This window comes from Cupressus sempervirens, chromosome 5 (assembly GCF_028749045.1).
Source record: "Cupressus sempervirens isolate cs-2001-9-10 chromosome 5, ASM2874904v1, whole genome shotgun sequence".
Classification (NCBI taxonomy): domain Eukaryota; kingdom Viridiplantae; phylum Streptophyta; class Pinopsida; order Cupressales; family Cupressaceae; genus Cupressus; species Cupressus sempervirens.
In genome coordinates, this window is record NC_143122.1 from 851642114 (window position 1) to 851714202 (window position 72089).

General features: G+C 35.2%; 1 protein-coding gene across 1 annotated transcript; it reads left to right on the forward strand.

The window, feature by feature from the left end:
• Positions 1–9155: 9155 nt before the first annotated feature.
• On the forward strand, positions 9156–48113 carry LOC149558587 (lipase-like PAD4). The gene is made up of 5 exons (XM_089830937.1): positions 9156–9306; positions 9348–9484; positions 10065–10316; positions 45154–45846; positions 47010–48113. Exons 1-5 carry the CDS (start codon positions 9156–9158, stop codon positions 47805–47807), a joined length of 2031 nt encoding a protein of 676 aa, XP_089687063.1. The 3' UTR covers positions 47808–48113.
• Positions 48114–72089: the final 23976 nt, after the last annotated feature.

A 72089-nucleotide genomic window follows, 5' to 3' on the forward strand; every position in this document is an offset into this window, starting at 1 on the left:
TTGCTTTTGTTGATATCTACTTGGATGAACCCACAATAATGGGTTCCACTTGTGTGGCACGAATGAAATCACGAAATGATGCCAAATTTGCATATCCAATTTAACGTATGTTCACGCAAACATATTAACTATGTTCGTGCGAACATAAAAAAATAACTTATTCACACGAACATGTTCAGTTTATATAAGGGGTGTTTGGGCAAACATACCATATTAATATGTTCCCCGAACGTATTTTATGGCGATTTCACATCGAAAACCCTGTTTTCCCCATTTTCTTGTTCATTTTTACGGTGAGGTGAATTAGATCTGGATGTTGAAGTGAACCTATTAGATTGGTAAGTGATCTTGCGTCATTGTCCTCTAGATTCTTGTCGTTGCGCTATTTCGGGTATGTTTATATGTTATTATTTAAATGTTTTCTATGTTTTTGTTTTGTTTTCAAAGCATATTTTCATGTTAATTTAATATTTTATTGTTTATTTATGTTAGTTAATTCTATTAATTTAACATTCATAATTTTTTTGTATTTGGTAGTTATATATGAGTATTATTAGAAATTATTAAAAAACATTAGTGTAGAATATTAGAAAAATAGTAATTTAGCATTCGAAAATAAATTTAGAAAAAAAAAAGTGTTAAATTAGATAAATATTGGAAAATATTAGAAAAACAATAGTTTAGAATACTAGAAAACATTAGAAAATATTACAAAAAAGTTAATCTAGAATATCAGAAAAATATTAGTATAACATTAGGAAACAAATTTAGAAAAATATTAGTTTTATCAAAAAAGCATTAGAAAAAACATTACATTTATATTAGAAAATATTAGAAAATATTTTTAAAAACATTAGTCTAGAAAATATTAGAAAAATATTACAATATATTAGAAAAATATTACAAAATATTAAAAAAACAATAGTGTACTAGTAACATAGAATATTAATTTTTTTAAAGAAAAATATTAGTTTTATTAGAAAAAAATAGTTTAATTAGAAACAAATTTAGAAAAATATTAGTTTTATTATAAAAATGTTAGAAAAAAAAATTTTTGAAAAAGATTAGGTTTTTTTAGAAAAAATATTATATTTAAATATTAGAAAAATATTAGAAAATATATTTAAAAATATTACTCTGGAAAATATTAGAAAATAATAGTCTTGAAAATTAGAAAATATTAGAAAAAAAATTATTTAAAAAACAAAGTGTAGAATTATTAGAAAAATATTACTTGAAATATTAAAAAAACCTAATCTACAATATTAGAAAAATAAATTAGTATAACATTAGGAAATAGTAGTATTTAACATTAAAGAAAATAAATTAGTATATAACATCATAAAATATTAGAAAAAAATTACAAAATATTAGAAAAATATTTGAAAATATTTGAAAACAAATTACAAAATATTAGAAAAAACATTAAACAAAATATTAGAAAAAACAAAAAATTAGTGTAGAAAATTAGGAAATATTAGAACTCTATCTCCAACCCTTTAACACTAACCATAACTCTAACCCTAACTCAAACTTTAACACTAACTTGATAACTCTTTAACCCTAATCTAACCTTAGAGTTTCGTAACTAAAACGGGCTAATGCAACCCTAGAACTATAAGCCTAATCTAATCCTAACTAAAAATTGAAACCCTTAGATCTAACTCAAACCCCTAATCATGAACCCTAATCTAATTGAAAACTCTAATCTAATTGTAAGTCTAGAAATCAAACCCTAATATAAATGAAACCCTAGAATCTATCTCAAACTATAATACAATCTTAACCCTAAAAATTAAACCCTAACCAAACCTTAACTCAAACATTAATCTAATCGTAACTAAAAATTGAAACCCTAATCTAATCCTAAATGAAAACTTAGACCCTAATCTTAATGAAATCCTAGAATCAAACCCTAATCTAACACAAACCCTGGAATCTAATTGTAACCCTAAAAATCAAACCCTAATCATACCCTAATCTTTAACTCAAACCCTAATCTTGAAATCAAACTATAATCTAATCCTAACTTAAAACTCAGACCCTAATATAACTCAAACTCTAATCGTTAAATCAAATCCTAATCATGAACCCTAATCTAATCATAACCCTAGAAATCAAACCCTAACCAAACCCTAATCTAACTCAAACCCTAATCTAAATCAAACCCTAACTCAAACCTTAAGTAATATCCAACCGTAACCTAACCAAACCCTTTAATCTAGAATTCAAATTCTGATCTAAATCATTCAAACCCTAATCAAACCTCAATCTTTAACTCAAATTCTAATCTAATCGTAACCCTAACCTAACCCTAATCATAACTAAAACCCTAACTCAAATTGGAACCCTAATATAATCCTAACTAAAAATTGAAACCCTAGAATCTAACTCAAACTCTAATATAATGCTAGAACTCAAAACTCAAAACCTAATCTAATTCAAACCCTAATTTAAATGAAATGCTAATCAAACCGTAATCTAACACAAACCCTAATGTAATCGTAAACAAGTATAAATCAAACCCTAATCTATTTATCAAGCCCTAGTCATACCCTAATCTTTAACTCAAACCCTAATATAGAAATGAAACCATAATCAAACCCTAATCTAATCCTAACTAAAAACTCAAACCCCAATCTTTAAATCAAACCCTAATCTAATTGTACAACCCTAGAAACCAAACCCTAACCAGACCCTAATCTAACTCAAACCCTAATATAAATCAAACCCTTTAAAGCAAACCCTAACTTAAACCTTAAGTAATGTACAACCATAACCCTAACCAAACCCTTTAATCTATAACTGAAACCCTAATCTAAATCATTTGAACCCTAATCAAACCCTAATCTTTAACTCATATCCTAATCTAATCATAGCCGTAATCTAAATAGATAACCCTAACCTAACCCTAACCATAACTGAAACCCTAATCTAACCCTAACTCAAACCCTAATATAATCCTAACTTCAAACTCAAACCCTAATCTAACTCAAAGGTCCTAATATATTCCTAACTAAAAACTAAAACCCTAGAATCTAACTCAAACTAGCTAATGTAATACTAATTGAAAATCCAAAACCTAAAATCTAATTCAAACCCTAATTTAAATGAAATCCTAATCAAACCCTAATCTAACCATAATCTTATAAATCAAACCCTAACCAAACTCTAATCTATTTATCAAACCCTAATCTTTAACTCAAACCCTAATCTAAATCAAACTATAATGAAACCCTAATCTAACCCTAATCTTTAACTGGAACTCTAATATAATCCTAACTAAAAACTCAAACCCTAATCTAAATGAAACCCTAATCAAACCCTAATCTAACTCAAACCCTAGAAATCAAACCCTTTAATCTAAATCAAACCCTAACTCTAACTCTAACTCTCATGTATGATCATATAATTATTGATGTGTTACAGATTAGACATGATGTACATGATTACATATCTTTTAAATAAAAATTTGTGCACAAGACTAGACATACATACATATGTATGTTAGGAATAAGGTGTCTCAACCTTGGATAATTCCTATTCTTATTATTTGTTTTGTAAAATGTATTTCTTGCAAATAATGTTGATGTGTCGGCATCTTGAATTGTGTATAAGGAGATCATCACTAAAACGGTTATGATGGATTCCTATGACACGTAAGAGCTATGTTAGGAAGATTCAATGATAGGTGAAGACATGTGGTAACTGATAAATTTGAGTACTGTACACTCTACCCTAATAGTGGGGTTTTTAGGGTTCCTATTTTCTCAGAGAATGGCAAAACCCTAATACGGTTACCTTTGGGAGTAACCCTAAAAGTGAAGCGCATGTTATAAGCATTTTTAGGGTTGCGAAGAGGTAATGCAAAGTAGTGTATTTTTGGTACTGTGAGTTGCTACTGGAGTCTTATGTTGTCGTTGTTGAACTTGCATTGCAAGTGTATTGTAACCTTGTGTTGAAGATAATACATTATGCATGTTCTGGAGGGGTGGGGTTGTTTTACCGAAAGGTTTTTCCCCACCGAAAAATCTTTGTGTTATGTGTTTCTTTCTCTATCTATTTTCTTTATGCTTGGTTGGCTGAAATATTGTTGTTTATATGATATTGAATCTGTAAGTGAAAAAGATTTTAATAGGATTTGCACCATACTTCTCTTAAGAGATTAGTGTAGGAAGTTTTTTCTGCACCTGAGTTTTCTTACAAGTGGTATCAGAGCTTGATCAACTTTTGATCCTAGTTGTTGGGTAGGGTTTTTTGAGCTAATCTCAAGTTGAGTGGGAGTCTTGTGCAGAGCATCATGAATCTTATTTGTAGATTGAGATGGCGAGTTCATCATATGGAAGAATGGAGGTGGAGAAATTTAATGGCACTAATTTTGAGTTGTGGAAACTCAAGATGGAAGACATGTTGGAAGATCATGACCTATGGGAAGCGACTTCAAATGCTACAAGACCAGCAACTATATCTCAAGTAGATTGGGATATCAAAGACCGTAAAGCTAAGGGTCTCATAAGACTCTATCTAACTGATGCAGTTCTTTTGAATGTTCTAGATGAGAAAATCGCATATAGTTTTTGGGAAAGACTTGGGGCCGTGTATCAGGCCAAATCTTTGGTGAACAAGTTGTTATTGAGGAAGAAGTTTTACTCTCTACGAATCGAGGAAGGTGGATCCTTAACGGATCATTTAAATGCATTTAATCTGTTGGCTGCACAGTTGACATCAACTGGTGTCAAGTTAGAGGAGGAGGATCATTGCTACACACTTTTGTGTTCTTTACCAAATTCATGGGACCATCTTGTGATGGCTCTCAGAAGCACGTTAGTCACTTTCAAAATGGATGATGTGGTGTCTTCACTACTATTAGAGGAGATGCGGAGAAAGGCTTCCATTTTGGGAAAAAGAAGCCCTTGCTGTTTGTGGGAAATCCACGGAAAGAAGGAAGAAAAATGACAATAAGTCTAACAATAAGGGTAGATCCAAATCTCATGGGAAGTCAAAGACTTCCAATAAGTCCAAAGCAAAATGTTGGAACTGTGATAAACCTGGGCACTTTCGTAAAGATTGCAAAGAGTCGAAGAAGAAGAAGAAAGGTTTAGATTCAGCTTCAGAAAGATCTCAAGAAGATGGCAATGCATTCATCGTAGCTTTGGCAGCCCATGCATCTGATGATGTGTGGTTGGTTGACTCAGGTTCATCTTTTCACATGACCTCTCATCAAAACTGGTTCTCAAAAAATGAAGAGTTCAATGGTGGAAAGGTGTACTTGGGTGATGATTCTCTCCTAAAGATAGTTGGACACAGAAGGGTCACTATCAAATTTCCTGATGGACGAGTAAAGGGAATCAATGGAGTTATGTACATTCTAGGTTTGGCACGAAACCTATTATCTGTAAGTATGCTGAATGATGTAGGTGTGCAAGTTTTTTTTACGAAAGAAGGATGCAAGATAATGAGAGGATCGATAGTGCTTGCAAGGGGTACTAGGAGAGGTACCTTATTTCAGCTAGATGCATGTATTCCTCTATGTAATAGTTCTTTATCCTCACCATCTGAATGAGCAGTGAAGAATACTATGATTATTGGTTCTGATGGCAATGCAAACACTTTGGAAGGTAAGCTTCTTGCAGAAAAGACAATATTGTGGCATTTGAGATTTGGTCACATTGGTGAAAAGGGTCTCATAACCCTCAAAAATAAAAATCTTGTTGAGGGGTTAAATGATTGCAATCTCGAGTTTGACTTCTGTGAACACTGTGTCTATGGTAAACAAAATCATGTTTAGTTTTACTCTAGTTCTCACAAATCTTCTGATGTTTTGGATCTTATTCATTCTGATGTATTTTGGTCCTGTAAAAGTTCCTTCAATCTCCAAGTCTGTATTTTTTGTATCTTTCATAGATGATTACAGTAGAAGGACATGGATTTATTTCCTTAAAAGTAAGACACAAGTCTTTAGTCGATTCAAGGAATTTAAAGCCCTTGTAGAGAATCAGACTAGTAAGAAGATTAAGTGTGTGAGAACTGACAATGGTGGTGAGTTTTGCTCAGCAGAGTTTGAACAATTCTGTAAAGAACAAGGTATCGAGAGGCATAAGACAACTCCTTATACCCCAAAGCAAAATGGAGTTGCAGAGAGAATGAACAGGACACTGATGGAGAAGGCTAGGAGTATGCTTAGTGGAGCTGGTTTACAACAAAGGTTTTGGGCCGAAGCTGTGGCCACTGCTTTCTATCTGGTTAATAGATCTCCTACATTAGCCCTTGTTGGTAAGACACCCATGGAGGTGTGGTCTGGTAAGATTCCTTCAATTAGACATCTTCATGTTTTTGGTTGTGAAGCTTATGCACATGTTCTAAACGAGAAAAGATCTAAGTTGGAAAACAAAGCTGTTAAATGTATTTTCATCGGATACAGTGCTGGTGTGAAAGGATACAAGCTTTGGGATCCTATGACTAGCAAGGTGTTATATAGTAGAAATGTTATTTTTAGAGAACTAACATCTTCTCCTATTGTACTACAACCAGATGAAAAAGAAAAGGAAAAAGATGTTGTTCAGTTGCCTCCTACCCCTGAGAAGACTAAACAGAGAGAGACCATGTTGGGTCTAATGATAAGGAGAGCTCTAGAAGCTCTGATAGTTCAGAAAAAGAGGAAGAACAACCTCAATTGTAGCCCTTGAGGAGATCCACGAGAGAAAGAAAGAAACCAGAAAGGTTTGGTTATTCTATGTTAGATTCCAGTTGTGCTTTTGCTTTGATTACTAACACTGATGAGCCTAGATTTGTGAAAGAGGCTTTGGGCATGGAAGATGCAGGTTCCTGAATTGAGGCTATGGATGATGAGATGGCTTCATTAGAGAAAAACAAAACTTGGGAGCTTTTACCTTTTCCTAAAGGGAGAAAATCAGTTGGCTATAAATGGATGTTCAAGAAGAAATTATGTGTAGATGGCAGTGTTGAAAGGTACAAAGCTAGATTGGTTGCAAAGGGGTATTCACAGGTAGAGGGAATAGATTATGGTGAAATATTCTCTCCTGTTGCAAAGTTGACATCCATTAGACTTCTATCATCTCTTGCTGCATCATATGATTTAGAGATAGAACAGATGGATGTGAAGCCAACTTTCCTTCATGGTGATTTGGAGGAAGAGATTTATATGTCACAGCTTGAGCACTGCATTGGTAAAGGTAAAGAATCCTTAGTTTGCAGATTAAAGAAATCTCTATATGGTTTGGAGAAATCTCCTAGGATGTGGTACCTTAAGTTTGATGCCTTTGTGTTGTCAATTGGATTTGTAAGATCGAAATCAGATCATTGTGTTTATTTCAGAGTTGAAAATGATCGCCTTCTTATTGTTGCATTATATGTTGATGATATGTTGTTGTTTGGGAAGGAAAAGGGTATGATTTTTTATTTTAAATCTCATTTGTCAGTATAGTTTGAGATGAAAGATCTTGGGGCAGCTAGGTATATCTTGGGTATGGAAATTAGTAGAGACTGGTCTAATAGAAAACTTTGGTCGAGTCAGAGTAAGTATGTGAAGTTTGTGTTGGATAGGTTCAGCATGATAGATTGTAGACCACTATGTGTTCCTATTTCTGTGGGAACAAAGTTATCTGTAGACGATTGTCCAAAATCTCCTAATGAGGTGGAGGACATGAGTAGAGTACCTTATGCTAGTGTAGTTGGCAGTCTTATGTATGCTATGGTCTATACTAGACCAGACATTGCCCAAGCAGTGGGAATCCTGAGTCAGTTTATGGCTAATCCTAGACGAGTACATTGGGATGCAGTTAAGCGAGTATTAAAATATTTGAGGGGTACATTAGATTACTCCATATGTTATCATGGTAACTCTTTTGGATTTTTGCATTTAGTTTTTATTTGTTGGTTTTTGGATTCAAATTGGGTAGGTGATATTGACCACAGGAGATCCACTAGTGCTTATGTGTTCACTATGTTTGGTGGTGCCATCAGTTGGATGAGAAAGCGACAACCTATGGTTTCTTTATCCACTACAGAAGCTGAGTACATAGTTGCTACTCATGCTTGTAAGGAATCCATTTGGCTTAAGAGATTGTGTTCTGATGTTGGTGTTGATGCAGAACATATTACTATTTGGTGTGACAATCAGAGCACTATTTGCCTTGTGAAGAATCCAACTTTCCATGCTAGAACGAAGCACATTGATGTGCAATTTCACTTTGTGAAAGATATGGTGGAAGATGGAAAGGTAAATTTGGAGAAGGTAGATATTGTGAAGAATGTTGTAGATGCATTAATGAAACCAGTGGGCACTAAGAAGTTCAAATGGTGTTCGAAGTCTATGGGCCTTTTGGCCTATAGTGGTTAGTTCCTGTTATGTTCCTGTTGCTCTTACAAGGTGTTCGACAAGTGGGAGAATGTTAGGAATAAGGTGTCTCAACCTTGGATAATTCCTATTCTTATTATTTGTTTTGTAAAATGTATTTCTTGCAAATAATGTTGATGTGTCGGCATCTTGAATTGTGTATAAGGAGATCATCACTAAAACAGTTATGACAGATTCCTATGACACGTAAGAGCTATGTTAGGAAGATTCAATGACAGGTGAAGACATGTGGCAACTGATAAATTTGAGTACTGTACACTCTACCCCAATAGTGGGGTTTTTAGGGTTCTTATTTTCTCAAAGAATGGTAAAACCCTAATACGGTTACCTTTGGGAGTAACCCTAAAAGTGAAGCGCATGTTATAAGCATTTTTAGGGTTGCGAAGAGGTAATGCGAAGTAGTGTATTGTTGGTACTGTGAGTTGCTACTGGAGTCTTATGTTGTCGCTATTGAACTTGCATTGCAAGTGTATTGTAACCTTGTGTTGAAGATAATACATTGTGCAGGTTATGGAGGGGTGGGGTTGTTTTACCGAAAGGTTTTTCTCCACCAAAAAATCTTTGTGTTATGTGTTTCTTTCTCTATCTATTTTCTTTATGCTTGGTTGGCTGAAATATTGTTGTTTACCTAATATTGAATCTATAAGTGAAAAATATTTTAATAGGATTTGCACCATACTTCTCTTAAGAGATTAGTGTAGGAAGTTGTTTCCGCACCTGAGTTTCCTTACAATGTATATGTGTATTTACAATATATATTAGCTCCATCATTGTAGATATGACTTCACATGATCAACTTGCTCATCATCCTGAGGGTGATAAGGCTCCTGTTGTGACTCTTCCTGTTGCGACTCCTGATGTGGTTCTTGTTGTGGCTCTTTATGTGGTTCCTACTAAAACTCCTAGTGCAATTTGTTGTGTTGCTCGTGGTGGGATTCGTGCTATGGCCTATGTGTGTCTTGTACTGTAGCTCATCGTAGGGCTCATGGTGGGGCTCATGTTGCAGCTCTTGGTGTGGCTCCTAGTGCAGGTCTTGATGTGGCTCTTGGTGTGGCTCGTATTGGAGGTTCTGGTGCAGCTCCTGCTGGAGGTCCTACTGCAGCTCCTGTGCCACCTCCATGCATTATTTGCATTTGAAAAGTAGGAGATTTTTAGATTAGAGCAATCTATACTGTCCTCTGATGATGGTCTAAATAGAGACATATGTGTGACCATATATAGGAGTTTACATGATCTCACTACTAGATTTAGAGCTCATCATTCTTTTACCCTTGATGTATTAGCTACCATATCTAGGGAGCTTAAAGCTAAGATTTCAAGAGATGCATCTTTTGATGACATCAAGAGGGTGGCCCCCAACGATGTCATCAAACGAGATCTCTTTCCATCATATGAGGGTACACAGGGCATGGTGAGAGGCTATCGAGTGACACGATGTAGAGATCCTATTATCGCTAGTATGATCCATCCTTATTTTTTAGCTGCACATGGTCATTATCTTAATAACAATCAGATACCTCTTTATTTTGCTTAGTAGTTGTACGCTAAGTTCCACATGGGGCTCAACATCAACTACTTAGACATTCTAGATTATTATGGATAGGGACATGGTTAGATCGCAGATTGTGACCAATATCACAGTGCATAATGTCTGCCACCTCCAGATGTGAGATAGTTTGTTGGACAGAGACTTCCTTCGGTGACTCCAACAATAGCGCCTATTGCAGATATAGTTGTCATTGCTTCCCAGAGGGTAGCAATTGGTAGTATTGGACACATTGCATTTGCAACTGCTGGTATCATAGCTAATTCTCTTGATCGTTATATTCACACTCAATGGAGTCATCTAGGTCAACCATCTTTAGAGGCATCTAGTAGTACCTCAAGCACCTCCCCTAATGAGGCATATAGAGTTGTTGGACTACCAGTACTAGGTGACGTTTGTGCTCTTTTAGGATAGCATACACATATGGATTTAGTGTTGTATTTTTTGGAGGATCAATTGCAGAGTATTAGTTATATTTCTAATACATGGGGAATACCAATTTACTTAGTGATGGATGCCATTGGACACCATCAGAGCCTCTTAGTTCCATAGGCACAAACCACACCAATGATAATCACCACACACTATAGCTCACAACATTATGCACTAGGCTCATGACACTCTACAGATGACTTGAGCATACGAGTTAGAGATGTTAAGATCACAACTGAGGGCCTTGATGATTTTGGTGAGTAGTTACGAGAGCTATCTAAGATTGATACTAGTCCAAGCATGGGATTTTTATCGTACATGGACATGTTATTCTGACTCGGCATTGATTCTACACCATTACCCAGCCAGTTACACACTCCACTTTACTCATCATTACTAGCAGTTGGAGATTGTGGCATTAAGGGTGGTTCAATAGGTGTTGGAGTTTCAAGAGATGATACTAGAGTATTAGCACATGATGTTGACAATAGAGGTGCATTGATAGATGATACAATGGAGTCTGATGATCATCCTCCACCTCCTGGGATCTAGGTACACACACATACACACACACACACACAATATTTTTAAATTTAAATATATGGAATTAAAATTTTTAGTATCAAATAGATATTTAATTTAAGTTATAATAAATCATGCAAGCACAGGTCGCCAAGCACATGACTACATCTAGTGTTGGGTCAAGGCATGTACATCAGAGAGATGACTCTATTAAGACACCCAATAGTGCTTAGGTACAAGTTTTAAATAATTTGTAAAGTTATTTATGTTTCAAACTAGATATGCACTCATATAATTCATGTACACATGTGTATATATCTATATCTATATCTATATCTATATGTATGTATGTATATGTATATGTTTAGATAGTTCTAATGTGCGCGCGCGCGTGTGTGTGTGTGTATTTGGAGGGCTTGGTTGATGCACCTCGATCATAGGATGTATAGGAGACTTGATCAGAGGGTCATTATGTTCATATGCATCTTGAGGGGTCCCTCTAGTAGTAGTAGATTTATATATATTGTGATGCATTTATATATTGGAGACTTTGTATATTCTAGAGACTTACATGTACACATGTATTTTAGCATCTCGATGACATGTACATTTCACTATTTATTTGACTATTTAGTACTTCAGTAGTTGGATGGTCACATGTATATGACTTTTTATATTTTGCTACATACATGTTTATTCAAGACTTACAGTTTGCATATGTATAATTTCAGTAGAGATATTAGATATTAGATGCATATCTATGAACCTAATTTATAATTTTGAAAAATAATAATAATTTATAGGGTGATTGAATTGAATTAATGTAGGTGCTTAAAACTACTAAATTAACCCAAATGATTTAGATTACAAATTTAAAACATTATATTTATTTGTAATCATTATAAAATAAACAATTAGTAGGACTAAAGATACAAATTTGGTAAATCAATTAGTAGGAGTAAAGATACAAATTTGTTAAATCAATTAGTAGGACTAAAGATACATATTTGTTAAATCAATTAGTAGGGCTAAAGATAAATATTAATTTTATGTGGATAAAAATATGCTAACTAGGTAAGCCAATACATTATTTTAAAAAACTTTTACAAATATAATATATAAAAACATATTAATAAACTAATAAACTAAGAGTATGACCCTACAATAAACTAACATTAATATATAGTTTTTTAATAAACTAATGATAACTAAGAGTATGATTGTACAATTAAAAACACATAATGAGATGAAATTCAATAGTTTGAAAAGTTGATAAAAGAATTTAGATAACATAGTAAATTATCTTTGATACATATCTATCTAATGATTGTGTAAGTTCCAACTAACTTGTATTGCCTATTTAGATCAAGTTGTTATTATTAAATTCATCCATGACAATTAATATTATTAATTTATATAGTTTTTTAATAAACTAATGATAACTAAGAGTATGATTGTACAATTAAAAAAACATTTAATTCAAGATGAAATTCAATAGTTTGAAAAGAAGTTGATAAAAGAATTCTAACATATTAAATTGTCTTTGATACATATCTATCTTATGATTGTGTAAGTTTCAACTAACTTGTATTGCCTATTTAGATCAAGTTGTTATTATTAAATTCTTCTATGGTAATTAATATTATTAAAAAGTATACATTTAAAAACACATTAATAAACTAATAAACTAAGAGTTATGACCCTACAATAGACTAACATTAATATATAGTTTTTTAATAAACTAATGATAACAATTTTTTAAAAGACTTTTATGAAATATAATATTCTTAACAACCTTCATCCATGTTAATTAATATTATTAAAATGTATACATTCAAAGGTCCTAAAATTTGATATATCAAGGCAAACAACTTTAAATTAATTCAAATTATTATAAAATAAATCTCAAAGGTTAGTTCAACCATGATGTACACTTATAACATGTAATATCTTCTCACGTTCTTCACTGTCTAGTCTCCACTTGCAATGTACACACTTAAATTTGACTGGATGTAGACAAAGCCCAGTAGCAATAACCAAGTGGTTGTATTGTAAAACCTTGTTTTTAGGTTGATAATCAAGAAAGTGTATTCCATGTTGGACTATTTTGTCTTGCTTCAAATATGATCCCTGTATCGCAACAAAACCTGCACCATAAATTAAAATATTTTAAAATTTAATAGATATAAAGTTGTGTGTGTGTGTGTGTGTGTGTGTGTGTAATACCTATGGGGAACAACATTTCATCACTTTCATTAGGATATATAACTTTGTCCTCTCTATGGTACATCACAATAAATAATAACTGACACCTTCATGATTTCTAGGCTCAACAATCACTACAAAGACATCTCCTACATAACAAGTATACACACATGTGTACAATATATATAAAGACAATTCATTGATAATGGGTAAGTGCACCAAGTTGTGGTGCCAAAAGGGGGGTATAAGTGGACACCTTTTTCTTGAAATCAGTAATTTCTGAATTTTAACAAGAATTTGAAAATAGTCACGCTCAAAATTTTATGATATGACAAAAATAAAAGTTGCAGTCCTTTGAATCTAGTTTCTAAACTAGTAATTTTTTTTCAAAATGGTTTAGTTTTAGGTCCTCAAAAAAGGGAGCCACAGAAAGTGGTACTATTTACTCCAAAAAAACATAACACAGTGCAAAGTGTGGCCCCCCTAAAATTTTAATTTTTTTTTTTGAAATTCTTTAATCGCTCTAGTCAAAAGTTACTTAACACTATATAGTTTATCCCAGATTTTTTGAGTAATTTTATAATGTGTATTTTTTTTAATGAATTTTTTTAATTCTAAAGACACATCCCAAAAACATGAAATATCTATGTGCTCCCCCTAGAAATAATTGAAAACTAATCTAAAATCAAATTTTTTTTTTTCAAAGTGTGTAGAATGGAGTCTAGTTTCTTAAAAACTAAGTTGTTGCAAAATTCAATGAATGAGCTAAAATCTATTGCCCAATTAGTACATGGTGGTTTTTGACAAAAAATGGACATACATTCAAAAATAGTTTATAGATGAATGGCTTGAAATAGTTCAAATTAAAAATAAATTATATGGTTATATAGCTAACACAAAAACCTACAATGTCATGTAATTTGATCTTATCGATGCCCAACCACGAGGAATCTTGAAGGATAGCACACAAGAAAAATCAATCATTTTTTGTAACTTTGCAACAAAACACGTCTCAAACCTATTTATAAACTCCAAACCTTTGGGTTGGCTCTCGAAAGAAAAACCAAGCCTTAGGCTTGGTTTTAATGCAAAGCTTTGAATAGTGCATGCGTGCTATTTAATTCTTTTGAATTTGGATCTCAATAGTGTGTATGTGCTATAGTGTGCAAGCACTATTGAAACTTAATTAGTGCATAGAGAAGGAAGAAGAGATGCAAAGAAAGAGCAAGAGAAAGGGGTGGAATGGCTATGTGTGTGTGAGAGAGAGAGAGAGAAAGAGAGATAGAGAGAAAGTGGGGGATGGGAGAGGGGAGAGAGAGTAGGGGATGTGAGAGAGAGGAAGTGAGAGAGAGTAGGGGTGGTAGAGAGAGTACAGGTTGGGAGAGAGAGGAAGTGTGAGAGAGAGTAGGGGTGGCAAAGATAGAGTACAGGATGGGGGAGAGAGATTGAGAGTAGGGGATGAGAGAGAGAGGAAGTGTGAGAGAGTGAGTAGGGGTGGCAGAGAGAGATTAGGTAGTAGGAGAGGGAGTGAGAGAGGGAGAGAGGAAGAGAGAGAGGAGGATGGGAGTGTGTGTGTGTTTGTGAGAGAGAGAGAGAGAGAGAGAGTAGGGCATGGGAGAGAGTGTGAGAGAGAGTAGGGGTGGCAGAGAGAGAAAGTAGGGGATGGGAGAGGGAAGAGAGAGAGTAGGGGATAAGGGAGACAGAGTAGAGAGGGAGAGAGTGAGAGAGAGAGAGAAATAGTAGGTGGTGGAAGAGGGAGTGGGAAAGGGAGAGAGAGGGGGGATGGGAGTGTGTGTGAGAGATCTAAAGAGTAGGGGATGAGAGAGGAGAGAGAGAGGGGGGATGGGAGTGTGTGGTGTGTGAAAGAGAGAGAGTAGGGGATGGGAGAGAGAGAGTAGGCAGTGGGAGAGGGAGTGGGAGAGGGATAGAGAGGGGGGAATGGGAATGTGTGTGTGTGTGTGTGTGTGTGTGTGTGTGTGTGTGTGTGTGTGTATGTGTGTGTGTGTGTGTGTGAGAGAGAGAGAGAGAGAGAGAGAGAGAGAGAGAGAGAGAGAGTATAGGATGGGAGAGAGACATTGAGAGTAGTGGATGGGGAGAGAGGAAGTGTGAGAGAGAGTAGGGGTGGCAGAGAGAGAGTATAGGATGGGAGAGAGAGATTGAGAGTAGGGGATGGGGAGAGAGAGTACAGGATGGGAGAGAGAGATTGAGAGTAGGGGATGGGGGAGAGAGAGAGAGAGAGAGTAGGTGGTGGGAGACAGAGTGGGAGAGGGAGAGTAAGAGAGAGGAGGATGGGAGCGCATGTGTGTGAAAGAGAGAGTAGGGAATGGGAGAGGGGGGAGAGAGAGTAGCTTAAGAGAGAGTAGGGGATGAGAGAGAGAGAGAGAGAGAGAGAGAGAGAGAGAGTAGGCAGTGGGAGAGGTAGTGGGAGAGAGGGAGAGAGTGGAGATGGAAATGTGTGTGTGTGTGTGTGTGTGTGTGAGAGAGAGAGAGAGAGAGAGAGAGAGAGAGAGAGAGTAGGGGATAGGAGAGAGTGTGAAAATGTGAGAGTAGGGGGTGGCAGAGAGAGAGAGTAGAGAGGGAGAGAGTGAGAGTGAGAGTAGGCAGTGGGAGAGGGAGTGGAAGAGGGAGAGCGAGTGAGAGACAAAGTAGGGAATGGGAGAGGAGAGAGAGGGAGGGATGGGTGTGTGTGTGTGAAAGAGAAAGAGTAGGGAATGGGAGAGGGGAGAGAGAGATAGAGAGAGTAGGGGATGAGAGAGAAAGAGAGTAGGCAATGGGAGAGGGAGTGGGAGAGGGAGAGAGAGGGGGGATGGGAGTGTGTGTAAGAGAGAGTATAGGGGATGGGAGAGAGTGTGAGAGTGAGAGAGAGTAGGGGTGGTAGAGAGAGAGTAGAGAGGGAGAGAGTGAGAGAGAGAGACAGTAGGTGGTGGGAGGGAGAGGGGGAATGGGAGTGTGTGTAAGAGAGACAAAGTAGGGGATGGGAGATAGAGAGTAGACAGTGGGAGAGGGAGTGGGAGAGGGAGAGAGGGGGGGAATGGGAATGTGTGTAAGAGAAAGAGAGTAGGGGATGGGAGAGAGAGGAAGTGTGAGACAGAGTAGGGTGGCATAGAGAGTATAGGGTGGGAGAGAGAGATTGAGAGTAGGGGATGGGGAGAGAGAGAGGGAGTACAGGATATGAGAGAGAGATTGAGAGTAGGGGATGGGGGAGAGAGAGAGAGAAAGTAGGTGGTGGGAGAGGGAGAGCGAGAGAGAGGAGGATGGGAGTGCATGTGTGTGAAAGAGAGAGAGTAGGGAATGGGAGAGAGGGAGAGAGAGAGTAGGGGATGGGAGAGAGAGAGTAGGCGATGGGAGAGGGAGAGAGAGGGGGGATGGAAATGTGTGTAAGAGAGAGAGAGAGTAGGGGATGGGAGAGAGTGTGAAAATGTGAGAGAGAGTAGGGGATGGCAGAGAGAGTAGAGAGGGAGAGAGTGAGAGTGAGAGTGAGAGAGAGAGAGAGAGTAGGCAGTGGGAGAGGGGAGAGAGAGAGTAGAGAGAGAGAGAGAGAGAGTAGCAGATGGGAGAGAGACTAGGTGGTGGGAGAGGGAGTGGGAGAGGGAGAGAGGGGGGGTGGGAGTGTGTGTAAGAGAGAGAGTAGGGGATGGGAGAGTGTGAGAGAGAGTAGGAGGTGGCAGAGAGAGAGAGAGAGAATGGGATGGGAGAGACTGTGAGAATAGGGGATGGGAGAGACTATGAGAGAGAATAGGGGGATGGGAGAGAGAGTGAGAGTAGGGGATGGGAGAGAGTAGAGAGGGGGATAGAGAGAGAGAGAGAGAGAGAGAGAGAGAGAGAGAGTAGAGAGGGGGAGAGAGAGAGAGAGAGAGAGTGTGTGTGTGTGTGTGTGTGTGTGTGAGAGAGAGAGAGAGAGAGAGAGAGAGATAGTAGGTAGTGGGAGAGGGAGTAGGAGAGGGGGAGAGAGAGAGGGGGGATGGGAGTGTGTGTGAGAGATCTAGAGAGTAGGGGATGGGAGAGGAGAGAGGGTGAGAGAGAGTAGGTGGTGGGAGAGGGAGAGAGAGAGAGAGTAGGTGGTGGGAGAGGGAGAGTGAAAGAGAGAGAGTAGGGGATGGGAGAGAGAGGAAGTGAGAGAGAGAGAGTAGGGGTGGCAGAGAGAGTACAGGTTGGGAGAGAGATTAAGAGTAGGAGATGGGGAGAGAGAGAGTATAGGATGGGAGAGAGAGATTGAGAGTAGGGGATGGGGGAGAGAGAGAGAGTAGGTAGTGGGAGACAGAGTGGGAGAGGGAGAGTGAGAGAGAGGAGGATGGGAGTGCATGTGTGTAAAAGAGAGAGAGTAGGGAATGGGAGAGGGGGAGAGAGAGAGTAGCTCGAGAGATAGTAGGGGATGGGAGAGAGAGATTAGGTGATGGGAGAGGGAGTGGGAGAGGGAGAGAGAGGGGGGATGGAAATGCGTGTAAGAGAGAGAGAGAGTAGGGGATGGGAGAGAGTGTGAAAATGTGTGAGAGAGTAGGGGGTGGCAAAGAGAGAGTAGAAAGGGAGAGAGTGAGAGTGAGAGAGGGAGAGAGTGAGAGTGAGAGTGAGAGAGAGAGTAGGTAGTGGGAGAGGGGAGAGAGAAAGTAGAGATAGAGAGACAGTAGCAGATGGGAGAGAGAGACTAGGTGGTGGGAGAGGGAGAGGGAGAGGGAGAGAGGGGGGATGGGAGTGTGTGTAAGAGAGAGAGAGTAGGGGATGGGAGAGAGTGTGAGAGAGAGTAGGAGGTGGCAGAGAGAGAGAACGGGATGGGGGAGAGAGAGAGTGAGAGTAGGGGATCAGAGAGAGTGTGAGAGAGAGTAGGGGATGGGAGAGAGAGTGAGAGTAGGGGATGGGAGAGAGAGTAGAGAGGGAGAGAGAGAGAGATAGTAGGTAGTGGGAGAGGGAGTGGGAGAGGGAGAGAGAGAGAGGGGGGATGGGAGTGTGTGTGGGAGATCTAGAGAGTAGGGGATAGGAGAGGAGAGAGGGTGAGAGAGAGTAGGCGGTGGGAGAGGGAGAGAGAGAGTAGGCGGTGGGAGAGGGAGAGTGAGAGTAGGGGATGGGAGAGAGAGAGAGAGAGAGAGAGAGAGAGATATTAGGGGATGGGAGAGGGAAGAGAGAGAGAGAGAGAGAGAGAGAGAGTAGGGGATGGGAGAGAGTAGCTTGAGAGAGAGGGGGGATGGGAGTGTGTGAGACAGAGAGAGTAGGTGATGGGAGAGGAGAGAGAGTAGGGGATGGGAGAGAGAGAGAGTAGGTGATGGGAGAGGGAGTAGGAGAGGAAGAGAGAGAGAGAGTAGGCGATGGGAGAGGGAGTAGGAGAGGGAGAGTGAGAGAGAGAGTAGGAGATGGGAGAGGAGAGAGAGAGTAGGGGAGAAAAGAGTGATACGAGCTAGAGTAGGTTGGGGGATGGTGGGATAGGGAGAGATGTGTTTTGACATAGTGCATACATGCTTGCTATAGTGTGTACGCACTATGTCAAATTACCCAAAAATGGTAAAAAAAAAAGTTTGGGTCCCATTTCATTAATTCTCTGCTTTTGGTTTGTTGTGCATTCTGTTGTTCTGATAGAAAACATGGGTTTCAACATAGAAAACACTATTTGAAGACTTTTTGAAGCTAGCAAACACCAAATTCAATCATTGGATACGTGTTTTGAAGACTTTTTGAATATTCTTTGTATAGTAAATGTTAGTGCAATCCTTTTTAAATATTGTTTTTTGATATATAGATACATATTTGATTATAATTTGACATGTTCAATATATAGTGAATTCTTTGAAATTTGTATGTTTGAATGAAATATTATTTTGAAATGGTTAAAAATTTGACAAGTTGTTTGATATATATATTGTGTATTCATTCAAATAATTGTAATTTTTATATGTATTTGAACGATTTGTAATTTACACATTGTAAGTAATTCAGATGTTTGAATAATTTGACATGTAGAAATCATCATCATGCCAAGAAAGAATCCAAAAACTCAAACAAATGAAGATAGCGAGAGAGATTTGGAAATTAAAAGTGATAAAATGAAACTACTACGTGAACAAAGAAAATTGCAAAGCAATAATGAAGAATTGACTTTCGAAGAGGATCAAGAACCACCGATACAAAGAAACAAAGAGGAAGAATTGGAAAGATAGAGAACAAATGAGATTGTTACACTCAATAAGACAATTGAATTATGAAGCTACAACATCTTTCAATGTTGGAGTCATATCATCCTCTCATGTTGAAGAGACGCTAATTTGTAGATTCGATTATGTACACACTCCATCATGTCATGTTGAAAACACAACATCAACGCATCAAGTAGGTGATATTCGATCTTTTGCATCTTATTGCCAAGACACATCATCTTCGGTTCAAGGTACGCAATACACTCAACCTTATGTTGATGTTCAAAATGTTTAGGGAATGGAAGAGATTATAACACCTTCTAGAATTCATTTTAGAAGACCAAAATATTTGATTGATATTGATACTAACATTTTGAAATCAATGCTTGACAAGATTAGCAAGCGTACTTGTCAAAGAAAAGTTAATTGTATGTGAAGATTATTTTTTGAAGAATTAAATATTACAGGTCAATGCCAATTATTTGTTCAAATGATGAGGATAATGTTGTTTAGTTGATGTATAATTTGGGAGAACCAAAAGACTATTTAGGTCTACTAAAAAAAATGTAACTTTTGATATTTTAGGATATAAAATGTCTATTGATGGATTTGACAAGAATTAAAGTACACAAACAATCAATTTACTCTTCCATAAAATGGTTCCTATGTTAACAACTTTTACTATACTTCTTGATTTTGTTTCAGCATTTAATGTGATTGTAATATTGATTTGTAACTGAAGGAGGACAAAGCAAAAAGAGTAAACAAGTTGCATCTGTGAACACACCTACAAATGGAAGTGGAAGAAAATCTAAGGGAGCTAAGGAAGTGAAAACTATAATAAATCAGGACCAAATAGGGATATCATCATATACAGGTGCAAGGAGTTCAAATGACGAACCTTTGGTATGTAAACTCCAAAATACCATTTTTAGTTTTAAACTAAACTTGAGTATGCATTTGACTTATTTATCCTGAAAATGCAGAATGCATGGAGATCACATGCATGGACTGATTAGTAGACTCATGAGGGAGGTTATAATGTTTTACAATGTTAAGATTAGTTTCAAGTTGATATTAGCCCATTTATAAAGGCTTGAGACTCATTGGTGTTTCTATAAACCTTGAGTCCTTAAGACCTATAGGGCATTTGTGGGATCATGGTATGCCAAAAAGTGGTGATATGAAAAAGTTGGAGTTTTAAAACATCTAAAAACATTTCAAAATATGTTATGATTTTCTCCTCACCCATCCTAATACCAAAGAAAAAGGTGATACCATACATTTTTGGGTATCTAGTCCTATATTGAGTACCCGATCCAATATCAAGTATCCAATATTATCGAGTACTTGATATTGGATCAGATAATCAAAACTTATGACCACAAAATTAAATCAATAAACCCGAGCATTATTTTCCACTGATGTTCTTGTTATTGGAGAAAACTAGGGGCCCCATTTCAGATATATGATATGAGATCGAGTATAGGATCAAGGCAACCTCAAGTAAGTCCATTTTTTTGTTTATTTGATTATTTTCATTGAACTCTATTTAAATTTAAGTTTTTAAATACAAATCATTAGTTTTTTAAATTTTAATTAAAAACTATTTATACAAACAATAATTTTGGATTCTTTGCAATTTAAAAGGCATGGCTGACCAAATGATGTTCCTCAAAACCCTCTTCCAAACATTCCATAACCCCATCAAAATCATCAACCTCTACCAAACGATCCACTACCCCCTTAAATCCCTTCTTGAATTGAAGATTTAATACAAGAAGATCTTACCAAATGGAGGGGTTTTCAAGCCACATATAACAATATACCTAGATTGGCTCCCATGTTATCCACGTTAAACACCAATGTGGATAATATTCAAACACTTACCAATTAGCATGAAATGATCCACAAGGAAAAATCAAGCCTTAGGCTTGGTAGAATCCAAAGCTTTAAATAGTGTGTGGGCTCCATAGCACACACACATTATTTAAAGCATTTTTAAATTTAGGCTTACATAGCTTGTACACACTATAGTGCACACACACTTGTAAGCATGAATTTCAATACAGAGGGAGGAGAGAGGGTACAAAATGAGAGAGAGTAGAGGATGGGGAGAGAGTAGGAGATGGGAGAGGATCAAATAGGGAGAGAGGGAGAGAGAGAGAGAGAGAGAGAGAGAGAGAGAGAGAGAGAGAGAGAGAGAGAGAAGGGGATTAGAGAAGGTGGGATAGGGAGAGAGGGACAAAGAAATGGAGAGAGGGAGAGAGTAGGGGATGGGAGAGAGTGTGATGGGGGGGGAGGGGGGTAGAGAGATGTGTGTGAGAAATATATAGTAAAAGAGAGGAGTAGGAGAGAGATTTAGCTAGAGAAATATGGAGATGAAGATCAAGATAGATACATGAATATATATATATATATATATATATATATATATATATATATCTAGAGAGAGAGAGAGAGAGAGAGAGAGAGAGAGAGAGAGAGAGAGGGTAGGGGATGTGAGTGGGTGGGATAGAGAGAGGGTGGGGGAGAGAGAGAGTAGGGGATGGGAGAGGGTGGGATATGAAGAGATAGATTTTTCACATAGTGTGTGCTTGCACTATATGAAAACACCAAAAAATGGTTATAACAAAAGTTTTGGCCCCTACTGACCCATATTCTATTATTCCGATAGAAAACATGGGTTTCATTCTGTTGGAAGATATCAAACACTAAATTCAATCATTGGATACACTATTTGAAGGTTTTTTGAACATTCTTTCATGCTATTGGAAGCTCGCAAACACTGAATTCAATCATTGGATAAACTATTTGAAGGCTTTTTAAACATTCTTTCTATAGAAAAGGTTAGTGTAGTCCTATTTAAATATTATTTCTTACTATAGAGACAAATTTCATTATAATTTGACATGTAGAAATCATCATCATTCCAGGAAGAAGACCAAAAACTCAAACAATAAAAGAGAGGGAGAGAGATTTGGCAATTAAAAGAGATAAATGAAACTACTACGTGAACAAAGAAAATTGTAATGCAATAATGAAAAAGTATCTTTTGAAGAGGAACAAGGCGATACAAAGAAACAAAGAGCAAGAATTGGAAAGACAAAGAGAACGAATGAGACTCTTATACTCAAGAAGAAAATTGAATTGTGAAGCTACACCATCTTCCAATGTTGGAGTCATATCATCATCTTATCATGAAGAGACACTAATTTCTATGTTTGATGATGTACACACTCCATCATGTCATGTTGAAGGCACGACATCAACATATCAAGTAGGTAATAGTCCATCTTTTGCATCTTATTACCAGGGCACATCATCTATAGTTCAAGGTATGCAAAACACTCAACCTTATGTTGATGTTCAAAATGTTGACGGAATGGAAAAGATTATAACACCTTCTAGAATTTGTTTTAGAAGACCAAAATATTTGATTAATATTGGTACTAAAATGTTGAAATCAATGTCCGACAAGATTAGCAAGCGTACTTGTCAAAGAAAAGTTAATCGTTTGAGGAGATTATTCTTTAAAGAATTAAATATTATAGGTCAATGCCAATTATTTGTTAAAATGATGAGGAATTTAAAATTTAGGCCCATCACGAAGATTCTTGGGCTAAGAACAATGAATTATTTAAATGAAAAAAATATTAATGTAGAGAATCTAATGAGTGCATATGACAAAGTGGGTTCTAAATTATGCACCAAAGATAGTAATATTACAAGACATGTACTTACATCGACAATAGTAATTACCCAAATGAAGAAAGCTTGACTCATAAGAAAAACAAAAAAAACATTGAAAATTGGTAGAGGTACTCTAAAGGAGAGCCATGATAAGGCATGAGAGATTGGAAAATCCAACAAAAAATGAGTTATGGACATTTAGTGGTAGACTACTACAAAAGGATAAAGAAATTAATGAAACTTTAAAATTGTTGATTACAGATTTTTGGACAAATAACACGTGTTTCCCCTAATCAAAGAGATGTTGTAAGGAGGATTGGTAGCTTAAATCATGACCCACATGTGAAACATTTTTTGGACTCAACTCAGAGACAAATTTTTGTAAAATTTATTGGTATGTATCCTCAAATTTGAATAAGTCAACGATTTTTTGAGATGGGTAAAAAATTTTATGTGAAGATAAATCACACATGCACAACTTGTTGTAGGATACATATTGAATTTTCTAACCATTTTGATGTTTTTAGGAATATATGTGTGTTTTTGCATTCTAAGTTTGTTTTGTAGGATTGTGACATGAATGAGCCACCTAGATCTTCAAGGGAATTCAAATTCAACATTTTATGTGAAATAGGGGATAGTCAACAATTTTTCAAGATGTCATGCTTGGATGGTACATGCTTATTTTGTGGTTCTTTGCAGCTTTTATCAACTTGTGAACATATGGATAGTAGAAATGCAATTGAAAATGAAATAGTAGATTACAAAAAATATAAGACACTGACATATGCTCTAAAAGATGGGAAACTGGGAAAAATATGTGATTTAGTCATTGACAAGATGCCAGTATATGAGTTCATGAAGACTTTTCATGAAAATATTATTTACAAGTATGCAAGGAATAGACATAGAGCTTGATGGCTATATTTGCAATACAAGTTATGCAAGGATACATTTCCACTGGATACCATTGTTTTGGTTGTAGACTTCATAGAGAACTACACACTACAACCACAAAATAAAGTGCAAGCAAAGTATTGTACTTCTCAATAGGTTTCCATATTTGTTGACATAACATTCATGTGTTCACCTACAAGTATAGAGGATGATAGGTAGATATTGAAGGAGTGCCATTTTTACATTAGCGATGATCAATCACATTCTACGGAGCTTGTACATGGTTTTTTTCAACTATTTTATAGAGATTTGGCTAATAGGGGCATACCATATCACCAGCACATTATTTGGTCAAACAATTGTGTATCTCAATTCAAGAATGCATGGATGTTCTATTGGTTGAGCAGGATGCACAGGTTGGTTAGAATTCAATATATGTCAAATTTTACAGAGGCTAGTCATGGAAAGGGAGACCATGATGGTGCAAGCACATGCATCAAATGAGCCTTAGCTCATGAAGAGCTAAAGTAAAAATATGGAGCAATATTGACAGCTACAAAATCTATCATCTAGTGGTGTAACACTATAATGGGTCTTGGTAAGGAAGGTGAGTCTACGGTTCATATATTTTTTTAGTCATTAGATAATGCTAACATTGCACCATATGAGGATTGTTGCACACTAACAGGATCAAGTGAGTTGCACTCTTTCAAAAGCTTTAGTGCAGGTTCATGGAGTATCCACACATGAAAAAATGATATGCTATTGTCCATCACGAGAAGAGAAAAATTGGAATGAGTGTGAGTCGACTGAATGGGTGGGCAAAAGGGATATACGAGTTTTGGACCCAATTGAGACCTATTGTCCTCCACAAGAACTGGAAATGGTAAAGATGGATTCATCCATTGACTTTGACCACTTGTCTGATCTAGTACAACCTATATATATATATATATATATATATATATATATATATCTTTGTAAATTCAATATGTAACTTTATAACTTTTACCTAAGTATTTTTTGAATTAATGATCACATTTTATACATTTCTCATTGCAAGCCATGTTTTTGTTGTTATTGCACTTGAAGTCAATGAAGAAGGAACAAATTATTATTTGTTTCATTGTGTTCAAGCAAAAAAAATTGGATTAATCAGTTATGGATGGTGAAGGTTTAGAGTACCATATAGGTGTGGTGGTTGTAATCGACACATGGCTTAAACGATATTCTATGAAGAACCCTAACTTGTGGTTATTTGAGGATTGGCAAATAGAGAGAAAGATTATTCATTATTCAAACCTTGTTGTCACGTCAAATGTCCACTTGATAAACTATGGTAGAAAACCACATAATAAGACTCTTTGGAAGGTTCGTGAGTCAGACCATGAGCCAATACTTGAGACATTAAAATGTAGAGTAGATCCAGTTGGTTCATTAGATTGAATATAATTACAAAAACATGAAATCTTAAGGTAAAATTTTTTTAGGTTTGGGAAACTAAGGTATTTGGTTACCTAATAGGTCCTAAAAATCCTAACTATGGTCCTAGAATGGCCCTAGATGGACCCATTTGATTGAAAGATGCAAAGAGAAAAAATTGTTCAAAAGTTGCAAAGTTGCTCAAAATGTTACTTGAGCAACTTTTGTAGTTTTTGTAAAAAGTTGAAAATGATAGTCTGGGAAGTTTTAACTATCCATAGTTGGGTATTTTAGCAAGGGGAAGCATATTTTGGAAGGTTAGAAAATTTTCAGGATGGGGAAGCACTTAAATCCCTAAGATGGTCAAAAGTTACTCAATGAGCGAAAAGTTTCTCGATAGGTTAAAAGTTGCTATGGATGGGAAACTAAGGTATTTGGCTACGTTATAGGTCATAGGAATCTTAACAAGGGTCGTAGAATTTTCCTAGATGGACCCATTTGAGCGAAAGATGTAAAGGGAAAAAATTGCTCAAAAGTTGCAAAGTTGCTTGAGCAACTTTTGCAATTTTTGCAAAAAGTTGCAAATGGAGGTTTGGGATGTTGTAACTATCCGTGCTTAGGTATATGAGAATGGGAGACATATTTTGGAATGTTAGAAGGTTTCTAGTCATATTTTGCACTCCTTTCCAACCAAGTTGCATTTTTTAGCAACTTTTGCAATTTTGCACAAAAAGTGCAACTTTTGCAAAGTTCGCTAGATTTCACTTCTAGGACTTGGAAAAGGTTCCAAATTATTAAAAATAACTAAAGACACCTAATCCTAGGTTATCTTGACCAAAAAATCTAAAAGACCCAATTTTGCTAATTAGCAACTTTTGCTCATATCTTGCACAAAGTGGCATAGGCATACATATCTTGCTCATATCTCTCTCACCATTCATCCTGGCATCAAACTGTCTATTCTATTATCTTTGGGTGGCTAGGTAGACCCTAGTTCCAAGCTCATCACATATTATTGACCACTCAAACATTCTTGGACATGCCGAACTAAATTGACCCTAAGAGTCATTAAATATCATAGGGTAGTGATCTTTGTTAGGGCATATCTTATAGCTCATGTGAGCTATGGATTTAATTCTAGGTGCTATAGGATTGTGTTCCTAACACCTAAAATAACCTCTCTTACCTTTTGGAGATTGGATTTCATTTTGATTTTGCAGCCCCATCTCGGGTGATGCTGAAACTTGTAGTGTTGGCTAGTACAAAGTCACCAACTGGTGAATCTCTCTAACTGTTTGTCATGGGATCAAACTATCTATTCCCTTAGCTCTAGGTGGCTGGGTAAACCTTAGTTCCAAGCTCGTCCTATTCCATTGATTGCTTGAACATTCTTGGGCATGCCTAACCGAATTGACCCTAAGAGTCATTAAATGTCATAGAGTAGCAATCTTTGATGGGGCATATCTCAGAGCTCATACAAGGTATGGATGCAATTTTGAGTGCTATAGGACCATGTTTCCAACACCTAAAATAACCTCTATCACTTTTTGAAGATTGGATTTTGTTTTCATTTTGTGGCCTCATCTCAAGTGATGTTGAAACTTGTAGTGTTGGCTAGTGCAAAGTTTCCAGTTGGTGAATCTCTCTAATCGTTAGTCATGGGATCAAACCATCTATTATGTTAGCTTTGGGTGGCCGAGTAAACCCTAGTTCAAAGCTTGTCCTATCCTTTTGACTGTTTGAATGTTCTTGGGCACACTGAACAAAATTGACCCTAAGAGTCATCAAATGTTATAGGGCATCAATCTTTGACGGGGCATATCTTGGAGCTCATGCGAGGTATGGATGCAATTCTAGGTGCTACCAAAACCTATTATCAACACCTACAATAACCTCTCCCTCTTTTTGGAGATTGGATTCCATTTTGATTTTGTGGCCCCATCTCAGGTGATGTTGAAACTTGTAGTATTGGCTAGTACAAAGTCACCAACTAGTGAATCTCTCTAACCATTCATTATGGGATCAGATTGTCTATTTTGTTAGTTTTGAGTGGCTAGGTAAACCCTATTTTCAAGCTTTTCCTACCCTGTTGACCACTCAAATGTTCTCGGACACGCTGAACTAAATTGACCCTAAGAGTCATTAAATTTCATAGGGTAGTGATCTTTGATAGGGCATATCTCAGAGCTCGTATGAGGTATGGATACAGTTATGGCTGCTTCAGTATCGTGTTTCTAACACCTATAATAACCTCTCACTCTTTTTGGAGATTGGATTTCATTTTGATTTTGCAACCCCATCTTGGGTGATGTTGAAACTTGTAGTGTTGGCCAATACAAAGTCCCCAACTAGTGAATCTCTCTAACCATTCATCATGAGATTGAACTGTCTATTTTTCTAGCTTTAGGTGGCTACGTAATTCCTAGTTCCAAGATTTTCCTATCCCTTTTACTACTTGAACATTCTTGGGCACGCCAAAAAAAATTGACCCTAAGAGTCGTTAAATGCCATAGGGAAGTGATCTTTGACGAGGCATATCTCAGAGCTCATGTGAGGTATGGATGTAACTCTAGGTGCTACAAGATCATTTTTTTGACACCTACAATAACCTCTCACACTTTTTGGAGATTGGATTCCATTTTGATTTTGCAACTCCACCTTAGGTGATGCTAAAACTTGTGGTATGGGGCACCTAGGTGGAAACTGGATATGTCATCTCATCCAATGATGAAGACTCATGATAGAAGGTAAAGGGGTGATCATACACCTCATTTTGAACATGGTATTTTTTTTGGTAATAAGGCAATCCTTGTTTGTAAGGTCAAGGAACTTGAGGTCACCTATAAACCCAAGTTGCCTTAGTCCAAAGGATTTTTTCTTTTTTGTTATTTTTGTTAATAAGATAACTCAAGAAGTGTTTTGAGAGTCATTACACCTTATATAGGTTCTATTTGTTACCAAAAACCACTTGGTTAAGTTCTAGGAAGAGTTAGTGCAAAAATTGCATTTTGTAATAAAAGTTGCTGACAACTTTTTGGCAAATTTGGGAATTTTTTGGAAAATGTTGAAATTAAACTTGTAACCAATCAAAACAACTAATAATCAGTTGGAATGGAATACCTTTTTTTTTTTCAAGTTCAGTGGAGAAAAACAAAGTTGTTGTCCAAAAACCACAAAAAGGGCTACAAGGGCAATTAGGCCTATTGAGAGAAGTTTTGCAAAATACATGTTAGGAGAGTAAACTAGTTGTGGAAAGATCATTATTAGGTGTTCCTTGAAGTATCTAAGGTGTTACTTTGAAGCAAGAAGTTGATTATGATTCATTTATCAAATTTTCTCATTTTTCCCTTATTGCTTCCCAAGTCTTGAACAGGGAAAGTGATCGAGTAGTTTTGTGAATTTGGATAGAAGTTTGTTCAATGTTATAAAAAAGTTGGAAATATTCTTTGAAGACACTTAGGAAGGTGGAAAGGTAGTTTTCCTTAAAAGTGTTCTTATTGGGAATCCACTAGTTTTTGGTGTGAGCACTTTGCATCATTTTGGATGCAAATTACATTAAAATGAAATACATGAAATGTACTTAAAACTTAAACAAGAAAAACAAGATATATATTATGATAACCAATAATGTTATAAATTAACAAACATATAATATATTATGATAACCAATAATGTCATACACAAACAAAAATATCATATATAATGATAACCAATAATGTCATAAGTCTAATAATGTCATCCATTGAAAATATGTCATACATTAAATATTAAATGTCATATATACATCAAATGTATGTTGAATATATCCACTAACATAAAATCCAAGACATCTATCGACTAATGCCTATACATGTGTGTCTATCCCTATATCTTCTCCTTCTCACAAGGGGAAGGAAACAAATCCCCAGAGGTCTTCAGTCATTGCATGGAGGGAGATGATGGGAATGATGAGATCTTCCTCACACATTCGCTTGCCCTCTTGTTTAGACTCCTCTCTATTTGGAGCTGATACAAACAAAGTAGATATGAATCAATAATTATTATACATTGAAATCAAATATATGTACACACAAAACTAATTATTTTCTTACCGCCTTCAAATAGTCACTCTATACATCCACCTCAAAGGCTCATGGATGATCGGGAATAACAAAGCCCTACAAAAATTCAATCAAATATAATCACTCGATTATACTTATAAATTCCATTTGAAATTTTAATACTAACTATTATAAATAATAACTAAAACTATGAAAACTCTTTCATACCTCGATCAATGGCTCTAAACTAGCAATTGTGGCAACAACTTCATGATCGATGGACTAGCGAAGATGAGGAGTCTGGGATGTCAACAATTGTAAATCATATAATACAATTTACATGTAACATGTAACATGAAATAAATATAATTAAATGAATTAAATTAACATAAAACAAATGTACCTCTATGAAGCTCGTATCATGCCTAGGCTTAGAGTCCCTTGTGAATTTGTTGGATAATGTTGTCCTTGATGTCACACAAATGTTATATCAGTCATTAGTCCCAAGTTCACCAAGCTCAAACAGTCTGCAATGCAATTTACAGTACCAACCGAGCTCACTCGGTCATCAAAGGAAATGTGGAAGACAGTGTTAACCGAGCTAACTCGGTCAACGAAGGAAATGTGAAAAGCCAGTGTTAACCGAGATTCACTCGGTCTCCAAAGGTTAGTTTCCACCAAGCTCACTCGGTCATCAAATGAATTATGAAAAATTCAGTGTTAACCGAGCTTCACTTGGTCTCCAAAGGTTAGTTTCCACCGAGCTCACTCGGTCATCAAATGAATTATGGAAAAGTCAGTGTTAACCAAGCTTCACTCGGTCTCCAAAGGTTAGTTTCCACCGAGCTCACTTGGTCATCAAATGAATTATGGAAAAGTTAGTGTTAACTGAGCTTCACTCGGTCTCTAAAGGTTAGTTTCCACTGAGCTCACTCAGTTATCTCAGGAAACTCAGTAATTACAGAGTTCTCCCGACAATTGATGGTTTATCACGAAGTTCGCTGTATCAACCGAGCTCAGTCGGTTAACACAGGAATTATTTTATGAACAAAGTTCACCATGCAGGGTCTTCCAGTATAGGGATTTGCTAATTAATTACTTTTAGCCAACTGTTGCAATTGTTTGTTTTAGTCAGTGATTTGAGCCAACTAAGATAATCTGAAAGGTATATATGGTCATTCAAGTTATGAATTAAAGAGTGTGATTATGAAAAAGTTATGAATGTGAATTATAGTATGAAGAGGCAAATGTTGAGAAAAGTCTGATGGAGGATCAGATGTGTTAAAGGAGCTGTAAAGTTGTATTTGATCAGTAAGGATCCAGTCAAGCATAACAGAGATCTGCAATCAGCAAAGATAAGTTGCACATTATATCAGGTCATTTCATTGTTTCTTTCTAACCATTGTAACAATGTAGTCAAAATCTCTTAACAGAGTTGGTTTAACAGCCATTCAATAAATCCTCTAACAAGGTGACAGTTCAGTTGAATTGTTCTAAAGACCTCTAGCAATGCCATTCCTAACAGGGTGATTAAATCCTTTAATAGGGTCACACCTAAAAATGTGTTTTTGTAACCTTTAACAGGGTTGGCTCCTAACACGGCTCACTTTAGAAGAGTGAAAAAGTTACATTGGTGGTTTTTCCCATATTGGGTTTCTCTTGTGTTCTTAATTGCTAAATTACTTTGTGCATAATATCATATCAATTCTTAGTATTTATCATTTGTTGCATTATCAAGTTTCAACATTTTATTAATCAGATCAAAGGTATATTCAGACATCTTAGGGACTGTGGAAAGTTTTTGTTGTAATTGATTCACCCCCTCCCCCTCTCAGTTACTCTATTCTCATTTCCAACAATTGGTATCAGAGCTTTTGGTGCTTACAAGAAAAGATTTCAAGGATCTAAGCCTAAGATGAAGATGTCTTACAAAAGAGAAATTCCAAAACTCAACAGAGTAACTTCTCCGCATGGCAAGGATTGATGAGACTTCATCTGGCTACTGTTGGTGATACTGGACTAAAATACCTTGAACAAAAATATGAAGAACCTCCTGGCACATTGTTTGTCATTGACATTGCTGAAAAGAAGACTCACAACAATATGATGATAGACATAGCATCCACTCTCAGTTATGAAGAATTTGATGACATTAAAGACTGCACAACTGCCTTTGAGATGTGGAACAAGCTAAAAGAAATCTATGGAGGAGATGATAATGTAAGAAGAGCAAAAGCAGAAAGTCTAAGAGGACAATTTGATCAAATGAGGATGAAAGAGGATGAAAACATTGCAAAATATGTTGAAAGAGTTAAAGCATGTGTGAGTGCAATCAGAGCATCTGGAGGTGATATCAAAGGAGAAACAGTTATAAGAAAAGTTCTCAAAACCTTGCTTCCTGTTTATGCAATCAAAGTTTCTGCAATTCAGGAAAGATGGTGTGAAGCAAATCATCGGATAAATCTTGAGGCCATAGTTGGAAGACTAACTGCATTTGAACTAGATAACTTTGACAACTATGTTCCAGCCTCCAAAAACATTGAATTAGCATTTCAAGACAAGCTCTCAATCAAAGGGAAAAATAAAAAGGAGAAAGAATCTCAGTCAAAAAGTGAAGATGAATCAAGCTAAAATTCAGACAGTGATCTCGAAGTAATTGAAGCTCTACTAGCAAGAAAATACTCTAGAAGAAGAGGAAAATACAAAGGTAAAGTTCCTCTAATCTATTTTTCTTGTGAAGAAATTGGTCATATTGCAGCAAGGTGTCCAAACAAGCAAAAAAATGATGAAAAGAAAGATTACAAATGGAATGGCAAGAAAGACTTCAAAACATCCAAGAACAAAGGTAAAAAATCATGCTTCATGGCTGAAAATTCTAAAGATTCTGATAATAGTGAGGATGACATTGTTTATATTGTTGTTAAAGATGATTCTGACAGTGATGAGGAAGATAAAATGGCACTTGTCTCTCATGTAAGTAAGAGTGATACATGGATTATAGATAGTGGTTGCTCACATCATATGACTGGTGATAAAACTAAGTTTGATCAGTTTGAAGACTATGATGGTGGCAGTGTAAGTTTTGGTAATAATGAACCTTGTTTCATAAAAGGAAGAGGAAGAATCTGTCTAACCAAAGAACTTGTATGTAATAATGCCTATTGGGTTGAAGGTCTTAAACATAATTTTCTAAGTGTGGCACAGTTACTCAATACTAGATTCAAGGTGGAATTCATGCATGGAAAATCAAGACTGTTGAATGAGCAAGGAAAGCTGATAGGATCTGGCACCCAAACTAAAGGTAACTTGTTCTATCTAGAACTTGGTGAATGCTCATGTTTTATTGCTCAAATTGAAGAAAGTTGGTTATGGCATAAAAGGTTGTGTCATGTCAATTTTGATAACCTGGTAAAAATAAACAAATTCAAGAAAGTAAGAGGCATTCCTAACATTAAGAAACCTGAGGTTGGACTATGCAAGAATTGTTAGATTGGTAAAATGGGAAAGACTAGTTTTAAAAGTAAGAACTACCAGTCTGAAGATATATTGAAAATTGTGCATACTGATTTATGTGGACCCATTGGAATAGAAAGCTATACTGGAGAAAATTTTTTCATTCTTTTTGTTGATAACTACTTAAGAATGATGATTGTCATGTATCTAAGGAACAAATCAGAAGCATTCGAGAAATTCAAATGGTATTTAGCAAGAGTAGAAAAAGAAATAGGAAAAAGACTAAAATGCTTAAGGTCAGATAGAGGTGGTGAATTCATCTCACATGAATTCAACAACTTCTGCATTGAAAAAGGTATTAAAAGACAGGTCTTAGCACCAGGAACTCCTGAACAAAATGGAATAGCTGAAAGAAGAAACAGATCCATCATGGATTGTGCAAGAACCTTGATGATAGAAAAGAAGGTTGCTATCAAATACTAGAAGGAAGCCATCAGCACTGCAGTTCATACCTTAAACCGAGTGCAGTTGAAGAAGGACTCATTCAAAACTCCGTATGAATTATGGTATGGCTACAAACCCAATGTAAGTTATCTAAAAGTATTTGGAAGCAAATCTTATATTTTGCAAAAATCTAGAAAAGGAAAATTTGATGTAAAAGGTGATGAAGGAATATTTTTAGGATATTCTTGCAAAAGCAAAGCATATAGATGTTTAAATCTATCCACTCACAAAGTTATAGAAAGTGCACATGTGAAAGTTGATGAGTTTGCAGACAAATTTGAAAAAGAAAACAAAAGGGTACCTGAAGATTACAGAAGATTTGTTTACATTGAACCATATACTATACCAAGCATATCGTTCACTCAAGAATCCTAAACTCCCAAGTCATCAGTAACCGAGCTGCAAAAAGTTCAAATTGAGCCTCAACAACATTCAGACACTGCTGAGCATGTATCTACCGAGTCTGAAGCACTTGAGCCAATTCTTACCAAACCAGAACAGCCTGAACATGAAATTGAAGCACAAGGAGATAGCAATGAAACTCATTTAAGAGGCAAAGAACCTATATTAGCTAAATATGTTAGAAGGCATCATGCACCAGATCATATCATTGGAGACAAGTCTGAAGGAACTTTGACAAGAAGCAAACTGAAAAATACTTGTTTACTTCCTGATTTTGAACCTATAAGCATTAAAGATGCATTAACAAATGATAGTTGGATTGAGGCAATGAACGAGGAAATAGAATAGATAGAGAAGAACAAGACATGTACTCTAGTACCCAGGCCTAAAAATAAGAATGTAATTGGAACCAAGTGGGTATTTAAAAACAACTTGACTGAAGATGGTAAAGTATCCAGAAACAAAGCCAGATTGGTATACAAAGGATACTCTCAAGAAGAAGGCATAGATTATGGAGAAAATTTTGCTCCTGTTGCAAGATTGGAAGGAGTCAGAACCTTACTTGCATATGCTACTCACAAAGGATTCAGAGTTTATCAGATGGATGTCAAGTCAGCATTCCTCAATGGAATATTGGATGAAGAGGTTTACATTGAACAACCTGAAGGCTTTGTTGATCCAGATAAAAGGGACATGGTCTGCAAATTACACAAGGCACTCTATGGTCTGAAACAAGCCCCTAGAGCATGGTATGAAAGATTGCATAACTATCTTATTCAGATTGGTTTTCAAAGAACTAATGATAATAGTAGCTTTTATATAAAGGAAGGACTAGATAATAAGATTGTCTTGGCAAAAATATTTGTAGATGATATTGTTTTCACAGGGCATGATGATCTTTGCAAAATTTTTTTAAAACAAATGAACAAGGAATTTGAAATGTCTATGTTTGGTGAAATAAAATTCTTTGTTGGTCTTCAAATTCAACAAAATAAGAATGGCATCTACATCACTCAATCAAAATACATCAAGGAGATATTGAAAAAGTTTGGTATGGAGGATTGTAAACCTGTTGGAACTCCAATGTGTACTGGATTGAAACTTACCAAAGATGATGAATCCAAAGAGGTAGATCAAACATTGTATAGATCTATGATTGGAAAATTGCAATACATAGTTCATCCCAGGCCAGATATTGCCCTTGTAGTTGGTATTGTTGCAAGATTTTCAGCAAAGCCAAGAGAAACTCACTTGATGGAAATCAAAAGAATAATGAGATATTTGAAAGGAACTGAAGATTATGGCTTATGGTACAAATTTGGAGGTAATTTGGATTTGAAAGTGTTTACTAGTGCTGATTGGGCAGGAAACCTTGATGACAGAAAAAACACAAGTGGAGGAGCATTCTTTCTTGGAAAAAGATTGCTTTCCTGGACAAGCAAAAAGCAGAATTGTACATCCCAATCTACAGCAGAGGCAGAATATGTTGCTGCAGCAGTAAACTGTTCAAATATTGTTTTCTTTAAGCAGTTATTGCAAGGAATGAAGATGGAAATCAAAGAACCAATTGTCATGTTCTGTGACAATACTAGTGCAATCAACATATCTAAGAATCCAGTGATGCATTCCAAGAGCAAGCATATTGCAATAAAATATCATTTTGTCAGAGAGTTGGTACAAGACAAGGAGATCAGATTGGAATATGTCCATACAAAAGAACAAATTGCTGACATATTCACAAAGCCTTTACTTAAGGATGAATTTTTGTATCTCAGAGGTAAGTTAGGGGTCATTCCCCTATCTGAAGTCCACTAGAAATAAGTTCTAGTAATGCATCAATGCATACAGGATTGAAGATCTATCTGTTGATGCAGTTTCATCAGAAATCATTGCATATGAATTAGTACTAAAGGTACATTATAAATCACTTAACTTCTATTGTCTTTGGCATGTGTTGTCAAAGAGGGAGAGATTTTACTGTCATATCCTTCTGAAATTTGTGAAGTTTTGAAAAGTTTCCCATGAAGTCCCTTAATAGAGGGAGACTATTGAAAGAGGGAGAAGTCTGTTATCTTGTTGAACTTGTTTTCAAAAATTTCATTTCTGTTATGACATGTTGTGTTGCCATCAATGCCAAAGAGGGAGATTGTTGGATAATGTTGTCCTTGATGTCACACAAATGTCATATCAGTCATTAGTCTCAAGTTCACCAAGCTCAGATAGTCTGCAATGCAATTTACAGTACCAACCGAGCTCACTCAGTTATCAAAAGAAATGTGGAAGACAATGTTAACCGAGCTAACTCGGTCAATGAAGGAAATGTGAAAAGCCAGTGTTAACCGAGATTCACTCGGTCTCCAAAGGTTAGTTTCCATCGAGCTCACTCGATCATCAAATGAATTATGGAAAAGTCAGTGTTAACTGAGCTTCACTCGGTCTCCAAAGGTTAGTTTCCACCGAGCTCACTCGGTCATCAAATGAACTATGGAAAAGTCAGTGTTAACCAAGCTTCACTCGGTCTCCAAAGGTTAGTTTCCACCGAGCTCACTCGGTCATCAAATGAATTATGGAAAAGCCAGTGTTAACCGAGCTTCACTTGGTCTCTAAAGGTTAGTTTCCACCGAGCTCACTTGGTTATCTCAAGAAACTCAGTAATTACTGAGTTCTCCCGACGATTGATGGTTTGTCACGAAGTTCGCTGTATCAACCGAGCTTATTCAGTTAACACAGGAATTATTTTCTGAACAAATTTCACTGTGTAGGGTCGGCTAGTATAGGAATTTGCTAATTAATTACTTTTAGCCAACTATTGCAATTGTTTGTTTTAGTTAGTGATTTGAGCCAACTAAGATAATCTGAAAGGTATATATGGTCATTCAAGTTATGAATTAAAGAGTGTGATTATGAAAAAGTTATGAATGCGAATTATAGTATGAAGAGGTGAATATTGAGAAAATTCTGATGGAGGATCAGATGTGTTAAAGGAGCTGCAAAGTTGTATTTGATCAGTAAGGATCCAATCAAGCATAACAGAGATCTGCAATTAGCAAAGATAAGTTGCACATTATATCAGGTCATTTCATTATTGCTTTCTAACCATTGTAACAATGTATTCAAAATCTCTTAATAGAGTTGGTTTAACAGCCATTCAATAAATCCTCTAACAAGGTGACAGTTCAGTTGAATTGTTCTAAAGACCTCTAGCAAGGCCACTCCTAACAGGGTGATTAAATCCTTTAACAGGGTCACACCTAACAGTGTGTTTTTGTAACCTTTAACAGGGTTGGCTCCTAACAGGGCTCACTTCAGAAGAGTGAAAAAGTTACATTGGTGGTTTTTCCCATATTGGGTTTCCACGTCAAATCTGGTGTTTCTTGTGTTCTTAATTGCTAAATTACTTTGTGCATGATATCATATCAGTTCTTAATATTTATCATTTGCTGCATTATCAAGTTTCAACATTTTATTAATCAGATCAAAGGTATATTCAGACATCTTAGGGACTGTGGAAAGTTTTTGTTGTAACTGATTTACCCCCTCCCCCTCTCAGTTACTCTATTCTCATTTCCAACATGTCGATGGTTCAATAGAGAACTAATGCACATGGATAAAAAAAAATTGTCAATCCTTCATATTGTTACTTAATAAATATATGTATTAATTTAAATGATAAAATCAATACATACCTCTCGACTTGTTGATGGGACATAAAATGGGGTTAGGCAATCTATACTAGGGCCATCAACACTCTTACCTTAAATTTTGAACAATGCAAGACATGCTAATTAATTAGTCATTCACTATACATATGGAATGTGATCAAATTAGTTTATTATAATTATAATTTACCTATGTGTCAATGTCAAATGTGTCAGTCAAGAACTCATAAGTGACTAACCCATCATCCATAGTGTCTCCAACATGACAGCCAAATATGCATAAGGATCCACATGATATGCACATGTGACCGCGACACAAAGAAGGCTCCTCCTCAACTAATAGAATGGCACAATGAATGGGGGTATGTGTCAAAGCATTGATAGTCCCTAGAGTACTACTCTCTACATGTTCCTTCATAGCTGAATGAATAATCATATGCTCACTCTATGGCTTGACAATCAGGTGTCCTATTTACATTAGGGTTACGACATGCCCCTAACCTCTCAAATGATCACCCCCCACCTCTACCCTTAGAATCTAACATATCAAAATAATTGGGTATCTCCCCAAGGAAAAATTCACAATATAATTTCTTTAAAAAATACATTGGAACCTCATGATTATTGCAGGGAGGGACATCAAAGACCATCCTGTTAGATTATGGTGACTGATCAGGAAAGTACTGTACATACTTCATTCGTAGATTCACCACTAAAGTTATGGCTAATTTATGGCCGACTTGTTTTAAACCTAAAGTAGTTTAATACTTGTATAAAAGGGCTTAGATTTGGGGATTGTTTTACAGTGTGATGTGAAATTGGTTCTTGCGGCGATATTGAGCTGTAAGGGATTACGAATTGTAATTAAGTTGTAATCACTAGATTGTAATAAGATTGGACTTGTTGTTTGGTGGACGTAGCCCAGGGATTGGGTGAACCACATTAAATCTTGGTGTCTTGTGTTCATTTCTATGTTATCTATTATTTTTTGTTATTGGTTATATTTGCATGTAGTTTTTATTTCTATCTGTGGTTTAATCCTAAAAAGTGGTATTAGAGCGAGGTTGTCTTTCAGTTATTCTCTGTAACAAAGTCTCACGATTAAGTGGGAGTCTCACAGTTGAGTGAGAGCAATGGCAGATGAGGGTAAGCTGAGGGTTGATAGGTTTAATGGGCAGAACTTCCAGTTATGGAAGATGCAAATGGAAGACTATCTTTATCAGAAGGATTTATGGAAGCCGTTGGAAGGCAAAGCCAAGAATTAGGGATCTATGTTAGATGCTGAATGGGATCTTTTGGACAGAAATGCACTTGGAAGCATTCGGTTATGCCTAGCACCATCAGTGGCATTTAATATTACTAAAGCGAAGATGATAGAAGAGTTGATGAAAACCCTAGCGACATTGTATGAAAAGCCCTCCGCTTCAAACAAGGTATTTCTCATGAAGAATTTATTTAATATGAAAATGTCAGAAGGTGGATCTGTTGTAGATCATTTAAATGAGTTTAACACTATTACTAATCAGTTATCTTTTGTGGGTATCAATTTTGATGAAGAAATTAGGGCTCTCTTGATTTTGTGTTCTTTGCCTGAAAGCTGGAATGGCTTGGTAATGGCTGTGAGTAATTATGTTCTTGGATCTAGTACCCTAAAATGTGAAGATGTGATCGATGTTGTTTTGAGTGAGGAAACTCGTAGGAAATCCTCAGGTGGATCTACATCAGGAAGTGCTTTGAATGCACAAAGCAAGGGCAGAACAACTAAGAGAGGAAGTAACTCTGGAAATTGTGGAAAATCGAGAGGAAAGTCAAAGGGGAAGATGTCTTAATCAAGAGGACCAAACAACTATTGGTACTATGGCAAACCAGGTGATAAAAAGAAAGATTATTGGAATCGAAAGAAAAATGAAGGAGATAAATCAGATGGAGACAAGGAGGAAAATGTGGTAAGTAACAAATTTGAAAAGGATGCTTTGCTTTTATCTTTAGAAAGTGTTGATGATTCATGGGTTTTAGATTCTGGTGCTTCATTTCATGCTACATATCATAGATGTTATTTCATTGATTATGTCCAAGGGGATTTTGGGCTTGTCTATTTGGGGGATAATGAACCCTATCAAATTGTTGGAAAGGGAAAAATTAAGATTAAGTTGTAGAATGGGAATCATTGGCTACTACATGAGGTAAGACATGTTCCAAGGCTGAGTAGGAATTTAATTTCAGTAGGGCAACTCGGTGATGAGGGTTGTGTAGTTACTTTTAATGAAAAAAATTGGAAGGTTTCAAAAGGTTCCCTTGTAGTAGCAAAAGGTCTAAAAGTAGGCACCTTATATCTTTGTACAAGTCATATTGTTCCTTTTACTTTGATTGTTTCAGAGAAAAATAAATGTTCAGGAACAATTTTTACAATTAAGCAGGGAGAACAAATAGCTGCTGTAGATTCTGATACAACATTGTGGCACAATAGACTTGGGCACATAAGTGAGAAAAGTATTAAAGTACTTCATTCAAAGAAATTTTTACGAGGTCTGAAATGTGTTAATATGGATTTCTGTGAAAGTTGTGTGTATGGAAAACAAAAGAGAGTGAGTTTTGTAAAGACTGGGAAGGAAAACAAAAAGGAGAAATTAGAGCTTGTGCATACAGATGTATGGGGACCAGCTCAGGTATCTTCCCTTGGTGGCTCTCATTATTATGTTACATTTATTGATGATGCAACTAGAAAAGTATGGGTTTATTTCCTTAGATAGAAATCTGATGTATTTCAAACTTTTAAGAAATGGAAATGCTTGGTTGAAAAAGAGACTGGTAAGAAATTAAAATGTCTCAGATTTGATAATGGTGGTGAGTATTGCAGTCATGAATTTGAAGATTATTGCTTCACTAATGGTATTCGTAGACAAAAAACTATTCCAAGGACTCCACAGGAAAATGGAGTGGGTGAACACATGAATAGGACTATAATGGAGTGCACAAGGAGCATGAGGTTGCATGTTGGGTTGCCCTTACACATGTGGGTCGAGGCTATCGATACTACAATATATTTGATTAATAGAGGTCCCTCTACTCTTTTGGGCTATGGTATTCTAGAGGAGGCATGGACTGGTAAGAAGGTGAGTTATTCTTTTCTCAAGACCTTCAGTTGTGAAGCTTTTGCTCATATAGACTCTAAAAATAGAACCAAGCTAGAAGCTAAATCAAAGAAATGTGTCTTTTTTGGATATGGCATTAATGAATTTTGTCATAGGCTTTGGGATTTTGAAAATCATAAAATTGTTAGAAGCCGGGATGTCATATTCAATGAGAAAGTGTTGTACAAAGATCTATTGCAACAACATGAGAAGAAAGAAGATGATTATGTAGTGGTGGATCATACTCCAAAAGCTGATGTTCCAGCCATTCCTCATGATGTGAAACAACCGCAACAACAAATACCACATACATTAGTAAATGTTAGATGGTCAACAAGGAAAATTAGACCTCCACAAAATTTTTTTCCCTCTTTGTATTCTAGTTTACTTACTGATGCTAGTGAACCTGAAAGTTATGATGAAGCTGTGCAGGTGGAAACTCAGATATAGTGGGAGTCTACCATGAAAGATGAAATGGACTCTTTGCTGAAGAATAAGACATGGGATTTGTGCAAGTTTCCTGCAGGTAAAAAGGATTTACAGAATAAGTGGATTTACAGGTTGAAATAAGAGGAAGGAGGTAAGCAAAGATTTAAGGCCAGGTTACTTGTAAAACGATTTGCACAGAAAAAGGGAATTGATTTTGATGAGATATTTTCTCTTGTGGTTAAAATGACTTCTATCTATACTATTTTAAGTCTTGTGGCTACTGAAGATTTGCATTTAGAGCAGCTGGATGTTAGAGCAACCTTCCTACATGGTGATTTGCATGAAGAAATATATATGGCTCAGCCACGGGTATTTGAGGTCAAAGGTAAGGAGAGAACTTAGTGTGCAAATTGAAGAAAAGTTTATATGGCTTGAAGCAAGCACCTTGGCAATGGTATATGAAATTTGATAGATTTATGCATGAGCATGGCTATAATAGGTGTCATTCAGCTTATTGTGTTTATTTTAAGAGGTTGGATGATGATAGCTACATTATTTTATGTTTATATGTTGATGATATGCTTGTAGCTGGGTCTAACATGGATCATATTAAGGGGCTGCAATGCCAGTTAGCACATGCATTTTCTATGAAGGATTGGGGGGCAGCAAAACAAATCCTTGGTATGAATATTTGCAGAGATAGGAAGAATAGAACCTTGATACTATCTCAGGCTGATTATGTTGAGAAGGTGTTGCAATGTTTCTCTATGGAGAATGCTAAAGCTGTCAGCACACCTTTACCTGGTCATTTGAAGTTGGAGATGTGTCCCAAGAGACAAGAAGAGGAGGATAAGATGTCCAAGGTACCCTATGCTCCAGCTGAAGAAAGTTTGATGTATGCTATGGTATGCACTAGGCCAAATATTTCTCGTGCAGTGGGAGTCATTAGCAGGTATATGAGTCATCCAGGATTTGAGCATTGGCATGCTGTCAAGTGGATTCTCAAATATTTGAGAGGAAAATCCAATAAGTGTTTACACTTTGGGGGCTCTACTACTAATTTGCAGGGCTATGTTAACTCAGATTTGGCAGGGGATATCGATACTAGGTGGAGTACTATAGGTTATGTCTTTACTATTGGTGGAGTAGCCATGAGCTAGGTTTCTAGGTTACAGAAGATTAATGCTCTATCCACTACAGAGGAAGAGTATGTTGCTGCTACAGAGGCAACCAAGGAGATGATATGGCTTTAGTTCTTCTTGGAAGAATTGGGACATCCTCAGAAGGATAATTATTTGCTCACAGATAGTCAGGGTGTCATTCATCTTGCAAAGAATTTAGCTCTGCATTCTAAGACCAAACACATATAGTTGCGGTACCATTTCATTCGGTCAATTTTGGAGGATGGCCAGTTAAAGCTAGAGAAGATACATACCGATGAAAATCCAAGAGATATGTTGACAAAGGTTGTAACAAGGGAGAATCTAAACTCCTCTTTAGCTTCGGTTGGTCTTCTAGACTGAACATGAATAAAAGAACAACAGATTCCATGGTGGTTTGATCTAGTGGGAGCCCCATGTGGTAGTGGTATTGCTACAGGATCAATCTCCAAGTGGGAGATTGTTGTTTAGTGTGGAACCCGATCAGTCCCCAAGTGGGAGATTGTTAGATTATGGTGACTGATCAAGCAAGTACTGTAAATACTTCATTCGTAGATTCACCATTCATAGATTCACCACTAAAGTTATGGCTAATTTATGGTCGACATGTTTTAAACCTAAAGTGGTTTAATACTTGTATAAAAGGGCTTAGGGTTAGGGATTCTGAATGGTCACAAGATTCACGTTGGACTTATTCACAGGTTTCTTCAATCCCTACAGAAGCTGTGATGGATACTTATACCCTGTTTTGATGCTCCGGCATCAGACATTGAAGGCAGAAATAAAATACGTCTAGAGTTAAACTTGAAAACATTTGTAGACACTGTGTTTGTCTGGATCAACTTTTCTTCTTTTTCTACAAGCATTTTCCTGTTCTTCACATCTTGCAATCTGAAAAGATCATTCCCTTCCTTTCTCACTCCTCTACTTCTACCCTTCCTAAGGTTCAACGTATCAAATATGATTTCCCACCATAATAGTGTAGCAAAATCAGAATAAATAACTGGATTCATACCTTTTCCTTCAACGAAACAAATGTTTTCCATTACCTCTTTTGTTGTTTTACCTTTCCTTCTCCATCCATCTTCTCTCATGTATGATTTTTTGTTGTTTCAATGGCTTCCGGGAGACATCACTCAAAACAGTGTTAGAACAATAGTCAAGAGCCTCAAATTCCACATTTTCCTAACAAGGAATTAAGATCTCTAATTAAGGTGCCTTCATCGTTGCTGTTCTCAAACACATATTCATTAGAAAACCCTTCATTTACCGCCACTTCATGCCCTTCAAATTCAGCTATATTAAGGCTATCTTCCACTGCAATAATTTACTTTTTCTCTTTACTCCTGTTCACACAAAACAAACTAGTAAAATCTAATTTTATCTCATCTTCTTCTGAAACCTTTGTTCCACCTGAAACCAGGTCTTCCCACTATTTGTCAACTACTTCGATATGCATCAGATTTTTTTTTTTTCAACTTCTCCTTGGTTAGTTTCAGCAAAACAATCATGTCCTTGCTTCATGCCATCTATGCCCTTGCATTGCTGCATGGCTTTTCCATTACTCCTTCCAATGGCTTTGACTTATGTCTCACTCCATCCTTCATCAATCAATATATATTAGCATATCCAGTGTGCACTACTCTCCAGTCAAATTCCAAAGGCCTCCCTAACAAAACATGACAAATATTCATAGGCAGAATATCACACATTATTTCATCATAACACTTCCCTGAATAACATTTTACCAAGCTTTGTTTGCTGACCAAAGCCTGTTTGTCATCTTGTAACCAAGCTATTCTATATGGATGTGGGCGTTTTCTCCTGTCCAGTCTCAATTTACTCATCATCACTTCGGAAAGGAGATTGTCTATGCTTCCAGCATTGACGATAACATTGCATACTTTGTCTTGACACTCGCATCTTTTTCTAAATAGGTTCTTTGTTTGAACTGGTTCATTCAACGAGGGTCTCTTGGTGACTAGCGTTTATCCACTTTTAACGTCCTTCGATTTTGAATACTCAGCTTCCTCATTAATATTCGCAAATCTTTCTTAATCTTATTTTTCTGTTTCTTGTGTTTCCGTGTGCTGGACATTCATACGCTTTGTCTTTTTTCTGAACATTCAAAATGAGTTGTCTTTGTGATTTCCTCTTCCAAATTCTCTACCCAGTACTCTTGAACTTTGATTTCCAGGACCATGTGAATTATCATATTTCTGAATTTCGCTACTGCTTTGCTCTTCATTTTTCTGATTTGAATCCTCATTCCAAACTCAATATGATCTTCCCTCTTTCTTCTTATCTCGGCATCTTCCTCTTTACCTGTTCTTATATTTCTTGTTCAATATTACTCCAATCTTCAAGGCAAACTACTATGGATCTTTCCTTGTGTAAACTCTCACCAAAGTCATCTCTTCTTATATACTTGGCTTCAACCCAATTATGTAACAAGCTACCTTGTATTTGCTGGTCTCAAAATAACCGGTTTGGAATAAAATCCTATATTCTCTTCTGAATATTCTTTCACCTTTGCATCTTCTTTAACAAATCTAATTCATATTCAACTGGAATAAACTGCCTTTTCATTTTCTCCACCAGCATATCGGATTTAGTAATCTTGTCTTTACTTCTTCTTTCTCTTTCAAGTTGTTGACAAAATGTTCCCGGTTCCCCTTGGGATTCATGACAAGGGCTTAACCACCTCATGTGTTCTATAAGTTGAGTGGTTGTCATGGGCACAAACAGATCGGTTTTTGGTGCAACGACAACCCCACTCTAACAAGTGGTATCAGAGATAGGTCACAGGTTTGAATCCTCGGACCCTTGAATAAAATTGAGGGAGAGATTGTTGGCAAAATGTTCACCGCTCCCCTCAGGATTCGTGACAAGGGGTTAACCACCTCCTATGTCGTATAAGTTGAGTAGTTGTATCAGGTACTGACAGATTGGTGATGCTGACAGGATGCTTCTGCATCATGTCATTATGGTGATGCTCCAACTTCAGCACACAGTCATGCAACATTCAACAAATATAAGTTATAGTGAATCAGATATTCCTTGATTGTTCAATACCCGCCGAAAGGGACTATTTTACTTTAATGAGTAGAGATCGAAGATTATAAGTAGAATTTAATTCCCTTTCTTTCTTTGTTCCATCAGGTGCAGGGTTTAAAGGAACAAGCCATTATATTTGTGGGCCATTCCATAGGTGGAGCAGTTGCAGCTCTGGTCACTCTCTGGTTTCTAGAAAAGCGTTTGAGGAACTCCACTTCCTTTTGTATAACATTTGGGGCTCCTTTGTTTGGAAATTCCACAATTCAGGAGGCAATTGGGAGCGAGGATTGGTTGGGCAGATTTTGTCATGTTGTCTGCAAGTATGATATTGTTCCTCGGATGTGCCTTGCACCATATGATTCAATTGTCAAGCCCTTGGATGCAATTGTACCTTATTGGCAGAGCAAAATGGGCATTGACTCTGTTGATGTATCACATTTTTCCATTTCAGAAGCTGCCATGAGTCTTGTTAAAAATGTCCTGAAGTGCACAACTGATGTTAGAAGCCCATTTGCACCCATCGGTACCTACATGTTCTGTTCAACCCATGGCGCAGCTTGCTTTGAGGACTCTGAGGCTGTCCTTAAGTTGCTGCATTTCAGTATCCAAAGCCAAGAAGGAATACCATTCGATCAAATCGCAGGCATTTGTATTTCAGAGCACACAGGTTATGGCCATACGCTGAAAGATATCGATGAATCCTTGCTAAATGCAAGGCAGTTTGCAAACTTTGTCCCAAAATCCTCATTTGAGATGGGAATAGCCTTGGAATTGGAAGCAATCGGTGTTGCAGCTCAGGTACTCTCATTGATTGTGCTTCAGCTTTTTTACGTATCATGGTTGCATTATTCGTCCTCTGGAAATCATACATACAATATGTAAAAGAAAAAAATGTTTTTCTTTTTTGATGTATCGTTGTAAGTAAATTTGTTTTACCAACATTTAGTTTTCTCAAGCCAGAGCTCGGCCTATTCTTTGTAAGTTCATTTAGAGATTTTGCAAAAAAGAACCAGAATACAATTTGTGATATTGCTATCAGGATTTAACTCTGTAGTTTTAGAGACAAATTCATTGATCAATGTTTTATGAGTAGTGATTCACAAATGAATTCATCTCTTATGATAATAAATGGAACACTTATTACTCATTGGATATAGGTGATGTTCACATAAGTGAAGCACGGCAACTTCTAGGGAGGTCACCATCCCAGAACTACTCCAGCTCGAACGCTCTTAACTATAGAATTTCCTCCATGATTAAACCCACTATAAAATATGGAAAACTAAAAATGAATATTTTACTATTAGGTCCCTACATTGTAAGGTTTTGATTAAGGGAGATGAGGTGCCAAGAACAGGGAAGAGCAGAGCCTATCGCCCCTGAAGTTTCAAAGGTGATTCAATTGATGTTTTATCCCAGATAGAAGGGATCATTCCTCAGCGATTCGGCATACTCTTCAAAGTTCAACTTTAACCATCGCATTCATGTACTAAAGTCTTATAGCCTCCTATCTGCTCCAAGCCATGCTTTGAATGTTTGCCTTGTGCACCAACCAAGTGTGGGTTGTGTTTCATCCCAATTTATCACCAAACTCACAATCAAAATGCTCAACAATTTCTAAATACGATCAACTAGACATTGGCTACCCTCCCAAACCGTTGAATGTCATTGTTGAAAAAGGGGTTAAAAACTTAAAACCCCAAACCGGAGATACAATGGGGAGGCACACATCGTAACCCTGCACCGTCTCACTACGGTGATATAGAGAGAGCAAGAAACAAATCTAAGCCTCTGGTTCGCTTTATTAGTTATTATACCTCAAGATCTGTTGAAATGAATTTAATGGTTCCATTTTACCATCGGTTTCTGTAGCTCTGGTATATTTTTAGTTCTCCGTATTCTTTCCTCTCAATGTTGTTTCCTTTGTTTAGACACTGAGATTGAGACTTTTGATGTTTAAGCAGGACACTCATGCATTTTCCGCTCTCAGAAATGCTGGAATGATGAAAAATGATCAAGATATGAACACTGAGAAGCTCAACGTGGAGTTGAGCATGAACCAAAGTTCTATGGCAGAGTTGGAATGGTATAAAATGCTTTGTAAAGATAAAAACATCGGCTATTATGATGCTTTCAAACAGCAGGATGGCAAGAAAGACATTCGTTTTAATATGGCTAGAATAAAGTTGGAAACTTTCTGGGATGACATTGTTGGCAAGGAAGAGAGAAATGAATTGCCTAGTGACTTCCGAACGAGGAATAAATGGATCAATGCTGGCACTGCATATAGAAGACTTGTAGAGCCCTTGAACATTGCAAACCACTACCGTACAGATAAGGAAAACAAAAGCTATCTTTCAGATGGGGTCCGACCACATCGTCACATAGCTCTGGAGAAATGGATGAAAGATAAAGAGAAAACTCGCACTGGTAGAGAAAGAAGGGGCCGCACAAATTTCGCATCATTAACTCAGGACTCATTGTTTTGGGCTCACTTAGAAGAGGCTCGTAAAGCCTTGATAAGTCTACAACAAGAACAAGACATAAAATCCTCCATGAAAATATGCCTAGATTTTGAAACATATGTTGGCAGTATGATCGCAGGTAAGAGTATTTCTGCTGAGGTGTTTTTGGAGCAGAGTACATTCATGAAATGGTGGCAACAATACAGTCATATTCAGCTTCAATCCCCCAACTGGAAATCAAGCTCTCCCTTGTTCACCTTCATGGTAAATGAGGGTTGGAAGCAGAATGTCTAGAGGGGTTTTTGCTACATCCGGCGCCGAGAGATATCCTGGTGTTTATCAAATCAGTACTGCTTATATATATGACTCAGTATATGTCCCAGTTTGCTTGGTAGAACTACCTAGTCAAGCAACATTTGTTCACATATATTGCTCCTCGGGTGCAGGTGCTTCGATTTGCTTTTAGCATTATTATCAGATGCTTTAAACTGATGCGTGTATGATTGGAATTGAGTGGTTTTTTAAATGTATTTTTAATTGTTTATTGATGTACGTATGATATGAATTGAGTAATAGTCATTATGTGATATTTGTTATATATACATTTTGAATCAATGCATGTTCGGATTAATTCATTGGGAAGATTTTTTTTGGTTATTTACATTTGAATTATATTTGAAACAACAAGTTAGAACTAATAATGTGAAAGTTTTTTTTTTAATAAAGTTATCTAGATTTGAATTATATTTGAATAAAGTGGTAAATAAATGGTTTCTTTTATGTGGATGTCCTATAAATATAATTATATGTCAATGGGATTGTATTCTTTATGAAATGCCATGAAGTGAGGACAATAGGTTTAAGAATTATTTTATATCAAATTAAATTGAAATTGAAATTATAATTTTTTGTGACTATTTTTTTAAAGATGGTAAAATTTATGTTTATGAAATTTTTATTTGGTTTCTAATTTATTTTGGTAGAAAAATTTAATGAAAGTTTATAATATATATATATATATGTGTGTGTGTGTGTGTGTGTGTGTGTGTGTGTGTGTGTGTGTGTGTGTGTGTGTGTGTGTGTGTGTGTGTGTGTGTATTAATTTTGGTTATTTTTTAAATATCAATTTATTTATATTATTCATTTAATTTTTTAAAAAAATTTATAGATGCAAAATTTATAGAATTAATTGTACCATTTTTTATGCATTTAGTTATACATTTAGTTGGATTAGATTTTAAATTACTTGAAGTTGATTCTAAAAATAAATTTTATATCCACTATCTTTGATCATTGTCATGGTCATCTTATAGAGTTTGACGTGCTTACATAAATTGTAATATTTGATCTTAGATATTATTGATTCATCCACAACATTCTATTATAAAAGATAATGTCACATTTTCTAGGGAGCTTATCTAATCATCCATACACCTTTTCCTTCATGGATTGAGTCATAGAATCCAATTCTCTTTAATATATACTAATCGCACATATCCATGATTTTAATATTTTTCTCATTGCTTTTGTTGATATCTATTTTGATAATACCTTTGAATCATAACTCTTTACCTTGTCTTGTCCCCTATTTTTTATGTGAGATGTTTTAAATGGGGACTTATTGTCCTTCTACCTATATGCCTTGTATCCCCACAATATCCTCTCTAGTTAATTATTTGGGCTCCTTATATGCTACCTTGGTCTAACTTCTAAATTAAATAGCCATAGGTGGTCTAGTTGGAGATCCTCTATGAAACTAAGTCTTTTGTTTTAACTAAAGTTTTATGTTCTATTGGTGTATTGACTCAAAATTGATGGATGTTTGTGCTTACATGTATTGGTCATTTTTTCTTAGTTGCCTTTTTTTTTTAGCATGTGATTAATTTACTTAAACTATACTTTATTCTCTTGCATTAACCACATAGGTACACATCATCAATACATCAAGCCATATGGCATCCAATGCTGACTTGTTTGCAAGGCTAATGATCTTCCTTTTCCCAGTTCAATATCATTACTGATTGGTTAGAAACATGTATTATTGAAAATTTTGATAGAAGGAGATCACATGAAAAAATCTAATTGGTTGTGGGATGCTTGTACTCCATGGGGGGTTGAGTTATTGTTTTTTCTTAATTTTATGCTACATTCTTCAAATATTGATTAACTAAAATCCAATATGGATTTTATAGCTATAGGGTAGGTGATAGGCTTATGAGAGATAAGTGTCAGGCTATGGGGATAAATGAAAACAAATATGAAGCCATATATCACATGCCCATGGTTGAATTGAGCAAATATGAAATTATTCTCTCTTTAAAAACTAGTAGTTTTGAATGATGCATTCCAATTATGTTTATTGTAATGAAATAATAAAAGATAATTGCATACATCTTACACCTCATTGTTTCATACTAGGTTTGTAGGAACCAAATAGTGTGTTACACTTTTTTGCCTAAACAGATACTAAACTATAAATGTTTTAAAAACTTTCACTTTTGTTGCAAATTGTCATTTAATAGTTACCAATTTGAAGATGAAGTAAATTAGAGTCTTTTAGGATTTTTTGTGTCGATTCTAAATATAAATTTTATTTAATTTTTTGAATTGCTTTGATTCAATTATTTTTTCTCCCATGTAAATTGGTATGTTGTCCAAAACCTGATTTTTAAAAAGTGACTCTATTTTTGACAAGCATACCATTTTTCTATAATAGATATCAATGTGATTCTTTCGCGTTTAGTTTTATAAAATCCTTACCAAGTCCACACAGGTGGTTTGATTTCGTTATCCTTAGTGTTGCATATTTTATTGACATTTAAGTTGACCTATCTCTAATTTTGACATACATTATTTTTTATGCATGCAACTTAGTTTGTATTTGTCTAATTTCAAAATCTCTTTTTCTAATAGAAAGAGGAGTCAAATATGGAGCTTTTGGTTAATTTTCAGAATTTTTATTCTCTAGTTTACTATTTTTTCCATGAGAGTTTAATATAAAGGTTTATTTTGGGCAATAAACCTACGTTTGAATCACATCAAAAAACATATACATAATGAAATCAAAATATATAAATTATATAAAATATATAAAATCTATAATCATTATAAATCTTTTTCTAATTAATTATTCCATACAAGGGGCCATGTCTTAATTTTTCCATTTATGCCCTCTAATTGAGTTCCCAAGCCAAAATTTCTTAAGAAATTATTTAGCCTTTGCAAAATATGCTAAAAAATTTCTATCGAAATTATTTTAGGTAGTTTTTATTGAAACTATTTCAAAAATTTCATATGATTTCAAATCAAGTACTTTCGATTGAAAGTACAAAGGACTTTCTATAAGGGTTTCTATCAAAACTCTGTGAGAAAAGAATTCGGCATTTCAATTCTTGAGGAGTTTCTTCCTCCAAAAATGATTAGTACTATTTTTTTACTAATAGTTTGTTTAGTTAAATAAGTGAGAATTTTCTAACCAAATTGTAACTTCCAAATTTATATCTTTTATGACAATAGTTGTAATGAAAACTCTATGCCACCACTTATGCAATTACACTAGAATACATAACTCTATACCCATTGATTACCATAAAACTCAATACTCTAATTCATCAACATACTTTCTTCAAATACTCTTCATCAATAAAGTGATATGACATTCTACTGAATTAGCTTAATGTCTAATTAACTAAGACTTGAGATCAATGACAACATAATAACTGATATGACTATTTCACATACTTTCATAGCATTATCTATGACATCATCAGTTGGAACTAACAACATATTCATGGAGGAGAAAGATTTCATCAACACCTAGAGATAAGAGAAATGGGCAAAACGAGGTTTTCCAAATAATTAGAAATATTATAAAAGAATAAAAATAAAATGATGTTTGAATAAAACCAATTAGAATATATATTCTTGCAATTTAAGTGCTCATGAACAAATGGGCCATGGCTCAAGAAATGAACATAGAGATCACATTAGAGACACCAAATTCTTGGTCTTATCTTGATGTTATGTGCTTGAAATAGCTCTTCTGTAAAAAGTTAATTATGTCACCTCTTGTAATTGAAATGTCAATTCTAGGAATGATTTTGGATTTTAGTTACTATCCTAACTTTTCCTTGGTTAATGTTAGGTTTTTAAAATTGAAATTTGTAAGTAAACAACAAAAAGTATGGCTAACTTCCAAACTCTAACTATTTGGGTAGTTATGAACCCAAAGTTATTTATTCAAGGAGTCTATAAATACACGTTTTAGTTAATGTAAAATCATAAGGCCATGGTAATGGTTCCCACTTTTTGGCCAAGTTTGACACTAAAGTAGATATTTTTAACGAAAAACTTGATTTTCAAATGCATATTACAACAAAACCGTAAAGAATTTGATGATGATGTAAACTAGTGATTTTTAGCATTTTCTATCTAGTTTCCAACAATTTTTTTCATTTTTTTTAATAATATCATTTGAAGTCCTTTTTTTTATCTCCTCTGAGAAGTGCTTTATATGAAAATTGATATTTTCAAAATGTGATGGGTGTTTTGATCAACATAGCTCTAAAAAAAAAAGGATAATTACAAAATTCTTTTTGGGCTAGAATAGTAACATTAATAACTAGCAATTTTTTTTGGTTTTGTTCAATTTCGTCAAAAATTATAGGTTTTATTTTGTGTCAAAGTGACACTAATGATAATTTAGACATAGGTTGCTTTTGATAAATATAACTTGATTTGTATATATATCGAAATGCAATTTTTCTTGACTTGCGAGAAAGCTAATACACATAGCTTTGATGATCATATTTTAAAAAAAATTATTCTTTCATTTTATATTTTTCCCAAGGCTTCAAATAGAGGTTTCTAAAATGATAAAAAACCTATATTTAATAAAATTAAAAATAAAACATCACAATAAGCACAATATATGCTAAAAATATATTCATTGGAAATCTTATTGAAAGGAGAACACATTTCTAAAATTAGTTTCAGAGTTTAAACTTATTTTTCCTTGTTTGAGCCATCAAAAGAAGAAAAATTGTTAGAAATTGAGCATAATCTAAAAACTTTCCATTTTTGGAGGCTTCGCGCGAAGAGGACTTCATTCTAAGCTCATTTTTGGGTCTTCGAGTGAAGACCATTCGCATGAAGCACCCTGGGTGGTTTACTGCTTTATAAGGGGCGACTTTGAACAAAGCCCTGTGGGTTGTTTCATGGCGGCCAAAAATGGCTACGTGGGATGGCCAGGGGGCTTTGTTTGAAGCCTTGGGGCTTTGGTCAAAGCCCCTTGGCCAACCATACCATGGCCAAGCGCTTCAACCACCAAGGGGCTTTGAACAAAAGCCCACGACCAAGCTTTAACCACCTAGGGGCTTTGTTCGAAGCCCCTAGGAAAATGGTAGGTGCCAAGGGGCTTCACTTGAAGCCCCTTGATATCCATTTTGGGTGTCTTGTCGACTTTGTTCAAAGCGCCTAGTCAACCAAAAATCAAATATTTCCAATTATTTTGTTTGGTATAAATAACTTTTGTAGGCTTATATTTTAATCAATACACATAAATGTTAGAAGGAATTCATTGTTTTGAAGAAAAAGGAAGAAGACTCAAGATAATTTGAATTATTTTGTTAGTTTTTTGTAGACTGGCTTGACAATTACAAATATTTTGAAAATCAAAGATGGGACGACATCAAGGAAGACAACATAAATCTGTAAGAAATAGATCAATTGATGTAGAATAGAGAAATTGTGAGAAATTTTTTGCAAATTATCAAAAAAGAAGAGAGGGTATGTATATGTGTAAATTCATATGGATGTGTATATTTGCAATTTTATAATTAAAAATTTCTAGATTTATTCATTTATATGCATGTAGGTCTTAACAAACAATCACAAGACAAGCAAATACATGTTGAGGAAGATTTGAGACATGACAATCTAGGACATGATAGTCTAGGACATAACAATCTAGGACATGATAATTCAGGACATGAACCAATGGAACTTGGAAAAGGGTCAGGATTAGTTTCTCAAATTGGTATGGATGAACACATAAGACTAGCCACAAGTGTATAGAAAAATATCAGTCATAGAAATTTAGATCATTTACTTACAATGGATGTGGATAAATTGAAATCACTTGTTGATATTAAATTGTTAAGTCTTTCCAAAAAAAGAGGTATGAATAAGATAGTAAAAGATATAGCAAGTAAATTTGATGTTTTGGAAACACTTGAAAAAACTCAAGTACTTGCTCGTGTTCTTTTATAGAAAAACTTGGAAGAGTCATTAAAATTGTTAGGTGTAGACACGACATCAAAAAAGAGAAATTTTTTTAACATGCAAAGTGATATTGTTGAAAATGTTAAGAAAGGTTTGAGCTCTATAGGGAAGAAAACTCAAAGCAAAGATAAGAGAACTACAAGAAGAGTTATGTTGCAATCTATTCTTGGTAGTAGTATACCAAAAAATAGACAAATATCTTCAATTTCATCACATATTGGTTTTAGTAGAAAAACAATATCAAAATATGTTAAGAGAAGAATGATTTTGGATGATAGCACTTTGGAAGGAAATTGGGCAATTATGTGTAGAGCTCCTCATTGTGATATGATTGATGATAGAATAAATTTTCTGGTAATATCATTTTGGAATGATAATACTTGTCCTTCATCAAATACTAGAGATGTTCTTAGACATAGGGTTAGACCTAACCTTTACGAACATCATACAAAACATTGGTTGGACATAACACAACATGAAATGTATGTCTCATTTTGTAGTTCAAATCTAGATATAAAGATTGGGCAGACATTATTTGAAATATTGAAGTCATATTATGTTAGGAGAAACAAAGTGTTTAAAACTTGTTGTTGTTATCATATTGAATTTGATCTCCACTATCAAGTTTATCAAAAATTTATAGAAGAAACTTTTGGTTATGAAAATGCCCCTCCTAGTAGACGAAATGAGTTCATCTCATCTATTTTGTGTGAAGAAATAGATGATCTTGTTGGTCAAATCAATTGCATTAGAGGAATATGTGACACGTGTTCTAATTTGGCTCTTTTCCCTTTGAATGATGAAGATATTGATGTCACAAAAATGATAACTTGCAAGGGTTACAAGTATGTAATGAATCAAACTAAATTTGGGAAAGAATTGAAAAGATTAGAATATGTTGAAGAGGAGATGACTGTGGGAGCATTTATGGAAAAATTTAAAATTTTGATACAACCATATATTCATCATGCATATTTTGCAAAGTGGCAAGGACAACAATTTCAAACACTTACAGACAACTTCCCACTTGGAACCATTTTATCAGTTGTTGACTTTGCAGAAAACTATTCCTTTCTTCATCAAAAGGCTATTCAATCTGACTACTATTTTTTAGATCAAGTTACTATTATGGTACAAGTGTGCTATCATCATGCACAATTAGATTTGGATGGTATTCAAAGCATAGTTGAAGCACTAGTCATCAAAAAAGAATATCACTTCTACATAAGTGATGATAAAGAACATGATATTCATTATGTAGAACATTGTTTCAATTTTTTTTTTTGCATATATCAAAGAAAGAGGCATAAGTATCAATAAACATTATGTTTGGTCAGATGGGTGTGCTACAAAATTCAAATCATTTCGACCATTTTATGCACTTTGTCAATATCATTGTGATGAAAACATACTACATCTATGGAGTTTCTTTGAAAGTGGACATGGCAAAGGTGAACGTGATGGTGCTGAAGCTTGTATCAAACATGCTCTATGAAAATATCAAATGAATTATAAGGGAGTTCGTATAAATAATGCACATGACATTGTTGAATGGTGCAAGACACATTTTGCATCAAATGAGGTTGGTACATCATCAAGAGTGAGTCAAATAGTACCATGCAGAGTCTTTTGGGAGATATCAGGTAAATTTACATGTGCACACACACACACACACACAGACACACACACACACACACACACACACACACACACACACACACACACACACACACACACACACACACACACACACACATATATATATATATATTTTCTCTTAAATATAATTTAAGTTATACACACATGACACATGCACAAATATATATATTTTTGTACATATATATTAAATATGTGTCTTTAGGTGTGGATATAAAAACTATGCATGGTTTCAAGAGGATAGAAAAAACACGATCCTTACATTCTGTTATGAGTACCAATCATCACAATTGGACATTGTACACAAGAGACTACTCATGTTTTTGTTGTTATTGCATTGCTAAGAATTACAATGAGTGCATCAATCAGGATCATGGATATCTAGGTCTATGGACTTTGGTGCCACTTTTTATTACTGATACAGATAATCAAGATGAAGATGAAAACTTTGATGACATTCCTTTGATTTCTACTAATTATAACCATATATCTTGACTAGTTCGAATTGGTATGTAAAATATTTAAAATAATAAATTAATATATAAACATATTAAAGTCACAAAGAAATTTTAGAGCTCACAATATATATGCACATGATCTATTTTAAAAATTGTGTATATAGGCAAAGTCTTTGCAGTTATTGTTGAGCTTGGAAATGTAGAAGGAGTGAGTTACTATTTATTGCATTGCACTACTGAAAGGATGAAGTTAACTGAACCTAAAGAAAGTGATAGAATGTTATTCCCTACAGGTACATGTTCATTAAATTAACTAATTTAAATTATGAGTGTGTTTATATTTAAATGATGTTCAAATTTATTTGAAATGCATTGTCTGTAGGTTTAGTTGTTTTGGAGGGAACATATCTTAGGCAACAAAAATTAGTGAAACATGGAATTCACTTTGTTGATTACCAACCTGACAATAAAGTGCTTCAATATAGTCACCATGTTATTGCTACATCCGTTTCTCTACATCTAGTTAAACATAAAGGTGGATGTCGCACGTGGAGATTAGATACTAAGGACCAAGAGAGAATATTAAATGTTCTCCATGAGCGTGTGGAACCACTTGGAACCACTTGACATCTATTTCATATTTGTAGAACTTGAGCTAAAGATATTTCATATTTCTAGAAGTTCTTACTACGTTTAATACTCATATTTCTATTGTCACTTGCTTAAAGATATTTCATATTTAATTTATTCCATTTCATACATGTACACATGTATATGTTCATTATATGTGTCTAGAGCATGTGGAACCACTTGGAACCCATTATATGTGTATAGTCAAGATTGATTTCATATTTATAGAACTTGCAAATAGATATTTCATATTTCTAGGACTTACTACATTTAATACTTCATATTTCTCGATCACTTGCTTAGATATAAATAATATTTTATAGTTAATTTAATTCATTTCATACATGTACATACATTGTTCATACTTACATGTGTAACTTGCATACTTATATTGAATAATTACATGTGCTCATTAAATGATATACTTATATGTTCATACATTACATACATACATACTTGACATGTTCATTTGATATCCATTTCATGTATTGAATACTTACATGTTCATTTGATCATCTAGAAGTTTAGGAGTTTATTTGTGTACCTTACATGTTCATCTTAAATATGAAGTTTAGGAGTTTATTTTTGTACTTACTAATATGAAACTCTTAGGAGTTTATTTGAGTAGTTACATGTTCACATGGACCATAAACTAGAAACATGAATAGATCATGCATTTAGATTTAATTGAATAAATTGAACCAATCATACATGTACACATGTTTAACCATAAACTAAATACATGTATATCACATGGACCATAAACTAGAAACATGTACATATATCACATTTCTAATCATAAATGAAATGCATAAATATAGATCATATCCAAAGGTCATAAACTAGAAACACATATTCAACAATTGAATAAATTTCAAACCAATCATGTGTTTAATATAAAATGAATCATAAACACATGTATGTATGTGGAAAGATCAATATGTACATGTGTGTACATGTGTGTGTGTGTGTGTGTATATATATAGATAGATAGATAGATATATGTCAAATCATAAATGTTATATGTCTCGATCAAATCAATGATAAAGTAAACATGTGCATGTGTCCTAAACTAGAGAGTCATCTAGATGCATACGAACAGAGAAACCCTTTGATTAAGAATCATGAGGATCATCTATTTGTGGAGTATCAACTGACCCCTGCCAATTAAAATATAAAAATGTATTAGACATGTATCTATGGGACCTGTATATATCTACACATGGATTCTAGAGTTTTAAATTATATCTACATGTATATATTTAAATTTAAATGCATTGATACAAGTGCACATGTATCTAGTAAATTTCAAATTAATTTAAATTTCTATTATATTAAAAATTACCTGAGCACTAGTGGGTGTCACATCCATCATATTTGTACCCCCATGAGTAGTAGATGTCGCATTGACAACATCTCTCCTCCCACTACGATCAAAGCCCACACTAGAAGAAGCATGCTCTGCTACCTATACCTACAAAAATATAACTCATTTGGAAATATGAGTACATAATTATAAGTTTGTACATCGAAATTTGTTATTGTAAAAATGAAAGTTAAAAGAGGCGTGTACCTGGATGTGAGGAGCAAGAGGGTCATCAATGAAATGTAATAAGGTGTCATCAATAGAAACTCCATCTCTAATAGTATTAATCTTCTGAAATAGTGAGGAGTGCAAAGGACTAACAAGCTGGGATGGAAGTGGTGTAGAGTTAGTAGACTAAAATAGCAACATGTCCATGTATGATCCTATGTCATTACTAGTAACATGAATCTGACTCAAATCTCGTAACTGCTGATCAAACACATCAACTCCATTAGTAGAAATAGATATACCTTGACTAACTCCTAAGGTCCCCTTAGGTGGAGCTACAACAGATTGCTAAGCTGAATGTTGAGCGCTAGAGTGCTGTGTAGAGTGCTCAACACCAAAGTCCTGTGCAGAGTGTTGTGTACTCTGGTGTACATAACTTGATGACATGTCATGGGACGCTCGAAATATAGGCCTCTATGAAATCATCTCTATGACACTATGTAAAGGCATCCCCTGTGTATCTATGATGTATGAATATGCATGTAAAAGATCATCTAGAAGATACAAGGCCATCTCTGTATGTTTGTGCTCTCTAGTGAGACCATGTATATTTGTTGGGGTAGGAATATGTGCAACTCTATAGATCTCATCAGTGGGCAGTGTAGTACTCAATGATGCCTCAGAAGATGATCTGCACTGACTAGGTCTACTCAAAAGATATTTGCCCAAAGTGTTAGATGTAATGCTCCTAGCAGTAGATGCAATGTGTCCTATCCGATCAATTGCTTCCCTCTAAGAAGCCATGACAAATCTATTTGCAGTAGCAGCCATCACTGGAGTCACTGCTAGGGTCCTAGATCCCACCAATGCATGATGCTAACGAACAACATGAGTCACCCCATGGTATGCATCACGATCACAAACTCTATCGCGTCCCTGACCATAATATCTTGGAATATTTAAATAGTTGATGTGGTGCCCCAAAAAAAAATCCATGTACAACTACTAGGAAAAATATAATAGAATTTGGCTATTATTAGGATAACGACCATGTGCTACTACGAATTGAGGGTATATCATACAAGCAATCTGTGGCACAACACATCTAGTAACCTAATATGCCCTAACCATACTCTTATGCTAATAAAATGGGAAGACCTCTCATTTGATAATCTCCTTGGAAACTAGACTTTAAACCTAGTCTAAGGATATACAATCCTTGATCTCTGCTCTAAGCTCATAAAAAATCCTCTCTGTGAACTGTGGTGTAAATGTAGATTGTGATCTAAGTCCATTAGTAAGATCCTCAAGGCTAGTCAAAATTTGCTAACATATACCTCTATATAGATGATCCTAAGGTTGCTCAATAGCTAATCTTAGTCTAGTAGTCTCTGTACTATAAAACTAGAATATAGTCGATGTATCTGGAATGTGAGCCTATCCCTGTCCCTATCCCTGTGCCTATGCTTGTCCCTATCCTTGTCCCTATGCCTCAACCTGTCCATGTCCCTAATCCTATCCATGTCCCTCGCCTTATCCCTGATCTTGTCCATGTCCCTGTCCCTGATCTTGAGGCTGATTGTGGGATGCCATGTATGGGTACAACGTGCAAACTAAATGTTAACTTAATATTACAAGAACATAAGGGGAACTTAATGTTAACTTAATATTATGAAAGTGATGAGAGTGTGTGTGTGAGTGAGAGAGAGTAAGGAGAGAGAAGTGATAGGAGAGAGAAAGTGATGAGAGAGAAAGTGATTAAGGAGAGAGTGTGAGGAGAGAGAGAAAGTGAGGAAACATTGATGAGAGAGAGAAAGTGATGAGAGAGAAAGAGTGATGAGAGAGAAAGAGTGCTAAGAGAGAAAGTGTGAGGAGAGAGAGAAAGGAGGAGAAAGAAATTATGAGAGAGTGAAAGTGATGAGAGAGAAAGAGTGAGGAGAGAGAGTGTTTGGAAAGAGAAAGTGATGCTCGAGAGAAAATAAGGAGAGAAATGATGAGAGAGAGAGAAAGAGTGAGGAGAGAGAGAGTGTGTGAGGAGAGAGAAATTGATGAGAGAGAAAGTTTAAGGAGAGAAGTGTGAGGAGAGAGAGATTTGAAAGGAGAGATAAAGTGTGATCTTGAGAGAGAAAGTGTGTGAGAGAGAGTGTGTGAGGAGAGAGAGAGAGAGAGAGAGAGAGAGAGAGAGAAAGTGAGAGAGAGAGAGAGAGAGAAAGTGAGGAGAGAGAGTGTGAGGAGAGAGAAATTGATGAGAGAGAAAGTTTAAGGAGAGAAGTGATGAGAGAGAAGTGTGAGGAGAGAGAGCGTGAGGAGAGAGAAGTGTGTGTGAGAGAGAGAAAGTGATGAGAGAGAAAGTAAGAAGAGAGAAGCGATGAGAGAGAGAGAAAGTGATGAGAGAGAGAGAGAAAGTGATGAGAGAGAAAGAGTGAGGACAGAGAGAGAGTGTGAAGAGAGAGAAATTGATGAGAGATAAAGTATGAGGAGAGAGAAAGTGACGAGAGAGAAATTAAGGAGAGAGAGGTGATGAGAGAGAGATAGAGAGATTTAAGTGATGAGAGAGAAAGAGTGAGGAGAGAGAAAGTTTAAGGAGAGCTTGAAGTGAGAGGAGAGAGAGAGATTTGAAAGGAGAGATAAAGTGCATAAGGAGAGAGAAAGTGTGAGGAGAGCTCAAGAAAGTGTGAGGAGAGAGAAAGTGGTGAGACAGAAAGTAAGAAGAGGGAGAGAGTGAGAAGAGAGAAAGTGTGATGAGATAGAAAGAGTGAGGAGAGAGAGAGTGTGTGTGAGGAGAGAGAAAAATTGATGAAGAGCAAGTAAGGAGAGAGAAGTGAGAGGAGAGAGAAAGTAAAGAGAGAGAAAGTAAGGAGAGAGAAAGTGATGAGAGAGAAAGTAAGAAGAGGGAGAGAGTGTGAGGAGAGAGAAAGTGTGATGAGAGAGAGTGTGTGTGAGGAGAGAGAGTGTGTGAGGAGAGAGAAGTGAGAAGAGAGAGAAAGTGAAGAGAGATAAAGTAAGGAGAGAGAAGTGAGAGGAGAGAGAAAGTGATGAGCTTTGAGAAAGTAAGGAGAGAGAAAGTGATGAGAGAGAAAGTAAGAAGAGGGAGAGAGTGTGAGGAGAGAGAAAGTGTGATGAGAGAGAAAGTGTGAGGAGAGAGAAAGTGAAGAGAGAGAAAGTAAGAAGAGAGAAGTGAGAGGAGAAAGTGACAAGCTTAGAAAGTAAGAAGAGGGAGAGGGTGCAAGAAGAGAGAAAGTGATGAGCTCAGAAAGTAAGAAGAGGGAGAGAGTGTGAGGAGAGAGAAAATGTGAGGAGAGAGAGAGAGTGTGTGTGTGAGGAGAGAGAGAAAGTGTAGGGAGAGAGATAGTGAGGAGAGAGAGAAAGTGAAGAGAGATAAAGTAAGGAGAGAGAAGTGATGAGAGGAAGAGAGTGTGAGGAGAGAGAAAGTGTGATGAGAGAGAAAGCATGAGGAGAGAGAGTGTGAGGAGAGAGGAAGTGATGAGAGAGAAAGTAAAGAGAGAAGTGAGAAAAGATAGAAAGTCTGAGGAGAGAGAAAGAGAGAAGAGAAAGAAAGTTTGAGGAGAGAGAAAGTGAAGAGAGAGTTTTTTCTAGATATTGAAGGTAATTTTTTATTAACTTTTATTCATCTCTAAGTTTTAAATCATTTTTTGTTTTCTACATCTAATCCTATTGTTGGTTTTCTACATCTTAGATCATATTTTTAGTTTTCTACATTGAATCCTATTCTTGGTTTTCTATACATGGCGAATCCTATTTTTGGTTTTCTACATCTAGAATCATATTTTTGGTTTTCTAAATCTAATCATATTTTTTGTTTTTATTGTTTATCTACCTAGAATTTTAAATAAACTAAACATATAATATTTCTTCCATTAACTACAATTTTAACAATAATTTCTAATATTTAAACTAAAATACAACACATAAACATAAAATTAATTATTGTATACTAAAAATAACAAAATACCCATAAAAAGGTTAAATAAATTCATAAAACTAACTATTTTTTTTTAAATTACTAATAATTCATCAAAATAACTAAATAATCATTAAAAATAACTAAATATTCATTAAAAATACAAAGATGAACATACTTGGTACGCTAAATTCTCAAAGGAGGTTGAATATGCTAATTTTGAATGATGATCTAATTGCAGACATCATGAACTTCGCTCCAACCACTGGTCCAAAACAATCACTGTGAAAATGACATTGAAAAGTGGTAAATTGGCTAAAAATCCACCGCTTTTAGAGTTTCCATGCCCTTTGAACGAAGCCTTTAGGGCTTCGATCAAAGCCATAAAGGCTTTGAAGGAAGCCCACAACTTTGTTCGAAGCCCTCTCCACATGGCTTCGATGGAAGCCACCACTTCGCTCATAGCGGCCCAAAAAAGTTTTCCCCACTTTTCATCCGATCCATTCGTGATAAAAAGTGGGAACAAGTTGTGTGGGATGACCCAATGAAAGGGAAAAAAATTGCAAAGGGGAGAATCTGGAGAACTGTTTAGATAAACTAAAAGTGAATCTCAATTTTGTATATTGTGTAAGAGTTTTTGAGTTTGTATATTCTCAAAAGATAATGAAGAATGCATTTATTCATATGTTCAAATCGTTCTATTGAATTATGATCACTTGTTCATTGTGTGTTAAACTAGCAATTCTTTTATGGATTCATGTGGGTCATTTTTTGATTTGGTGCAAAGAAAAGAATTCATTTCATGGTATCTTGATTTGGATGCATTCATATAGATTAGTACTTCGTATGTTGGGATTTGTTATATTGCTTTCACCATGATTACTTCTATATTTTTAAAACCCCCTTGTAAATTGTTATCTTTTGTGAATCACAGTTAGTAGTCATATGTCAATTGTTGAGGTTTATATCCTTACCTTATTTTAGTTTTGGTTTCTTTCCTTTAGTAATTTCAGGTGAAAAGTACACAAAAATCCAAAATACCCACATCACATGAGGAAGATGCCCCTCTCAAGTGCAGATGAAGATTGCAAGTTGATAGTGATCACTTGCAATCCTTCCAACTATTGAAAAAATTAAGTTGTTGTTCACCGAGTGAACATGGTCAATTCAATAGAGCATTTCATACTAAGAAATATGTTTACCAATAATTAGGAAAACCAAACAAATCGACATTCTATAAATCATGTAGAAATCACAATTTTGGTCTTTGCTTTTGGCTTTCTATGACATGAATTGGACACCTTCTATATCATATTACTACTAATCAAGCTTTTTTTCTTTGAATAGATACAATAGGCATCATTCTATTTTCCAATGCCATTTTTGGAAAATGTCCCTTTTTTTTATATCTTTAATGATACGCAAAGCAAAGATGATGAAAATTCTCACTCAGTGGAGTTTGTGAATCATTACGTACATACCTATGAGACTCTGCATCTCTTCACTAATGGATTTGAAAAGAGAAGGTACTTTAGAAAAAAATAGATGCAACTCCTATAAAAAATCTTTTGTTTAATTAGTTATTTATCAAACTATTTTTGAATTTATAACTTTTAAAACTAAATTTTCTTAAGTGAAAATCATTTGAGTATTATAAAATGTACAAATTTTAGTTTTTTTTTTGTGATCAGTAAAAGGTTGAGGTCTTTAATAAGTTTATTAATTAAAAAATTAAATTACATGAATCTTCTCTATTCAGTGTGAGCGCTCTTAAGAAAGAATGAAGAAAGAAACCTCCAATCTTTCCTAGGACATAATCCCAACACATATATACATAAATAGAGGTATTTTTCTATTTACAAAACTTAGAGAGCATTCCCTTAGATAGCTAGTTTAACATAGCTTGAAAAAAAACTATATTATTACATTACATAATAGAATATCTACACATTCATTTAACAATGCCTTCTTTTTCCAACTTATTCATACTTTTAATTGGTTAAGAATTCCTTGATTAAGTCTTGCATTGCAAACACTTTTGACTAAGATAATTATTAGTTATACATAAATTCAGTTTAATAGTATCTCTCTACACTTATACTAACCCAAGATACTATTATGATATTTTTTATATTTCCCATTCATGATAGTCAAACCCCAACTAGCCAAGGCAGTCACGAATACATCTGCAACTATGGAAAACTTTTCTTCCAAACTTGGACCACATCTAAGTCTTTCCTCTATAGATTTCTGGTCCACCAAATCTCATACAAATTATTCCATGTCCAAAACATCAACCACACATAGGCATTACTATCTAATAAGTCTAACATACATTTAGGTTTATCTTCATTACAAACACATGACATGTGATGCCTTTAATTCCAACAAGTACGCAAAAATAAAAAAATAAAAATGCATGTTTTTTGCCATCGTCCTCAAGATTTGATGGTTTAATGGACATTAAAATAATGAACTTTACATATTAATTATCCCATAGTTACCCTTTTACCAAAATTTGAATATCCACCCTTATACAAAATGAAATGGAATTCAATGCTAAAATTGAAGGGATTTAGTCCATTGTCTACTCTAATAAATAAAAATTAAATGTGTTTGGTTGTCCATAAGAGCCCATTTGGTTGTTGGAATACCATGGGAATAGGCATTCGAAATTAGAATATGATTTATATTCTTTGTTTGGTTGGCAGAATTGGAATGTATAATAGGATTACCAATTCCCATAATAGCCCAAAATGAGCTTTTGTCTAATCCCAAAAATACTTGTAATTAAAATGCCCATTCCTATTCTCAATCTCACTTAATCATATTTCAAAATTTCATTGGGTTCATGGTAGGCATCCATTTCATTTTCTTGGATCACTTCTCCCTACCAAATTTCTATACAAAAGAATATATGCATCATCCCTTACTTCTCTCTGGAAATCAACCAATTTTGTGACATGATCATCATCAAATTTAAACCATGTACCAGTAGTAGTATCTAAGACTTCTGCAATGTAGTGACCAGAGTCCATGCTTTGCCCAAAATGAGTAAGCACAACACAAAGCTTGTATCTAGTAAGGTCTTCAGCAATATTGTTTCCATTAGTAAAGTAGGGTTCCAAGTCTAGGTCATACGGTCAAGATGTTCCGAAGCTTATACTAGCATTTCCAATTGCCTACTTCTCTCAAATTTGTCATTCTGGGTAACCAAATTATTAGGAACTTTGATGTGAAAATAAACTTGTTATAGTTCCCCATATAATTTCCACCGCATCGACCATAGAAATACTCACTGCAAATTAAATTCTGAAATTTATTTACAGGCAACTCTGTCAAATCAAATGTGCCTCTTCCATTGTCCCTGAAACCCATATGCAGAGAAGGATATTGATGGTTGTGGATGACTTCTTTATTAGGTCAAAGGTGGAAACATGACGCTTTGTTATATTTAACCTGGAAGGTGTTGGCGCATAGAAAGCCATAACATATTCCCAATCAAATACCAGGCGAACCAAACAAGAATGGGATTTCTCTTTTCTATTCCAATTCCCCATTTCCATTCCTATTCCAATTTTCCATTTTAATTTTCTATTCCTATGCCGACAACCAAATGGGCCCTAAGGCATAACGTCCAAATGAGATTGTCTTACTAATTAGCACTAGGAAAATTATGTAGAAAACCATTTTTCATTGATATTTTAGTTCATTTGACCATGACTTCTATTATTGATGTTTGTTAGCATATTTAAACTTATTCTTACCTCATCAACCACCTCAAACTATCGACTAACTTGTTCTAAAAGTTAGATCATTACTCTTGTTACATTAAAGCCCAACCTAGAATGAAAAAAGTGAACTTGGTAGGATAAATATGTATTGGGATATTTAGAAATAAACTTTGATATTTTTCATCTATCTCTATTTGATCTTTAGCTTTGTTTTAGGTTAATAATAATCTACTTATTGACACCTCTATTAATCTGTGAATGCCTGCATTGGCTTATGATTTAGAGATAATGAAATGGTTATAGGTAGGAGGTGAATGCCTAAAAGGGATTGAGAAAAAATAAAGGTGGGTAAAAAACATGACTAAGTTAACATTATTGCTGTGTTGAAAAGTATTCTACTTTCAATGCTTGAAGTTGTTCCTTACTTAGCATTGATTTACACTCACAACTTTGTTTAATCTAGTAAAAATACCATGTGTTCTCTTACCAATCTAGTCAAAATACCACATGTTCTCTTACATTATAATACACTCTCACTTTTGTGATTGTATATTTCCATCTAAGGAGGATAAAATGCTATCTTCTGAAAGGAATATATACAACTATTAAGTGATTGACTATCTTTATGTATCCTACATTTTGTTATTAGTGTTAGCTTGTGGTACTTGATGAGGTAAGTACTCTACATTCACCATGTATCTTGCCAAGGTTACCCTTGACAATGGAGGTTTGGGGGTAGCTACAGAGAATAAATGATTTTGGGGCTATCTTTCTTTTTTTGGGGGGGCAGGTGGGGGGTGGAACACGTGGGGGGGGAGGAGGCAACATGTTGTAAGAAGCTCTAGTCCTAAATTTTTTAAGCAAAAAAATGCTTGTAGAAAATGGCTTAGGGTTAGGGATTTAATATGTGATGGTGACTTAGTAGCTTCTTGCAGTGATATTGAGTTGTAAGGGATTGCAAATTGTCTAGGTTGTAGTAATTGATAGTAAGACTATTAGATTCGGTATTTGGTGAACATTACCCGAGGATTGGGTGAATCACTTTAAATCTTTATATATTGTGTTATCTTCTATGCACTTTATTAGTTTCTATTTTTTTTATATTTACATGTAATTATTATTTTTGACTTTTTAATCCTAACAAGTGGTATTAGAGAGGCTGTTTCAGTTATCCTCTATAGGAAGGTCTGATGGTTTAGTGGGAGTCTCACAATTGAGTGGAAACAATGCCAAACAAGGGTAGGCTAATGAGAAGTTTAATGGGAAGAACTTTTAGTTATGGAAAATGTAAATGGGGGACTATATGAGGGTAAGATAAACACAAATAATAAATTACAATAAAAGGTATCAACTCTTTTACTTACCAACATAGCTTCTTACCTCACTTGATTTGGAGAGGCACCATATAATCTCCTCAAGTATTTTCCATTCAAATGTAATATGTTTTTTTAGTCCATCATATACTACAAAGATGTTTCAAAACTTATAGACTAACACTCTATGTTGAAAATTCTTAACTCTCCACATGTCCATATTGTCAATGATTGGATCTTCATTGTTCCTCCATTCCACTTTCCTATTACCAATACCAAGCTCTTGGTTATTAGTCTTTGCTAGTGCATTATGATCAATCTCTAATTCTCTTTAACAAATGAATTTTCTTTCCAAACAAATTTAACCCTTTTTCCATCCTTTGTCTCTATCCTTATAGTGTTAAAAATATAATGGTTTATAGGTAAAATTCCTAAATATACATGGCTTAAAAAAATATTTTATCATTTCATCCAAGTAATTAGATAAGATTATTTTGAATAAATTCTACTTAAGAACACTTTCCTCCCCTTCCCAACCTATTCATTCATTTTCTACTAGTTAGATTGGCCAATTATTGTATTCTTTACCAGATCCCACAATCTACAACCTACAATAGAATATACAAGAAATTTTATTATGTGGAGCCTAATTAGACTCGAAGCTTATTTTTTCCCACTTTTTTTTCACAATTCTCCACCATATTTTTCCTAAACGGGATTGTGGGAAGTGTCACCATGATGGGGTGAAGGGGCAACACCCCTTGCAGGGTCAAGGGATAGTGCCCCTTGTAAGATCCACAAGAATCTTTCTAAGCATGGTCTTAGGGAAGACTCTTAGACACACTCCCTATCATGATACAACACGGGGTCCAAAGGAAACACCTTTGAACTCAAATATGACTTTATTTTTATAACAAGCATTAGGATTTTTATATTTATTGGATGAGATATTTTAGTCATAATTTTCTAATTGACTTAAGTATTTTATAAAATGACTCACGGTTAGAGTTTTAATGATGTATGATGATTTAGTAGCTTCTTGCAACATCATTGAGTTTCAAGATTGTAGATAGTAGTTGGATTGAAATTAATAGATAATAATATTCGACTCAGTCTTTGGTACATATAGCCTAAGGATTCGATAAACCACATTAAATCTTTGTGTCCTCTACTTAATTTATGTGTGCTTTATTTCTTTTTCTTATTGGTTATATTTGAATGTAACTATTATTTTTGTCTCTCTCATGCAAACAAAAGTAAATATCCATTTCCTTTTTTATCTCTTCCTTTATTTAAGTGTCTATTGCTTTTGTTGTAATCACTAAACCTAGAATCCTTCTTATGCTTCCAACTTCGCTAATTCCAAGTGATTTGTTTTCCCACCATAATGTTTGACTTTCCAAGTAGTCACTCTTGTCCAAAGCTCTCTTGGTTATTAATTGTAAATGTTATATTAAAATAATTAATTTATTATATATTAGTAATAATACTATAACAATTTTTTTATATGATTGATTATAATCTTAATTGAAATTTATGTCTTTGTTTTGATCCAAAAATTGCCACAAATTTAATGTTAGATAGTGTCTATTGGAAATATAGGAGTAACTGAGAGGAGAGGGTGAATTAGTTACCACTAAAATAAATCCCAGATCCCTTAGATGTCAGTACAGAAACAAACTCTCAAAATTGAATACTACTGATGCTTGGCAAACAAAGAAAATGTTGTAACTTGGTAAAAACTATGATTGCATGGTAAACATCAACATGTAAATCTTTAGATATTATCTATGATTACTATTACTTTAACTTAGTTGCAAACACATAAAATTAAATAGCATGAACACATTTGACACAAAGATTTAATGTGGAAACCCAATTTGGGAAAACCACCAATTACAACTAGTTACTATTTTTCACTCTTCTGAAGTGAGCCCTGTTAGGAGCCAACCCTATTAAAGGTTAAAAAACACATTGTTAGGTGTGACCCTATTAGAAGATTTAATCACTCTGCTAGGAGTGGCCTTGTGAGAGGTCTTGAGCCAATTCAATAGAATTGTCACCTTGTTAGAGGATTTATAAATAGTTGTTAAGCCAACTCTGTTAAGAGATTTAGATCACTGCTACAATGGTTAGAAAATAACAATGAAATGAGCTGATATGAATGCAACTGAATTAATGATTAAAAATCTCTGTTTTGGCTTGTACTTGATCCTTCCTGATCGAATAACACTTTTCTACTTCACAAGGATATTCTGCTTATCCTTCACTTCCTCTGCTCATTACTAAATCTTCAATGTGTTCATGCTTCATCTCTCTCTCACACACTTTACATTCAAAGTTTGGCCTTATGCTTATATCATTCATATTATCAAGTCAACTCAAATACAACTTAGAATAACCAATATTCATCATCTCAGTTAGCTGGAAATAATAGATAAAACAATTAAGCGTAATATGCTAAAACAATAAAATCCTTCATTAGTTGACCCAACTCTGTAGACACTAACTTAGAAATGATTTCCTTTGTTAACCAACAGAAGTTCGGTTAACACTGCAGACTCATGAAAATCCTTTGGCAACTGAGTGAACTTGGTCAACACTGGTTCCATCCAACATTCTTTCATTTACTGGGTGAGCTCGGTTAACACTCATCTTCAGCACACTTTCCTTTGTCTCTTGAGTGAACTCGGTAGACACTACCTTCTAAACTTGGCAAACATAGGAATGCTCGGTAGACACAGAAAACTATCTTCACTGCCCGAGTGAGCTTGACATACACTGACTAAAACTGATATGACAATTGTGTAACATCAAAGACAACACACAATTAATCAATTGTATCCAACAATCTCCCTCTTTGGCATTCATGGAAACAAAACATGTCATAGCACAATGAAATTTTAGAGAAATAATAAAGTAGGGAACATATCCTTAGTTTCATTCTGATTCTCATCCAAGAGAACTCCCTCTGTCAGTGTGAGCTTTTTCCTATCTCCAAATTTCTCCCTTTGTTAGAAAAACTTCTGATTACTTCTCCCTCTTACTAAAAACTTCTTCCTCACAGAGAAATTTCTTATGAGATATGATAGTAAACTTCTCCCTCTTTGACAACACAAGCCAAATACAACAATCTATTATTATCAATGTACCTCAAGTACTAATTTATTTGCAATATGCCCTTGCTAATTCTGCATCAATTGATTGATCTTCAATATGCTTTGGTTGATGCATCACTAGACTTTATTTAGTGAGCTTTAGATAGGGGAATGACCCATAGCTTACCTCTTAGATACAGGAATGCATCCTTAGGTAATGGCTTGGTGAATATGTCTACAATCTATTCTTTTTTATTCACATATTCCAATCTAACTTCTTTATCCTACACCAATTCTCTTAAGAAGTGATATTTTATAGCAATGTGCTTTGTCTTGGAATGCATCATTGGGTTCTTTGATATATTGATTGTACTGGTGTTATCATAGTATATAACAATTAGATCATTGATTTCTATCTTCATACCTGCAAATAATTGTTTGAACCAAACAATGTTTGAACAATTAACTACTGCAGCCACATATTCTGCCTCTGCTATGGGTTGAGATGTACAATTTTTCTTCTTTCTTGTCCAAGACACTAGTCTTTTACTAAGAAAGAAAGCTCTACCACTAGTGCTCTTTCTATCATCAATACTATCTACCCAATTAGCATTAGTAAACACCTTAGAGTCCAAATTGTCTCCAAGTTTGTACCATAAGTGACAGTCTTCAGTACCTTTTAGATATTTCATGATTCTCTTGATTTTCATCATATGATTTTCTCTAGGGTTTGCTGAGAATCTTGTCACCATACCAACTGCTAATGCAACATCAAGCCTTGTATGCACTACATATTGTAGTTTTGCAATCATTGATCTGTACGCGATTTTATCTACTACCTTGGAATCATCATTTTTGGAAAGCTTATGTCCACTAGATATAGGAGTTCCAACATGTTTTGCTGTAAGGAAACTTGGAAACAAAGAATATAACTATTTCCACATAACCCATAATAGATCTGAAATAAATACATAATTAAAATCCACATGCAAGAGAATAGAAAACATACCCACAAAATTATGACACAAGATATACCCTGGGAAACCCTCATTGAGGGAAAAACCCAACCTCCAAAAGCATCCATCACCATGTATTATTCAGCAAAAATACTATTGCGATACAACCATGGAAGCCTTCATGGCCATAGCCACAACTGAGCAAACTATGTGAACAAGCATGAATCCACACATCCCATGCCATGCTTTCAACCTTCACAAATGCTCCTTTGGCTAACTTGTCAAGCCTTGTCCCGCTTGACTCTTGCCTTTCTCACTCTTATACTCTACAACAACTACCCTTGTGGCTGCTTATATAGTAGCAAGTCCCACAAAACTACTAAGTGGTATTACATAAACCATGTGCTACCTAACCCACTGACCCCACATTTAATATTGGGCATTTAATTCTTTTCCCCAATATTAAATAATTACATGAAATATTATCACAATGTTACAATACAACTCATCAAAAATATTCCATGAAAATGTTTACATGTTGCACGTCCATCTAGGTGGAAGATTACATGATAAAATAAAACAATATTATGCAATGTGTGCAACACCCATTATCTCAAAAATCTCCCACTTGTTGTATACATTGCATAGGGTCAATCCGTAGCCACATAAATGAACAAGGGAACAATCCCTCCCAACACATCCACCATCATGGATCAAAGTACACCAAGTGCTCCATCCTGGTACCTACAACAAAATCAAAGTATCCAGCATCTCAAACATGAATGATCTCACCTCCTATTATGCCACTGCCATTAGAAATACATAGAAGCCATCCAAAGAGAAAACCACCCAACTTGTCGCATTAGAAGATCATAAAATCCTGTACCAACTGAAATTCAAAGCACAAAAAAAAAACTTAATCTAAAGGTAATCACATGTATCTGTAGTTGTCAAAATTCCATAGCTGAAATAACACCCACAAAAAGTGCCAAA

Excerpts from the sequence above, each read along its gene's own strand:
- LOC149558587 (XM_089830937.1), top strand. The coding sequence starts at position 9,156 with ATGACTTCACATGATCAACTTGCTCATCATCCTGAGGGTGATAAGGCT. Across the intron at positions 9,485-10,064 it reads GAGGTCCTACTGCAGCTCCT|AGACTTCCTTCGGTGACTCC; the intron begins GTGCCACCTCCA and ends TTTGTTGGACAG. Across the intron at positions 45,847-47,009 it reads CAATCGGTGTTGCAGCTCAG|CAGGACACTCATGCATTTTC; the intron begins GTACTCTCATTG and ends TTGATGTTTAAG.